The 72,089-nt window shown below is 42.7% G+C and overlaps 1 protein-coding gene across 2 annotated transcripts; it reads right to left on the reverse strand.

Annotated features, from left to right (window-relative positions):
- Nucleotides 1-7,426: 7,426 nt before the first annotated feature.
- Nucleotides 7,427-40,541, reverse strand: Rab11fip2 (RAB11 family interacting protein 2). Of its 2 annotated transcripts, XM_051146868.1 has the most exons (6): nucleotides 39,845-39,993; nucleotides 35,785-35,876; nucleotides 34,350-34,792; nucleotides 32,884-33,352; nucleotides 13,766-13,811; nucleotides 7,427-8,195 (listed from the first exon to the last, which is right to left on the reverse strand). In XM_051146868.1, the coding sequence occupies exons 3-6, from the start codon at nucleotides 34,717-34,719 to the stop codon at nucleotides 7,968-7,970; spliced, it is 1,113 nt and encodes a 370-aa protein (XP_051002825.1). In that variant the 5' UTR covers nucleotides 34,720-34,792; nucleotides 35,785-35,876; nucleotides 39,845-39,993; the 3' UTR covers nucleotides 7,427-7,967. The 2 variants fall into 2 exon arrangements, with proteins under 2 accessions (XP_051002825.1, XP_051002824.1); XM_051146867.1 differs by lacking the exon at nucleotides 35,785-35,876 and having other exon boundaries at nucleotides 39,845-40,541.
- Nucleotides 40,542-72,089: the final 31,548 nt, after the last annotated feature.

Raw genomic sequence — 72,089 nt, forward strand, 5'->3', positions numbered from 1 at the left:
CTCCACGGTCCTGTCTCAAAATATATAGCAGGAGGGAATTCGGAAAGACTCCTCATGTCAGCCTCTGGCCTCAACCCACTGACCTATGGACAGACACATGGACACAGAGAGAGGAAGGGGAGGAGGAGGAGGATAAGGGAGAACGGGAAAGAAGAGAAAGGAGAGGGGGATGGGAGAGAGAGGTGGGGGGAGGGAGAGAGAGAGCAGGAGAGAAAGAGGGGGAGGAGGGAGGACATCAGTTTTCACCAGGTCACTCTGTAGACACATCCCATGTTAACTGTTCCATCTTCTCTTAATCCTGAGGAAAGACACAGCTCGTGGTGTTTATCTGCAACAGGATTAACGTACACTCTGAGGCCCATAATCCCAGAGTGAGCCAGGTTACTCAGATCAGCATTTGCAGGACGGCAAAGGACACTTGGTGCTTTGTCCCCAAGGATGACCCCAGGACATTGAAGGTAACCCCTCCACCCAGCCTCCCTCTTGGCTTCACAGCACATTGACTTCTCATGGTCCCCACAGGACTGTGGGCTATTCTATTCTGGAATTTCTCACAGAAACACAACTCTTAGAAGCATAATTCTAGTTCATATTGTTGCCAACATTTTTATTTCAAATAAGCTAAAATACATGACATTTGCACACTCCAGTACACACCTCTCCCATGCGTGTGCAAGGGGCCAGAGGATGCTGGGTTCTACTGTCTCCAGCTCCCACGGCACAGGCCGTGCATGGCCACACTTACATCAGCACTCGGGATTTGAACTCGGGTCTTCATGCTTGTGCATCCAGAACATTTACCCACTCAGCGTTCTCCGTAGCTCCTACAGGTCACCTCGACACTTGCATGGAGTTAGAGAAGCTCCTCAGTCTGGAAAGCCTCACTGCTGCGTTTCAGACCACACTGTCTCCCTCAAACGCACGGCCTGAATATTTCATGTTTTGTGCCTCGTTTGCTGTATACATCTTCATGAGGTGCATCATGGTATTCAAACGTTCCTAGCAGATGGTTTCAAGGGCTACAAACTATATAGCAACAAGTGGATGGTTTTATAAACATATGCATCACAGATTAAAATATTTTACAGCTTAAATCATGAAAGATGTTCAATAGTAGTACATCAATAAAAATTTAAATGTAAGCATAAAGACACTAAATGCTACTATATGGTTAGCTAAGTGCTAATGAATTAGCTCTTTAAAAGTGTTGCTTTCCAGCAAAGTTCCCTAGAATTCACTTTTATTAACCCAGAGCTGACAAATTTTACCTTGAGTTGGGCCCACTGTTTCTCCATTCCAGTCCCAGGACATTATCTGCCTTCTCCAGAAGGCCTCCTTCCTCACTGGGAAGGCAATAAACTGGACACAGCCCATTGCGTTCCCTTAATATCATCTTGAGCAAAATTTCCTGAAAGGGTCTGAAGCTACAGGTCCAAATGGCACTTCCTGAATTACTCGCACTTTCTCCTCTAGCCTCCTAATACTAGGTTTCCATGAGAGATGAAGTGAAAGAGGACACACAGTTGTCACCTAAGGGTTGACTTGGGAGGTCTCGGAGTGTATTTCCCACCATCAGTGCCATCAGCATTGTGATGAATGAAAACCACAAAGACACTCAGAGGTGGCTTCACACGTCACACTACCCTGACTGAAGACAACACATAACAACCTTTTCTTCTGACAAGACTTAGAACGCCCATTCTGTATTTCTACTGAAAGAGATTTAAGCTGAGTTTTAACTTTTTATACTCACTCATCTGTATGGGTGTGGGCATGCACACAACACGTCTGTGAGGGCCGGAGGACAACCCTGCAGCAGCCAGCTCTCTCCTTCCACTTGTGTATTCTGGAGACTGAACCCATTTGTGGCAAGTGCTTTTACCTGCTAAGCCATCCCTCTGGCCCTCAACTCCGTTTTGGTTATGAAAAGGATAGAATTTTTTTTAATGAACGGCTTTTTTGACAAAATGATAGTGACCATCACAAAGTCAGGAAGTGGCCATTAAGCAAAACTCTCACCTGAACTTGTCAGCTGGCCTCGTCGCTCATCTAGTGCATCTTTGATTTAGGTACACACGCAACAGTTTCCCACCGCACAGCATGTGGGCTGCACCCTGCTCTCTCCCATGCTGTTGTCTCTGACTTCACTTGTGACCTTTTTAAGGCTAGGGAAGGGCCCAAGAACTCATGCTACCAGGTGCCTAAAATTCTACGAGTAGAATTTTAAACAACTGATGTGTAAAATCTAACATGCTTCAAAATAGCCGGGTGGCTCGGCTCTCAGTGAAGGTCCCGAGTTGCAGCACCTACGCAGGAGGTCTAGGTGCTAACTCCAGAGAGATCTAGCCCCTCTGGCCTCTGCAGGCAGGCGCCTGTGCTCTGGAGCTGACTGGTTTCAAGTCACTGTCCTTGGGATCTTTATATTCTTACACTTGTCATAACTGCATGGCCCTAAGGTGTGTGGGGCTAGTCACATGCTTCAGTGAGCGTACTGGGTGAGCATGAGTCAACCTCTTGTTCAACTACTGCAGCAAGAGTGAGGAAGACTATGAGAAATATTAGAGCAGCCAGAAGCTCTACTATGCTCATTTCTTAAAACACAGAACAAGAACTCACCAACTTCGGTATCAATAATACTAACCAGACATTACCCTGAGTTTGACCATCACACAGCAGAGTTGAAAACCCCTAAGAAATCTGCAATCTTATTTTCTCCCATGAATCCTAGCATGTGGTAGGACTACCAAGTGATAAAATAACCATTGGACATTTAGGCATGAAACTTTAGTGTGTGAAAAGCATGAAAAAAAAAAAAAAAAAAGCATTTTGGGGGTTCAAATAATTTTAAGTAACTGCATAGCTCCAAAAAGGTAGAAGTGTGAAAATTTGCCATGCAAGATTATTTAAGGAAAGTATAACATGTGACACATTTGTGGGACAGGAACTACCCTGAAAAGTGACAACTTCTTGATGCCACTGACTTTTGGCTCTCCAATTGCCCTTAAATGCCTTTATCTCTGCAGACTGAGAGTAAGTCTAGACTATGGCTAGCTAGCAGGGAAGAGAAGGGGCAGGTTAAAGACCCTGCAAAACCAACAACCATTACAGAGCAGGAAGATAAGCCACTGTGCAGAGCAAGCTCTTGCTCTAAAGGGGCCCGACTTACACCTAGGAACAGGAACCGCATCTCAGGATCGGGACTCCAGACTCCACGGCATCAGCAATGCTTGGCACACGGCCATCTTGCCAACCCCATCTTACTCTTCCTTGACTATAATTTCCTCCAGAACCTGTGTCCTCTTTGCCTGAGTCGTGAGAAATGAAGCGACACAGAAGAAAGCTCTTACCACAGGCCTCAGCCTGAATGACAGCATTCATGAGGCAGTTTCCATGCTAAACCTCATCCCCCGGGAGCAAGTCTCAGGGTAGAACGTATGCATCTCCACATGTGCTGTTACCTTTAAGTTCTTAGAAACTTCTCTGGGGCGGGGGAGATAGCTCAGGGATTAGCTAAGGAAGTCTGATGCCTGAGTTTGATCCCTAGCTTCCATTAAAAGCTAAATACAGTAGTGCAAGTGTCTGTAATCTGAACATGGCCTGTGAGAAGGGAAGGACCTGTGCACATGCGCATGTGCTCTTTCTCACCACACGTAAACATAGGTGTACACACACACACACAGAGAGAGAGAGAGAGAGAGAGAGAGAGAAAGAGCGAGAGCGAGAGAAAGAGAGAGAGAGAGAGAGAGAGAGAGAGAGGAGGAGAAGAGCGAGAGGGGAGAGGAGAGAGAGGAGAGAAGAGCGAGAGAGAGAGAAAGAGAGAGAGAGAGAGAGAGAGAGAGAGAGAGAGAGAGAGAGAGAGAGAGAGAGACTTTACAGAACCACACTCTCTACAAGGCAGGTCTGGAGGCCTTATGGCCTTACTGAACATGTGTCCCAACACAGCCTGTCTCTTGATCAAGAGACAATAAAGACTCCTATGGAAATGCATGGTGGGAACAGCTTTATCTATAATAAGAAATTCTGATGACTGGATTAAGTTTAAACACTTTAATCAACTATAACAAATCAATTACCATATATAAAAATTCTGACTCATGCATCAGATTACATAAATTATACAACTGTCACATTATACAATGTTTATATACTTTCGTACCTGCAAAAATGTATATGAGCTACTAAGCATTTATTTAAGAAGGTAGGGGTAATACTTTCCAATATAAATAATGCTTACATCATTCAAACACTTGCTAACAACATACATTTCTAGATCTGCAGCATTTCTTGTACCTCACAAAACAATCTAGAAGTTTCAGAAATTAAAAGGCCCAAATGTACCATTAGGTAACAGACTTCAATTTTTTTGACAGAGAGAAGTAAACGAAATAAAACGTCAACTTTAGTTTAATGCTTGAAGAGCTTCTACACATCTTATTAAATACATCAGGAAGCCCTTCATATGCAGATTAATTAGTGAAGGTGCTACCTATTGCATATTAAATACCTCCAAGGACAGCATCTGGATTATTAAAGTTAGCAATCTGTGAAAATGGGGGCTTTCGGTATGTGCTGACAGACCCTCTCCAATACCACCAAGAGCGTACAGTGCAGTCCTTCCCTCTGCTGAAAAGAGATCAAATGCCTGGGCATGCTCACACTTCACCCACCCAACCCAGCGAAACCTATCACACCTATAGGCCTGACAACAGATACACAGACAGCAAGGAGTTTTAGCCTGCTTTTCCAATCCAAGGTAAGCTGCTTTTATTTTTTCAGGGAAAACAAGGCTACCCAGGAAAACCAAAGCTTCAGTGTAACAGTCACTATAGATACTTAGAGACAGCAGGTCTTCCTTCTCATTTTTCATTTTTAAGGTTCTCCTTGTTACAGAACAGTCACTCGCATGGGGTGGGCAGCAGGGGCAGCAGGGGTGGGGAGGTGGGAGAGGGGGGCATGAGAGAGCAGGTCTGTCACTAACCTGACTCACTTGGGTTTCCACTCCTGAAACCCTTTTAAATACAAGGCAACATTTTCACAGTTTGAAAATTACAACTAGAACTTGACTTACTGCCAAAAGCAATACATGTAGTTATGTATAATCTATGAAGGGCACTACATTCATGGGAGGAGGGCAAAACCGGGGTTGGGTGCAGAGCACAGCAGTGGAAGGCGATGCCTCCAATACTTACTGTAAGTGAGTTACATGGTGTCTTATATACAACTCTAAGCCATGACCTTGGTGTTCAAGGAATGACACTTGAAGTTCCAGTGGCAGGGTGGTGTAGCAATACTGTCAGGCTGAGTTTAGAACTGGGAAGAGACTGGTTGTAAAACACTGTTGTTGTTTTAAGAAACAGTTTAATTATGTAACAGAAGTGTGTTAGCTTAAATCAGGCTTGAGATAAGTGTTGACTCTGTGATTTAAAAAAAAAAAAGTCTTAGTGGAAGTGTTTTTGAGCACATATTTTTAGGCTAAAAGCAGAAATAAAATATCCTTAAAAATCTATTGTGCATGCACTGTTTACTGCAACATACATTTTCCACTTCTAAGTTAATACAAAAATAAATGAGAATATTCCGTGTTACATTTGGAAAATAGATGAGTTGACCTCTTGGCCTTCTTTCTACAGTACCCGGCTCCCACTTGCACGCAGACACCGCTATGTGCTGTGCTCACTTGGGAGCACGTGTTACTTTTTAAGTTTGTCATGCTGACTGATGACACAAACATTAAGTTCACAAGTGAACTCTTACCACTAGATACAACACTTCCTGGAGTGTAAACGTAGATGTTTGATTTGTCTCAGACTTTTTTTTTAAATTTAGCAACAATGACTGTGCCTCAGAGAAACCTCAGTGCCTATAAGACTGCCAGTGGACAAAGCTTCATTGCAGATTCTGAAAAGGCAAGCAAGCACGCATTCAGCCAGTTACTCGGGCAGGCAGAGGAGCCCACGCACACAGACTCTCATGGAGGCAAAAGTTGCCTATGACTGACTTCTCATAAAAGAAACGACGGCATTTAGATGAGATTTATGGGAAGCTTATTCCTAGGACAAAATGGACAGCTCGGGTTCACTCTAGAAAGGACATATTTGGCCAGCGCATGTGTTGTACCTGCAGATATCTGTTGTAATACTGAATACATGGATTTAGGTGCTTTAAAAGTTGTAAGGTCTCAGCAATGGCATGATGAAAATACGTAAGGATTTGGTAACATCTAATAAATGTTAACTTTAAATTGCACCATTTAAAAAATTGCATTTACCAAGACCTCACATGGGAAAATCAAACCTTATACCTTGAAGTTTATTTGGAATCACTTTGATTATTAATTAAGTGGAAGGACAACTGATTGTAAAAAGCCATTTTTCCTTCTCTTTTAATTTTAGAAAAGTATTTAAGTTTGTACTTGGGAAAAAATTGACTTCAAAACCCATGTTTTCTAGAAAACCATAGAAACTCAGAAAATACAGATAACAAGGGATTTGTGACTAAGAAATATGAAAATCAGTAAAACAATAATCTCTGCATTCATTTAACTCTCAGTGAAGTCTTACTAGAGATAAATATCAGTAAAATGCATTCACTAAGGGCTACGAAGCACACTTGGCACCACTCTCTGCATGTGGCAGTCTTTCCACCCTCAATTCAGAGTGTTGAGACCTGAAAATACAAGCAGAAGATCTGCAATATTCTTATTTCATTGCTTTTCACTTTAAATTTTAGGATAATTTTATACAAACACACAAAGTTAATTCACAGAGGAACTACCACTCTAGGGAGGCAGGCTTGAACAAAGACCCCACAGTTTGTGACGTCGGTTCCTCCAGGGTGCATGTGGGTCGCTGCACACTGTGATGCTGGTGAAGACCGGCTCTCGGCACTCACTGCTGCAATGGGGCTTTGGCTCAGGCCTCAAAGGCAACCGAGTGTTCTATTACTGATGAGACTGAAACCATGCCCAGCCCTCATTGCTAGAACTTGCTGCTGCCCTGGGTTATCAGGCAACAGACGGTCACCCCACCCCCTGCTCATTTTCAGACATAGCTTTGCACAGCTGTCTTTGCTCACGACCCACCACAGTATCAGCAGCACCAGCCTATCTCCTCGCGCACGTCCCGTAAGCCCGGCGACCAGGAGAGCCCAGCTGGAGACACCGCGCTTCAGTGAGAAGAATGAGGAGCGCTATCGCTTGTCAGCCCTTGACAACCGACGTGAGCCCACCACGGGGCAAAGTTGGATGCTGGAGCTAGACGCAGTGAATACCGTCAACCTCAGGCTTCAGAGAGTCAGGACTGGATTGAACCAGCTTCTCCACACAAGTGGGGTGGTCCTGGTGACAAGCCGTCCTGGGTGTATACGGCAAACACGCATTTTAAACTAAGAGATTGGAATCCTTACCCTAGAGGCAACCACTTGTGTTTAAGTGTCATAAAAACGCACGTGTATATGAGGTATATGCATGTAGTTCATATACAAAGACACACAAACATACATGGTCATGTGTGAGGAACTCTTTCTTAGTAGTGTTATAATGAGCAGTGTTCCTGACTCTGAGTGTGTCTACAGACTGACTTCTGAGACTCCGACAATAGTATCGATTCTGCTTTATGGCATCTATTCCTGAGGAACAACTCGTGGGCTGTTGGATGTATTTCCAGGCCTATGGCAGACAGAGGTCCGGCACCAGCACCCAAGTGATGCCACAGAACTGCTCACTCATCAAGGCATGGCTCGTTTTCAGTTTAAGAGTTTAGAGTGTTTTTATCACCTTAAAGGTTACTCTTGACAACACCTGTGAATATGTACAAGGCTATTTTTCCCAATGGTGGAGGGTAGGAAGTGAAAACCAAGTGTGGTCTCTTCCAGTAACGCCCCTCCCGCCCTCCCTTCCTCCCCCCTTCCTTACTTCCTTCTTATTCCCCCTTCTCTTCCCAATTATAAATACAGCCCTGTTGGCTCCATTAGCTATTGGTGAACTTGCCAGCCTTCCTGGATGGCTCATAGGGCACCCGCAGGATGCTGGGCGTCTCTTCCATCACCCTGACAAGGAGGTTGTCAATGTAGTCCTCAAGTTCCCGGATGTGCGTGTCCTTCCTCCGAAGCAGCTCTTGGTGCTTCCCCAGCTCCTGCAGCACCTCTTCGTAGGTCAGACTCCGGTACCCAGCCGTGGCGTCGAAAGGGTTGCTGTCCTGGAAAGAAATACAGAACTGCTACAGCAGGAGGACACAGGGACACACACATTAAGAGCTAGTCAGAATTCCACCTTCTGCTTCTGCTGAAGTGGATACAGTTCCTCTCCAGCCACAGCTACAGTCAGCGTGCCAAGAGGGAGCGCAGACAGACTGAAAGCTTGATTTGACCTCAGCACTTGAAACTGGGAACAATGTCCTAATGCCAGAGACTGCCTGAGCTGAGGCCGTGGCTCAGTAGCCTTGCCTAGCATGCAAAAGCCCCTCGGCTCCATCCCCAGCACACTAAAGGGAATAGACAGGCTTTGTAATTCCACCTACTTAGCCAATGCAATGAAAACAGGTTAAAACCAAACATCTGTAAGAATCTAGTCAAAGCACTGCCAAAAAGCTATAGAAAACTACACACGTAGATACTGTCCTCACAGAATTGCTACCTCTAAACTCAGATTCACACTTCCACCTGGGCTTTTTAATTGATGATGACTGTGAGAAACAGAAATACCAGTCTGCCTCTCTGGTTACCTGGAGGTAACCCAGTGAGCACTGCCACGGCTGACCAGCAGGGTGAGCTTCTTCCTGATTAGTGGATGCTTCATTTCCCATAAGCAACACCCATTCCTTTGATGGTGTTTTCCCCTTTTGGCCCTGTTACCAGGAAGCTCAGAACTCAGCCATACCCACATCAGTACTCATGGGCAGGACCGCTGCATGTCCTCTCACCTTGCTGATTTACTTAGCTAAAGATATTCAAACCAAAGCATAAGCGCAACCTAAAGAGGGTCTTCTTTTAACTCGTTTTATTCTAAAGTATTGTGACACCAAAATCTAAAGAAAAAACTTGTGAGGATGTCTTTAATATATATCCTCTATTCAATGCCCTGGGGTTTAGATTTCTGCTGTGCAAATGTCTAGACACAGAGTAGCACATTTCATGCCTTTAAAGCATAGTTCTATTCCTAAACCCAACAATTTAGGATGATTTGCACCACTTCTGGCCAAACACTTGCATTGTGTTTTTGTTTTTGTTTTTTTAAAAAAAAAAAACATCATCTAACATATGAAGGAAGCCGGTTCTCTTGTTCCTAAGGCAGCAGAGGACTGGCGAGGCCTAGGGAACGCAGAAAGACTTGCTCCCACAGAAATCATGTCTCTCCCATCTTCAGCACCTACTTGGACTGTGTCATGCATCTGGAGCTTTCTGTTAAATCCCAGGCCAGCACTTTCACCATATGCTCCCACTCCAAGACCCCAGGGCAGAAGCTGTCACTCAAATGTGTCCCTCCTTCCTGTGTACAAACTGTAGGTTGAGAACCCTCTGTCATAGCCAGGCCTCAGAGTTTGGGTAGTGACAGCTTGCAACAGGCTCCACATGGGCAGCAGGACCAGCATGGACAATTAACAAACAGGGCTCAAGGTCCAGTGGCCTGTCCCAGGACAGGGAGGCATGTCCAGGAAGCATGCGCAAGAGAAGAGAGGCTCTGGAGATACCCATTGCACCATCGAGCATGGCAGTGGTGCTTTTGAGGATTTGTAGACTTCCTAGAAAAGAGGAAGCCATCGAAGGTCTCTAAGCAGAAGAGAATCACTTCTGAAGTGCTAGGATCAGCAGAGACACCTTTGAGGCGATGCTCAGGGGCTGACATGGCAGCTCTGGGTGGTCTCACTGGGAGAGCAAGTCACTTCCAGAGCTACTGAAGTACTGAAGGCATTTAGATGTTTCAAAAACCCTTCATAGGCTCTATAATGGCACAATAAAAAATACGTGAAGGATTTTTGAACATTTAATAAATGTTAATTTAAAATAGCACCATTTAAAAAATAATGCTTACCAAGACCACAAACAAGAAAATCAAATCCTTTACTAGATTTTGAAGTTAATTATAACCTTATTTTAATCATAAGTCAAACACAATATTTAAGGAAAGTGAGTTTGAATTCTGTAAGACATACTTTAAACAACTCATTTTATTTTCCATTAGTAAATAGGAAAATTTGAAGCTTTCTGAATTAAATTATTTGTGTCCCAACTTTTCAAACGTTGCTCTTAAGCACCATATGGATAATTCTGAAGGTAATGTTGGCGTCTACCTTCCCTCCTGGGTCAGTTAAGCCTATAGCATAATGCACTGGACACTCATTGTTTAGAATTATGGTATAAATTTATTAATTATATTCTCATAAAACATAAATTATATTATGCATTTTCTATAGTAAAGACAAGATAAATTATAGAGAGGTTTTAATTTGTCATGAAAAGCTAACCTCTGTACAAGTAATATTTATGGGGACGAGGCTGAAGCGGCTGTGGCTCACTTTCCTCGGCCGCTGAGACATCTCCTCCAACCCTTTCAGGTCCAGAATTCTGTTATCTAGTCAATGACTCTTTTTCTGAACTGCATTTTAAAAAAATAATAAAGCCCAGCTAATAAGATTTCATTTTCTAATAAAATATTAACTGGAAAATCTGAGAATCATGCGAGTCATTAAATTAAACTAAAGGGGCTATGTTACAGGTTACTTGTTTTGAGTTTTTTTTTTTTTCAATGAACTTAACATATTATCATCTGTTAAGATTCTAATTATAATCAAATTATATAATAATTACAATGATTTTTCAAAGTACAAGTGAGGGCATACATTTAAAAATCACTCACATGGTTACATTTAATCTTGTATCAATCATACTAGTTAATGTAGCTAATATTAACATTTATTTTAAAATAACGAAGATAAATGAAATGGCAAAATTTTCATTATGACATAATAAGTCTAAATGCCATGCTAGGAATCATCTTAGTCTCACAAGGTTACCTGATATTTCACAATACTATTCAATACTTCACAGCCAAAATGAACAGCATACAAACATATTCTTTCCCGCCCTCACCACAGCCTAATTCCTAGAAATATACTTTTGTTCTTAGTGAAGTTCTCCTGTGTTCTTTTCAGGTGGAAATTTCACCTAAAGTTCAACATCAGGTTTCTGAACAGGAAAACATCTTAGAGACACGTGCATCAAGGCTACACTCTGGGGAAAAAATAAAAATAACTAATACAGCTCAAGGCTTGGCTACAGATATCACTCAATGTTTATGAACCATGAAAATTTTCTAATTTTAGTTATATAACTCTTAAATTGACATATTACTATACACAGAGGTTTATAATATCAAAGGAAATAACAAAGATTAATATTAACTGATATTAACAATGTTAAAATGTTTTCTGGTCTTAACAAATTAGTTTGTTTGAAGATAGAAACTCTCAAGCAAATACAAAATTGTTTTTCAAAAGGTGTATTACTAATATCCAGGAAAAACTGAAAACTTCAACGAGCAAATGCAGCCTGCAATGGGAATGCTACGAATGCAGTATTTTGCCCCTATACTTCATGGATAGCAAAAAGTTGAAAGATGTTTTCCTGTTTTGAAATTTAATATAAATGCCCTTGCCTCTTTTCTTCCACAGCTAACCCTTCCCTTTTCTACCTCACGCCTGCTGAGGTGAGCTCCCTTACACACACTAAGATGGAGGCTGGGGAAGAGAAGAGCAGTCCTCTATGGAGTTTGCTACCAGAATTTTAGATAATAAGGCTCATGTGGAAGATTCTCAGAATTAGCTATTTTTACCTTACATATAATCTAGCCTTTTAAAGTAGGAAATACACACACAGACACAGACACACACACGCACACACACACACACACTACAATATTTAAATTCAGACAAAAGCAAATTATCAAGACTCAAAATAACTGAAGATTTAAAGAAAGGTTGCCCTGGTAACCAAATATTGGTGGGGTCCTCACTGACGTCCAAGGCAACTGGAAGGCAGAGGGAGGAGATGCAGCCCGGCGTTCTCAGATCATCTCATTACTGTATAATGAGCAGCTCTGCTCTGGGAACGTCATCTCAGATACGTTCACATCTTTTGTCCTCCTCTCTTCATCTCCCTTCAGTTCTTAATTAGGCCTTAAAGAGCTCACACTGCCCTTTCAACTGGCTACTGCTCCTGCCTAAACACCGCGCCTCCACAGACAGGTGTTGGCACCAGCATAGCCGACATACAAACCTAATTACACAATACTTCGTCTAGGAGGAGAGAAAATAACTTGGTGGATGGCTATTACTGGAGAACTTCATGTAAATTACTTCAAACATCTTATAATCTTCAACATAAAAATTGTTCAAATACTTCTCCTGGAAACTCGACTGTAAGGACGCTTTCCTTTCTTAATTGTATCTTGCAGTACATTAGCAACACCTAGTAACCCTTTAACTGTCATTTAGAATAGTTAGATTCTAGAGAAAAATAATCACACATCAAGGATTCTTTTATCACCTTTAAATCCTTGAACTAAAACAATTTTCACTTTTTATTTCTTTAAAGATTTCTGAGGATGTTTTAACAGCAATAAATTATAAGATTTGGAAAAGTACGTCTACAAGCACACAGAAATTGTAATTAAGGGTTACCTAATAAACAAAAGCTACATATTAAATCAATTTTTGATGTTGCATTTTGTTTGAGATGAAGTAACAGCCTGGTAGAATTCATTTCACTATCTGATCAAAGGCTGACTTCATATAGTCTGACATTGCTTCGAGACTGCCATATTATAAGGACAAGTATTTATGAAACATCAAAACTTAAATATCATTTACATAAAACAGCAAAAGCGTTATCTAAAATCTTGTGCATCCACAATGCCTTCTACCACTCTTCAGACAGACCACTGCACTTAAAAAGGTTTATAAAATAGACTATAACCCCAACTTGACTTCTTTTGGACAAACCATATACTAGAAATTGCGATGTGCAATTGCTAGAGAAAATTTAAATACATATGGATCACACAAATTAAGGGCAGATGGTTGAAGCAGCAGCCACTGGCCTCTTTCTGTTACTCAGGGAAAATGTAGTTTTCTCCCAAGACTCTCTGCCTGTATTTTTATAAAGTGATTTATTCTCCAGGCCAACATGTTTAGAAGCCTCAGAAGGAACTGAACTGTATACAATCCTGACCACCAGGCAACAATGAAACAAAGTTAGGCTATCTCAACAGCCCCTGCAAACTGTCCACATCCACTTAACTGACTGCTGCCAATCTTGGGACAGACCTGGGTTTGGTCTGACACAGAAGATAAATACCCTGAGGTATCTCGGGTCTCTCACCATGCTGCCTTCCTGCTGTACATCAGCAAGCAGCTCTGCTCTTCAGTCAGTCCCTGTCCCAATAACAAATGTCAGTCTACTTTCACAACTATGTTGACTCAGACACACAGCTTTCACATTAAGGTCACAAGCTACAAACAAACATGTATATTCTAGATAGACATCAATTATAACTCCATCGGCTTGAGCTATCTCTGAGCACGTACAAAAGCGACATTCACTTGTGTAGTAGAGGCAAAGTCTCTACTTTCTCTTCTCTCTCCCCCAAACACCACACTGACAATGGCATTTCTGCCACCGAGACATTCGGGGACACAGAGGTGTGCAGGGAATATATTAGAGAGAAGCCAGGCTTGCTCTCTGGTGATCTTGCTACCCCTTGGAAACTTACCGGGATTTTCCTGAGGTCTTCACTGCTTGTTGGATTCATATGAAAACTAAGTAATAAAGCATAAAATAATGATTAAATGTGGCACAGTCAATATGGTAAGAAACAGAAAAACAGAAACATTTTAAGCCACACTGCAACATACATGTCTGTTAAATTTCTAGCTTAAAGAAGTGAGACTCAACTCAAGACTTAGAAAGCAAAACAGTATTTACTCAACATCCTTACAGCAGTTGCGAGTTTAAAGCCTGAAAGAAAACCCTTCACTTATTGGAATCAAGGAATCATCACTCTTAAATGCATAGGTTCTAATATTTTTAAGCATACTGACTTTACCAACAAGATATTTCATAAAAGTAGTTCTTATAATATACCCCTCATCTTATAAATACATGATGCAACCCTTCTGATATATCACTATGGAAAGCTGAGACAACCTAGGTTTGGAAAAGCTTTAGAACAACAGAGATCAAGTACCTTTGTTTAAAATGTGGAGCATATTGGAAAAGTTAACTTTCCAACCTTACCCTGCTGATGAGAATGAGTCCACAGTAGCAGAAACAATTTCTGTCATCAATATGATTTCTAAGTTGCTAGCTTTCAAAATTTAGCCAGAGACAGACCAAAACAAAAAGAGATTTTGTCCATTTGGAGACATCACAGCAGAATGCCACAGCCACTTTCTCCTTTGAAATATGTCCATTAGGAAGGAGTCTGCACCCCAGAGAAGCTCAACTTCAAAGGCATCTGATGAGTAAATGTTTCATCAGTCCTCTTCCACTTTAAATTGTCCCCGGTATTTAAGGCACTTGTCCTCAGAACAGACACAAAGCATATTAATGTCCGGGGAGCCCTTTTATTCCGCATACACATTAAAAAGAAGACTTAACTATAAGACATATTTTCCATTATCTGCTTCCATAAAAAAAAAAAAACCAGACTCTTCTGAAGATTTAAGGATTTCCCTTTTAAAATCTTGACTGTGATAGAAAGTGTGGACACTAGAAATCTTGTCTAAAACACATTCCTAATTACGGGTATATCTCATATCCCACACTGCCCACTCTAAAAGGCATGAAACATATAGCACCACATCAAGAGTGTCCTCTGTAGCCAGGGTACATTTGTTATGACTCAGGTTTTCACAGCCAGATTACAAGAATTGGCTGCGGACCTTTCCCAGGAAGAGAGCCCATGGAAGCACTTTACCACTGCTGTAGGGCTGCGTGACTAGGCAGACAAGCATGAAACGCGTGCTGAGTACCTGCAGGACACCACCGACAGGCTTATGTGGCTGCCATATCTCCCCATCCCTGTACGTCACCATCTGCATGGTGTTCTGCAAGGTCCTGTGCTAGTGTCATAGAACCAGCCATGCCTGAAACCCCTGACAGGAAATGGAACCCTAAGAACAGAGTCCCAGAGGCTATCATTAGAGCGCCCCTGTACCTACAGTGCTGTTCAGAATTGGAGTGATTGCTCATGAGCTCTGTGTTCTCCAGTTCTCAATCCAAGCGAGTGGAAAGACTGGGCCAGTGAGACCAGTGTCCTCTTGCCCCATTAACTCACGGCATGTTTTCTGATAACCAACATGCTGCACTACACCCACCTCCACTGGTGCACAGTCCCATGAGTCCCATGTGCAGCATGATTTACACTCAGGGGTGTCACAACACCAAAGTGCTCAACAGCAGAGAAGGGGTTGAGGAAGTAACGGTATCTTGATTCCTTCACCTTAAAGCCATGATGGCAAAAGTGTCTCCCAAACAAGACTGGCATGGGTAGAGAACACGAATGGAGTATTGTGGACAGCAAAGAGCAGAAAGACCACATCCCATGCATGATCTCACTATCATCTGAGGTACTTCACCTAGAGCTTAAACTCTTTTCAAAATTCACTGTTATTTTTATGACAGTTAAGAGGGTCATGTCGTACCGCACTCTATTTTCCACATCACTGACCTGTTCCAAGTCCTCCCACCACTGGCTGGTGGAATGCGGCTCCGAGGTCTGTCCTACCCGGGACACCAGCCTTATGCCTATTTCCTGTCGACAGATCTTTGTGAGTGCAGACTGTAATGCTGAAAGCCCAACACAGGCATTTTGGATTAACTGACCAACTTCATTTCATCATGAAATAAAGCCTCATTCCCAGGATGGAGGCTTAGGGCATCCCAAGACTCTTACAGCAAGTGTGAGAAAGTCATGCTCTCTCACAGAATTCACTGAAGAAGGCCTGTTTCATGGGAAAAAGCAGGATTTGGAGAAGCGTGGCTGTGTAAAGGAGGCTCTGTGGACACGGGGAGAGCAGTGAGTACCAGGCAGTGGTGTCGCTACAGGACTTTGGAGCACAAACTAAGATGCCCCCAAAGGGCTCTAAGGCCAAACTAGAGCGCTTTAGACCATAGCCACGGGCAACAAGCATGTTCTCCAACAGTGTTGGTCTCCTCTCAGTAAGATATCCACACTCTACAACTGGGGGTCTGACCTACTCTGTTCATCCCTAAGAACAGAGCGTCATGACTGTGTCTGTTCAACTGTCTATCTCAGGTAAAAATCACTGAGCTGAGACACAACAGGAGCATGGGTATTATGTTATCAGGAAGATATCTAAGGAATACATTTATGTCAGAGATGTTTATCAAAATCACAAAGCCCTATGTAGTGTCGGGTAATTTTTGCTCAGAAAGCTAAAATGAGAATCTGAGAAGGGAGTGATGATTCTAGGCCTCCCTCCACTGTAGGGCTGGGGAGGGCAGGGCATTCAGGGTGAGCCCCACCCCCAGGGCCTCCCTCCACTGCAGGGCTGGGGAGGGCAGGGCATTCAGGGTGAGCCCCACCCCCAGGCCTCCCTCCACTGCAGGGCTGGGGAGGGCAGGGCATTTAGGGTGAGCCCCACCCCTAGGCCTCCCTCCACTGCAGGGCTGGGGAGGGCAAGGCATCGAGGGTGAGCCTCACCCCTAAGCCTCCCTCCACTGCAGGGCTGGGGAGGGCAAGGCATTGAGGGTGAGCCTCACCCCTAGGCCTCCCTCCACTGCAGGGCTGGGGAGGGCTAGGTATTCAGGGTGAGCCCCACCCCTAGGCCTCCCTCCACTGCAGGGCTGGGGAGGGCAGGGCATTCAGGGTGAGCCCCACCCCTTCTCTCTGAACCTGAGCATGCTTGAGCTTGCCTGTGAGCCTGTGACCCAAGTTCCCACCAGGTGCCACGTGCTAAGTGAGGCTTCCACACTGGTATTGTCTGAAATCCAGAGGCTGAAATCCATTGTGGTCGGCTTTGTACACATACTGACGTGTCAAACACATGACCAACTCAGCCACTCATGGCTACCTTTTAAAAAATCTGTCCTTACACGGGGGAAAAAGAGTTAACTGAACTGGATTGAATTAGTGTGGTGCAAAATACAATGTCTCTATTCATTGAAGTGTGGCACCAATTTGTGATATCTCTTTCTTTGGACTGGTGTCCTCATGTCAGACAAGATATTGAGTAATACAACTTGACTGCTCAACTCAGCTGCCGACAAGTTAGGGGATGGTGTTTTCAATCAGGTAGAAAATAACCCTGGATATGCTCACAGTGAAGAGGGCATCTGTGTAACTGAACTTCAGAATTTTAAGTTTAATCTTAGAAAAAGACCTGAGGAAGTTTGAAGAAGCCACAGGATACTAAAGTAATTTTTAAGCAAACAGTATTTTAACTCATATACTTAAAAACATTTTAAACGGATAAAATGTCTTAATCTTAACATAATCAAGTTTTCAGGTAAAAAGATAAGTATATTTTTATTTGCAAATTCACTGAAAAATTTTCAGTCCCACCCCATTTTGCTCAGCAGTCTTTCCAGCCTGACGGCCCACCACTCAGTGCCCAAGTACAAGCCCCCTAACTGTTCAAAAATTTCATATTTTTAACTTTTAAAGTATTAACATTAGAAGAACATTAAAAGAAATGAGGAAAATACTATTTTGTACAGCAAATGGTGACTCAACGGCCACTTTCTCTGCATCTCGCCTCCATCCAGAGCTTCCCATGCCTCTTTGCTGGAAGCCATTTAAAGAAATCCTATCTCATTAACCTTCCCAGCCTTAGCCCTGCCAAGCTCCACGCACAGCGGGAGCATAGAGTGTGGATGCTGAAGTGGTTAAGTGAACAGAGCCAAGGTCAGTCAATCCAAGGTCAGTCAATCCAAGGTCAGTCAATCCAAGGTCAGTCAATCCAAGGTCAGTCAATCCAAGGTCAGTCAATCCAAGGTCAGTCAATCCAAGGTCAGTCAATCCAAGGTCAGTCAATCCAAGCTCCACCACCAAGACAGCAAGCCCCGGGGAGCAGAGAAACCGTTTCCTAAATAACAAACATTACTTATACTCATACCTGAGAAAACACAATTAGATTAGTTTCAGTTCCTTTGAAGACAGAAAGAAATATTCCAGCATTTATAGCTATGTCCTGGATGGTTTTTGTCAGCTTGATACAAGCTAGAGTCTTGAGAACCTCAAATGAGAAAATGCCCCTGTCAGACTGGCCTATAGGCAAGCCTGGAAGGCATCTTCTTGATTAAGGATTGTCTTGGGAGGACCCACCCACTCTAAGTGGTGCTGACCACTGGACGTCCAGAGTGTACAAGAGAGCAGGCTGAGCAAGTCAGTCCGCAGCGTCTTTCCATGGCTTCTCTATCGGTTCTTGCCTCCGGGTTCCTGTTGTGAGTTCCTGCCCAGCCTTCCCTCCGTGAGGGACTGTAAGCTGTAAGACAAAATAAATGAACCCTTTCCTCCTCAAATTGTTTGGTTATGGTCTCCATCACAGCAACAGAAAAGCAAACTAAGACAAACTGACAGTAAGAATTGAAATAAGTTTCAAATTAATGGGCTCCAATAAAATTAACTCAACTGGTTGGCTTATAAGCATACAACCTGCCACCACTTTAGTTATTTGACCATAATACAAATTAATTGAAGAGCCCTCTGGCAAACCCTAAAAACAGTTACTCCCAAGCGTCTTATTTCATGTTCCAAAGACATTACACACTATGGAATTCTAAAAAGTTGTTAATCATCCTATTCCTAAACCTCAGAATTTTTAATTTAAGTAGCCAAAGAGATTTCTTCAGTAAACACAATTCATTTATAATTATGCTTGTCACACAGGCAAAATAAAGTCGAGAAGACAAGATGGAACTCAGTGTTTTTCTTTCTCTCTTTTTGTGGAAAAAGCATGTAACAGGACTTAGTCACATCAACGACGGGCAGCAGCAGGCAGCACACGCTCTCCCCTGGGACTGGGCACACTAACCCTGAGTGACAAAACAGAACTCATGTATAAGTGCCTGTGGGGAGTAACATCAACTTGCTTATTAATATTCTCATGGGTGTCTTTTAGGAGACCTCAGAGGCAAGACAATTAAAAACTGTGGTCAGCGACACCAACGGCCACAGATGGTAAATGTAGACTTGTAGGTTTTCAATCATGAATCCTAGAGCTGCTGGAGACAGACCTAGAGCACCAGGACTTCCCAAAGAAAGGCATGCTTAGAGAACTTAATAGTCAATCAAGTTTATTAACTACTTTCTCCTGAAGAAAAGTAATAGGAGCTTTTTTAGAGACAGTACAACAATTCACTGATTTCCACATATAAGCCCTGTGGATGCCGAATCCCATGTCTCTAAAGCTAAGCGTCTCAGACATGTCTCTCTTAAGTACCCTCAATACATGGGAAGAATAAACCCAGCAACATGCATACAACTTCCCTGACATGTCAAGATGAACTTGAAAACTCAGGCATTTCACTCCATAATTCTATCATGCCTCTCTTGACTTAAGAAGGCTTTCTGTCACCAGGGAAACTGCACTGCTTATCTCTGTACTCTGAGAAGACCTCACCTATCACTGTTAGTGCCACATGTGCACTGTGACCAGTGGCTGAGGGGCAGAAGGTAGTCACTGGACCAGTGCACTGTCTCTATCTGCCTCTGAGATCAAGTGTCTCACACTTCAGACCTGGGTGAGGGGATGCACTGGTGCTCCCGTGGGCTTCTAAGGCAGGGGCCCTTCTCAGTTAGCATCCTTTATCCTTTGTATGGCAGCTGGGAGGACACTCTGCTCACAGTGCCTCCGTCTATCTGGTTAGCACACTTGCTAGGGGTTCCGTAGACTCCATGTAGTGAGACCACAGCCAGAACAACCACTTCCAGGTCATGTGTCCATCACTGCACTTTGTGTACCATGTTATGCTGTCCCCACCAGGTCACCCTATTTGACAGTGAAAGGCTAATGCACAAGGTCCAACAGCTTTTCTCCAAAGATGTAAAACCAAACCTAGAGGGCTGGAGAGTTGGCTCACTGGTTAAGAGCACTGTCTGCTCTTCCAAAGGACCCGGGTTCAATTCCCAGCAACCACATGGCATTTCACAATTGTCTGTAACTCCAAGATCTGACACCCTCACATCAATGCACATAAATTAAAATTAAATAAAAATATTTTTAAAAAACCAAACTTAAACCATAATTCTGAACTTGTATCTGTCCTATATTCCCTTCAACATATTCTACTTTCATAGTACACTGTGAAATCCTTCACTGAAAAATCAAATATAACCCTGAATCAAAACAAATCATGTTCAGTTTGATTTTTATTTTTCATACCTTTAGACAATTCATTTCTTTGAAGATGAAAAATGACATGAAAAATCATGTTTGTATGTCTCGATAAACAAAATGTATGACTCGCTGGACACCTTTTTCCTACACCGAGCTCCCTAACAAAGTGTTCTCAAAGGCTAATGCTGAGCTGCTGCAGGGCACCTATTAACCGGGTCCCTGGAAGCCTACAGGAGCAGACATACACGCTCAGGAAACTACCAGGCAGAGAAGGACAGAGTGGAATACAGCTCCCTAACCCTAGCTAAAAAATAAATGGAACTGCTCAGTTTTTAATAAACTAATAATTTAACAGTATGAAATCACTATTTCCTTGAAACCTATCAAAGAGCTTCTCCCCATTTAGCTGATGTTGGCTGTCGGCTGGCTGCGAGGCACCTTGCCTGTGTTTAGGTGTGTGCCTTGTATCCCAGATCTCTCCAAGACTTTCATCATGAAGGGGTTGTTGGTATTTCTCAAAGGCCTTTTCTGCATCCAATGAGATGATCATATGAGTTTTCTTTGAGTTTGTTCATACGGTGGAGTACACTGATGGGTTCTTGTTTGTTGAACCATCTCTGCGTCCCTGGGATGCAGTCTACTTGATCATAGTAGATGATGTCGTTGATGTGTTCTCGGATTCGATTTGTGATTATTTTATGAAGTGTTTTTGCATCAGTGCTCATGAGTGAAACTGGTCTGAAGTGTTCTTTCTTTGTTGAGTGTTCAATGGTTTAGGCATCAGGGTGACTGTGGCTTCATAGAATGAGTTTGGCAGTGCTTCTTCTGTTTCTATTCTGTGGAGTAATTTATTAGCTCTTCTTCGAATGTCTGGTAGAATTCTGCACTAAAACCATCTGGCCCTGGGCTTTCTTAGGTTGAGAGACTTTTGATGACTGCTTCTATTTCCATAGGGGATAAACACTGTTTAAACTGTTTACCTGATCTTGATTCAATTTTGACAAGCTGGAGCCCCTGAGTCAGGCTCCTGGGAGAATATGAGGGGAACTCTGGCAAAGACTCCTAGTAGCAGAGGCCATAGTGTCTAAAGAGGACACCCTCTAACTAGACAAGATTCCTAGTAAAGGGAGGGAAACACCAACACACCCACAAAAACTTCAACCCAAAATTTACCCTGTCTACAAGACATGCAGAGATAAAGATAGAGCAGACAGAGCAGAGACTGGGCAAGTGTCCAACCAGTGCCTGGCCCAACCCATGACCCACCTCATAGGAGAGAGCCAGCCCTGACACTATTAACAATACTGTGCTCTGTTTGCAGACAGGAGCCAGCAGAGCTGTGTTCTGAGGGGCTCCACTCAGCAGCAGCTCGAAACAGACGCGGAGACTCACAGCTAAGCATTAGGTGATGCATAGGGAGCCTAGTGGAAAAGTGGCGCTAAAAGGACCTGGAAGTGGCAGGAGCTCCAGAAGAAGACCAGCAGAGCCGGCTAACCAGGGCCTAGCGGGGCCTGCTGAGACTTAAGCACCAGCCAAGGACCATGCACAGACTGGACCTAGGCCTCCTACACAGAAGTAGACAATGGGCAGCTCAGGCTTCATGTGGATCCTCTAGTAAGGGGAGCAGGCACTGTCTCCGACATGGACTCTGATGCCAGCTTTTTGATAGCTCCCCTGGCAGGACGGCCTCGCCAGGCCACAGGGGAGGAGGACACACTCAGTCCTGATGTGATCTGATGAGCTGGGGTGGATGGGAAGGGGGGGGCTCCCTTTTTCTGGGGAATGGAGGAGGGAAGAGAGGGAAGAGGGTGGGGCTGGGAGGAGAGGAAGGATGGGGCTGTGACCAGGATTTAAAGTGAATAAAAATAAAAATAAAATAAAGAGTATTTTGCCCCATGTGTTTTACTTGTTTCGTTAGTTTTGAGACAGGGTCTCACTCGGTAGCACAACCTGGCCTTGAACTCTTGAGTCTGGGAATAACAGGTGTGTACTACCACACATGGCTCTCGAGCCACTTTCTATATGATCTTTTTAATGTTTGCTAAAATGAAGATGTCTATGAACTCTTTTCCCAGCTTTCAAAGTCCATGTTCAGTGGTCAAGATCAAGGCCAGAGACACTTGCCTTGAGGAAATCGTTCCCCAGTTTTCAGTACACTGAATTGCTCCTTTCTCTACCTTTCCACGGCAAGTTTCCTAGAGGGCAACTCCATTCTGTGCCCTTGGTACTGTGTAAGTCATACCTCAAGCCTCCACTCCTGATCTTAGTGAAGCTTTACACATGCTTGAGATGCCATACCAAAAAATCCAGTGATACCAACTTGAAGAAGACCAAGCATGTTCAAGCAATAGCCATCTAAATGGTATTACTTCCTTCATCAGAACAATTTCCAAGTGTAAAACAAATACATAAAACACATTAAAATATCATTCAATATAGTAAACGCCTCACTATTTATTAATAATTATTAATAACATCATATAAAGATGCAGTAGGTTCAAGGATGCCTATGTCAAATGCTCAGATCCTAAAGTTTCGAGAAATGGATTAAATAAATACAGTAGCACATTTTAATTTCTTTTATAGGTCACCATTGGCTATTTATACAATCTAGCTACAGTAGTTACTACCACAAATACACAATATATAAATACATTGCCTGTGTATCAAAGGGTAAAGTTTTACCATCAGTAAAGAGAAAGTAGCTGAAAACGCCCTAGGTACAAAAACCAGAGGCCTGGAAAGGAGGTGCACACAAAAGGAAATAGGGCTATAGGAGTAGGGCGCACGGCTCTTCCCACAGCGACAGGCTCACAGGAGCTTAAGGGCAAGCTTTAGCTGGGTGCAGTGGCATCCACCTGTAATCCCAGCACTCGGGAGGCAGGAGCAGGTGGATCTCGGTGAGTTTGAGGTCAGCCTGGTCTACAAAGGGAGTCCAGGGCAGCCAGGGCGACAGAGAGAAACCCTATCTCAAAGAAAGAAGGGGTGGGGGGGGGGGTGGCAGTGCAAGATTTGTAAAAGCCGGAACTACATTTCTATGTGTACAGTTATTATAACAATAAGATGAAAACATTGTAAATGCACAAAAATTTAAAATTAGTGAAATTTGCATTCTTATCCTCAAAGAAGCCAAAGATTATTCAAGTGTTGGAAAATAAACTTGCAAGAACTGTTAATGTTTTCATACTAGCTTGCTAATTTTAATTCAAAACATATAGTCCCTATTTTTGAAATAAAAACCTTGAACAGACAAGGAACCATCACTTTATGGTAAACAAAAACTAAAACCTCAAACCTCTCCATCAAGACTTGCGCCTTACATCTGATTCAGAAGCCACAGACCTAACACTGTTCTACAAAACAAAACAGTTTTAAAAAGCTGCATCTTCTCAAAGCTAAGACACAGCCTGCCTGGGGGGACAGTTCAGGTGGTATAGCACTTGCCATGAAAGCATGAGGTCCTAAGTTCTGATCTCTAGCACACCCATGAAAAATCAACACAGTCCTAGTGATGTGTACCTGCAACCCCAGCACTAGGGAGGCAGAGATGGATCCCTGGAGCTTGATGGCCAGCCAGTGTAGCCAAATTCACCAACTGAACCAAGCCCTAGGTCCAGTGAGAGACCCTGTCTCAAAAAGTAAGGTGAAGAGGCATTGAGGAAAACACGCAGTGTTGGTCTTTGGCACGTGCGCACGCACACAAACACACACCCACACACACATGAGGCATGCGACACATCATTAGACTGGCTCCTTTTCTCCTTTTTCCAATCCTCTGCCACAGTCTCACTTAAAGGCTGAAGAACGCACCGCAGAAGTATTCCTTGAGAAGCACGCCCCTCTCTCCACCCTTACCACCCAAGCACCCCATGCTCTCCCCAGCCTCAGTCACCCACTTCTCCCCCATAGTACTTCATGTTAGCTCTGGGCTAAGACACAAGTTCCATTATATCATAGCATACCTTAAAATGCTCCAGAAGCCTAAGCACATTCACCTTATGCATGGAGACAGCACAAGCCCACAGCAGCAGAAGCAGGAGGCTATGAGCTCACATCTCAACCACTAGCACAAAGCAGAGAAAGTGGGGTGGGAATATAGGGAGAGGCATTAAGCTTTCCAAGCCTGCCCCCACGACTGCGTTATATACTTTCTCCAATAAGGCCTCACCATGGGATACATTCAGAAACACCTTGATGGCCTGTAGGAGCCATCCTGAGACAGGTCGTGCAGAGTTAGAAACTCATTAGATTTTAACCTTTGCAGGTACGTTTGAATTTTTGACATTGTCATCTACCAAAGTCATGCTTAAGAACCACATGGTCAGTTAAAAACAGCTCAAGAGCTTTTGCCTCTATGGTTTTGTGTCAGGCCATACTCACTACTGTCCTCAGCCTAATGTGGCCTATGGCCACTGGTTGGACACACCTACCAGAATACAACACATTTGTAAGAAAATACTTGCCTGGGAGTTTTCTGAATCAAAACTAGAGATGGTAATGTCAAAGTTACACAGGAAATAAGCAGACCAAGTTTTTACAACTGAGAACAGCAGTCAAATGTGAAGGCAGAGGACAGCTGAATGAGGGAGCCAGGCTAGAACGTCCCTAATGTTGCCTCCCTGTGACCAAAAGCCTGACCATTCTAAAATCAACAGAGGAGCAAGAGAATCTAGAATAGACCATTTTAGACAAGACGCCACAGAGAAAAACATACCCAACCAATGTGTTCAAAACAAGTGAGGAACACACAATTTCTGCCCTTCTAGAGGATTGTCCTCTCACTGTACAGTGTAGTACCCATCACTAGCAAAGATCATCTGCCTACGTCTAGCAGACTCCTCTGCTTCTTGGTTTTACGAAGAAATAATTCTCTCAAATATTATCTTAAACCAAAAAGCTCATGTATTGATTATAAGAATTAGTATGCGAGATCACTGGGATGCAACCTTAATTCTTCCCTGTTGAAAAGCTCCAAAGGACTCACAGGCTCTATCTTGCATTTGGTCATATCGTAACGACCTGCTCTAACTATTGGACTCACCACGTGTTAGCCTGTGTCCAGTGCCTAAGAGCTCGTTAATTACCTAAACTATATCTCCATAGGTCTTGTTAATTACCCGTCTCCTGTCTCAGAGGACCTTGTTAATAACTTGTACAGTCTCTCTAAAGAGGTCCTAACAACACATTAAAATTAAAGATGCTTTTCTTTTAGCACCTGTCAAGTGCTGTAAATTGAGAAATTTTCACATCAGTTTATTAGCCTACAGTAGTTTTGTGGCATGTTTTCTTCCTCTTCTCTCACACATAATCTCTCTGTATCTTAATCTCTCATTTAAAAAAAAAAAGTAAAAAGTTAGCAAAGTTTGTCTTTTTGTTACACAGCTTTTTTTTTTTTTGGTTCTGTTTTCAATTTTTAAAACCATAAATATCAATTTGCATTAGAGATTTAGCAAAAGGATGGCATGGTTGGCATCTGCAAATTAACCCAACGGGAGATGGGCCAGTTAGTGAGATCCATTATAATGAGTATTAGATGACAAAGGGCAGAAAAGTTTCCAGTCATCTCTGGGGAGTCACACACAAGTTCTAGTCAGTGCTGTGGGAACTAATCACGCCCATACCTCTCACTCCCAGTCACTGTTACACGGAAAACCCTGCAAACCCCGGGCCACTAACAGATTAGGAGCTCTAAAAAAAAAAAAAAAAAAAAAAAAAAAATCACCCAAAGTTTACATTTACATTCTCAGTCTTATCCAAGAGGCTGCAGGTTTTCAGCTACATAAACGATGTAAGGACTACAAGGACTAAGGTAAGCCATCATCAGCCATACAACGACAAACAGTAAATATTGCTACCAAAAATAAACCTTATGCATTGTAAGGTTTACAATGCAAAGGGCTGCTTTAAACACACACACACGCACACACACACGCGCACACACACGCGCGCGCACACACACGCACGCACACACACATATACACGCACACACGCACACACACACACGCGCGCGCACATACACACGCACACGCACACACACGCGCATGCACGCACACACACACGCACGCACACACACATACACACGCGCACACACACACACACGCACGCACGCACGCACACACACGCACACACACGTCCATAGAAGACACTATAAAGGAGGATGTCACAACTAGGACTAAGATCTTTTCTTTAGGATCATTTGTTTATTTTTTCAAATAAAAACTGTAACCTTGCACACTCTAGGTAACTAGTTTTTTGTAGTTCCTAAGAATAATGTGACCCAACGACAAACAGGAAGTGACACTGACCTCAAAAGGAAAAGGTGTACGGCCAGTGAAGCTGCAAAATATCAGTGATAAATACGCCTTTATCTTATTAGCTAGGAAGACACAGGATTGGAAAGGCTGGGAAAGCTCTTGATGACCAAAGTCAAGTGAAATATCTGCTCTCATAAAATAAATGATCCAGGAATCAAAGAAAAGCCCACTGCCCAGTTGCTGTGCAGCCCTGAACAGGGTTCCCTGATGGCGGAGCTGCGGCAAAGTAGCGAGGAAGGGAAGGAGGAAGCAGGTGTCTGTGCCAGTCACAAACAGACCCATCCATGTCTCCAGAATGACCACAAAATGCCTTGCCTTGTTTCTTTGCTCTCTGACTTTATCAGCTCTTCCTGTGAAGCAGGTTTTTATCACTAATGTTTGCCATCCTGGTGCTGTAAGTTCAAGGTCAGCCTGGCCTGCAGTGAGACCACCAGTGAGACCTGCCCTCAAAACAAAGAGTAAAAAGAGGGCTGTGAAACAGCTCAGTGGTAGGACGCCTACCTAGGAGGTGAGATACAAAAGGTTTTTTGTTTGCTTGTTTTTCCTCTTTTAGACAAGACAGGCAGTAACTTTCTCCATGCTAGGTGGAGGGGTGGCATGTTTCAGCCCTCCTCAGGAAAACACACTGTGTGGAGTATGCACATCATCTCTTCAACTGACTAAGCATGCTTTTCGAGTCATTCATCACAACTGAAGCCAGGTTTCATCTGTACCTTGACAAGCAACTCACCCCATTTATCACAAATACCAGTCACAGACAGGCTAGCCTTGTCCTCAACATCCACTGCAGCCCGGTGCTTCTTACTTCAAGCCAGGAATCTCCTCTAGTCTGTGGACTGCCTTAGCGGCCAACTTCCCTGCTGAGGTTATCTGCTTAACTCCTGAAAATGTATGACGGAAGGGATGCAATTTAGATCTGCAAGTTTTAAACCTAACTGGTCATCAGTGAGAAGTTTTGAAAACACTGATTTTCCTTCAAAGCATGCTAATGAAAAGGTCCATACTTCATCTGAAGGGAGGTCCAACGAACCATAGTTTAAAAACAAGACAGAACAGGAGCCAATGCTGGTTAGCACTGGCTCAGGTTAGAAAAGGCAAAGGTTTGGGGAGTTCAGCAAGATTGGTGTAGAACTCAAGAGATCATCCTAAGAGCCAGACACAAGCATCTGATGGCAACTCCAATTTCTCTATCAGAGTAAACCCAAAGAAGCCCTGTGCCACTGCTGCTGCCTGAGGCCAGGGAAGGAAGATGTCATATGGCTTGCAGCACCCTTGGGAAGCACCCAGAGAAGCCCTCTAAGGAAATAAATTTCCCACGATGAGTAGGAGGCTCAGCAAAGAGAAAAGCTGGGTAGTAAGAAGAGGCTAAAATATAATAAACCTTAACATGTACAAAGTATTTAGAGTTGCTGTTTGGACCCACACTTCTTTAGCATTTCTGACCTGAGCATTCTTAAACAAAATACAAGGCATTTTACCCCACAGCTCACTTAGTGAAATAAAAAGTGTGTGGGACCACCTTAGCCATGTAATTCTGGGAGCATCTGTTTTTCAAAGTCCAACTGGTTGCTTCGGGTCTCTTGGCCTTCTGGGATCCAGGCTGCTCTCCACTCAGCTGGCATGGAGGTGGGCAAAGGTCAGGAATAAAGTCTAGTGTGGCAGTGCGCCCCTGTAACCAACAGTGAGAGGCTGAGGCTGGGCCTGAGGCTGAGGCAAGAGGACCTTGAGTTGAGGCCATGGAGAGAGCATGGAGGGGAAAAAGGCCGAGAATAAAGAGTGGCTTTGTAGGTCCTAAGTTTCTGACACGTATTCAACGCATTCATGCCAAAGCCAAACAGCCACACAAAGATGAGAATGTTATAATCCAACAAAATGTCATTTGCAGAAACAGTCAACAAGCCGGGGTGGACCCTAGACTTCACTGGCAGATCCCTAGTCTCAGCATGGGGGAGGTGGCAATCGGGTCAGGCAGGGGGCTACAGAGAAGGAGGCCATGTGCCGTGCGGTTCTCAGACCACCTCTGTCCATGCTCTCTCCACCTCAGAAAACACAGCACCGGTGCTACGGCAGTGCTCAGGTGCAATCTCAATGCTTCACCACTGAAGAAAGAGGAGCTCAAGTCCAGCCTGCCTTGTTAACACACAGTGAGACTGTCTGTAAAACAACGCTGATTAGGTGTTTAGATCATTTATAGTCTATTTTTAAAAAGCAACTGTTCTAAATAACCCCTTTAGAACTCCTAACCCTGAGGGCACAGCTGTTGCTTTAGTAAATGATGTTTTGCTGGTACAGAAAAGCTTTACAATTAAGGAGAAGACGTAACAACACAAGTTAGTATTTGAGCTTATTGATAAGGAAGAAGCATCAATACTTCCCTGTGATTTTTATCAGTAAGAGGCAAGAGGAACAATTCAATCTGACATCTTCCTATAAATGACATGACTTCCAACTACACTTTCATGCTCATGAGCAATGGGAGACTGGCAGATCCACGTGCTGGATGCAGCTGGAATCTCAGAAGAAACTGAACTGGTATCTTTCACTTGCACAATGTTGTACACGGAACCGACTCATGTCCCTCTAGGCATACAGCTAAACCCAATTTTTTTAATGGTTTGCAGTTAAGACGGGACCTGATTGAACTCTGGCCAAAGGGACATATGCAGACTTACGGCTCCAGTCCTGGCACCACGTGACAACATACTGTGATGGACGGTCCCCACCTCTCTCCGTATGAAGGGAAATAACAATGGTGGCATTACAAGAATGAAGAGGCCCCAGGGAGCTGTGACACGCCCCACAGAGCACCTGCTTACTCCTCTCCCCTCTCTAGGAACGCCCTGTACAAAGCCATTGCGACCTGGAGTGACTGCAGTTGATAACCTAGCCTACCAACCATACAGACACTAGAAATACTTGCTTATGTCATAAATCCTAAATATTAGTGTAAAACTTAGCTCTTTAAATCAATACTGGGGACTTAACCCAGGACCTTGCACACAACAGACAAGTACTGCTACCAATGAACTACATCTTTGCTCACTTATTTAAATTTTCAATTATGAAACAGGATCTCATTAAGTTGCCCAGGCTGCCACAACCTCCTGAGTGCCAGGCTAACAGGTGTATGTTGACACACCTGCTTACTCTCTTAGATTTTAAACAGCATTTATGTAAAATTGTACATATCAACCTTCTTGGTTGCATTTTTAATCTATTAGGAAGGTCTCCACCGTTCAAACTGGGCTGGAAGTGGAAGACAGGCAGAATAAAAGGAATATTTCTAAAGCCTGTTTTGCTACCATGTGTATGTTCAAACTTTCTAATGTGGACTGCCAAGCACACTGGAGACTAAGACAGAAAAGACAATGAAATTCAGGTTCTGCCCTACAAGTACTCATGACAGTGGGAGGAAAGGTGAGTGAGCTATTCGGGCACAGTGTGTGCTCCTCCAGAAGATTAGACTGTACCAGACAGCACTGGGCTCGGGAAACCACCATTTCTCTTTAGCAGAGTGGAAAGGCGTCAGGGAAACAGCAAGTCACCAAGAAGACCCCTGGGAGTGGACATGAGGGAGGAGGCATGCACGCTGCCGCAGACTCACCACGTCCTCATCAGTTTCCCACAAGGCTATAGGAGCAACTCCAAGATGAAAGTGAACTGCATTTTGTGGTTTCCAATGAGGCTTTTCCTCAGGCAGATGTTACGTACACAAAAACTAAAAACTTTAACTTCTAAAGTCACGTTCTCGGTGACTGAAGGTGTCACCGTTTAGTCACTTAGAGCACACTGACGCAGTCTGCAAGCTTCTGCAATCTGAGGAACCCCAGTGTGCTCTGATTTAAATTGACTCAGTACCCCCCAACATACGTCACAGAGTTCAGGAATCTCTAAGTGGTTTTATTTAATATAGTGGAAAAATAACTCACAGTATATGATCTGTAGTTTCAAAGTCCCTGGTCTGGATGCTACCTGACCCAGCTGAGGGTGACCCAAGGAGAGAACACCCACGCTAAAGCTGCTGGCTGACACTAGGGAGCACAGCCTTTCTATTCAGCTCACTTACAGCCCACTGTTTTGTACGTTAACTGGAACCATCCATTAACTGCAAGTGTTCTAATTTACCAGGAAGATGACTTGTGACACAGACACTTCCCAGAATGCTCCCTCCATCTGTTTCCATACCTGGAGCCTCATAAACACACAAAAGTCTTAAATTTTAAAAAAATCTATTCATATATGCTTGTAATCACAGAATGTGTCCTACAGCCCTGATTTTGGCAAAGGCGGTGTTAATGTTACCGAGGAACAAAGCAAAGCTGAAGTCTACTGGAGGCCATCTTTCTGTAAAGCCTCCAGCAGCCCAAGACATTAAAGACCTGAGGGTACTTACTTTTTCATAATCTTAAAATAATATTTTTCAACCAGTTCCATTTTCTTGCTTTTCACTGACTCTAAAATCAGCTTGTTTGTTCAATTTCTAAGTTATCTTGTAAAGCTGTTTTCAATATTCTCCTGCAGATAATAAAAATGTTCAGAAAGGGATGGGCACACACCCATTTATGCCTGTATGTAAAATGTGATGAAACAGAGACTACATGAAGAAGGGTCAGCGTGTCAAAGCAGCGCATCAACACTGAGAACTCAATGAATTGCTGATGATAACACAAATAAAATGTTTCTCTGAAGTATGCTCTATAAATAAAATTGAATGAAAGTTTTCCCTGAAAATCACAGCAAATCCCCATCTAAATAATAAAAGAAAACAAAAATTGAGTGCTTCCTTCTGGAAATTTTAGGCATTTTTTTAACATAGTAAAATTACACACACACACACACACACACACACACACACATGCACACGCACGCGCACACACATGCACATGGGTAGGCCTTGTATATATGAGAGAGAAGCATAAGACCAAGGCCTACCCACGGGCTGTTGATGGTCCATCTTTTGTTTATAGTGGGACAGAACACAAAGCACTGATTTTAAGGAGAACAGTACACAGCAGCACACCCAGCAAGAGAGAGGTCACCCTTACCCAGATCTTCTGGGACCCAACGTGCTTCAGAATTTGGTTTGGGGGAATTTTAGAGTATCTGCATCAATTTTACAAGCAAAAACCCAAAATCTGATGTGCTCCCAAGCTGAAACTCAGAGTTCCATCCATGATGAAAGCATTAATACTGATACCGTATTTCTACATAAAAGTGGGTCAGGCTTCAAATCAAGGATCTCAGCCCAAGCAGGGCCATCTACTATTTCCCTGTTCAGTGCCTCCCTTTGTACTGTGTGCTTCGTGTGTTATTCACCCTAAGCCCTACAAGCTAACTTCTATCTTCTTTGCCACACAGATGCAGATGCTGAGGCCTACAGAGGTCACAGTACTGCACAGTTAGGATTCCCACCCAGGTCTACACATTACACAACTGGAGGAGAAGCCTCTGCCTCCGCTGCGTTCTTCTACAATTTCTTACGCTTCACAGCCATCTTTGCTCGAGGTTCCTTTCACAGGTCCTCCATCACTACATATGCGGATGCCCTGACTTACAGATGTCATGGAGTCAGCAGTGGTACATAGACAGGACCCAGGACGCCAAACGTGAGTTCTTCATCAGCTAATGATGCCTATGGCTACTTCTCAGCGCAGGGCTCTGGTTACTTTACTCATGATACCCCCAAAGGTCACTGGGCTCCGGAGAGCACTCATGAATAAAATCTATTTCTGATCAGCCTTTTAGCAAGGATAGTTAACATCTATCATGACAACCTTAATACTTCAGCCAGCATCTGCTCAAGAACAGCATGTTGCCTGCTATTGGTTCACTAATGCTCTCCAGGCAGCCCAGGTTTCAATCCCACAGAAGAACCTAGAAACAAATCTCCGTCTTAAATTCATCCCCATGGTTATTCACTCTCCCCAGGTCTCATCAGAAACCATGCTGTTTTCTCCAAGAGCCCGGGAGGCTTTCTGGCTCTTGTAGGTAGAGCAAACTAGCGTAGAGATGAAGAAGCCACTGTCTTTTCAAGGTAAAACATTCAATTCCAAGGACAAATATAAGCAGCAACATTTAAGTCTAGATGAATTGTTAAAGGAAAAATAAAGGTAAAAAATAAAAATAACATAAGATATTCATGTATCTAAAAGGAACATGTATTACTGTCTAGTACAAGGTTTCCCAATAGCACTCCTCCTTGGTGAGCTTACCTTGAAGATGACATTATAGTCGAAGCCCTGAATTTTGCTGTAAACGGATTGGTTGACTCATAATCAAAATAGTCCTGCCGATTTTCACTGAAAGCACTAGGTGACTTCAAGTCCCGCGGGCTGTCAGGGGCCCCGCTGTTGAGCCTGTCAGATCTTCTGCTGTCTTTCTTCCCCGTCACTCTTTCAAAGAGGCTCACTTTCTCTCTTTTCTCTCTCTTATTTTCTTTCCTTACTTCAATTGGTTTTGAAAATAGATTTGTGCTGCTGTCCCATGACTCACTGCTTTCTTCAAATGGGTTCTTCTTTCTTGGCAGTGTTGCGAATTTTTGGGGTAATGAAGCAGTCACATTTGTAAATGGGTCACTCTGCCTTCCGAAAGAGTGTTCACCTTCATCCACAGTGCCGCCAGGCTGGCTCAATTTAGAGGTATCAAAGCTTAGTGTTCTTCTGTGTGGAGACTTGAGACTTCCTACAAACATTTTTTTTTCCATTAGTAAGTGACGGGTGACATATGCTATTACACTATCTGACACATTTCGCTGCTTCAGAGTGAGAGCAATTAACTAAAGATATTAACCCTCAAAATAATCAAAAGAATCTTAAAATTAGGTAGGGGATATTGTGAAGTAGATGGGCTAATAATACTGTGCTGTTAGACAATCACTATCTTACTCAGCTCAGAAATCATCACATGAGAAAAGTATAAAGTTAATCCAAAGGACCTGATCTCATGATCATGCCAACAAGTCTTAAACTTTTCCATCATTAGAATCCAATTTAATTTTCTCTGATATAGACATTTTTCTAGGAATACTTGGATGGAACAGAAAAATGAGCTGCAGGTTTTTTTTGGGATTTTTTTGTTTTGTTTTCTTTTGTTTTGTTTGGGTGTGTGTGTGTGTGTGTGTGTGTGTGTGTGTGTGTGTGTGTGTGTGTGTGTGTGTGTGTGTGTATTTGTGGAGGCCATATTTGAGGAGGTCATTTCTCAGGAACTAACTGCCCATCTTGCTATTTGAGACAGGATCCCTGACTGGTGTGGAATTTGCCAAGTAGTCTTGGCTGGCTGACCAGGAAGTCCCAGGGATCCACCTGTCTCTACCTCCTCAGTATGGACTATAAACCTGCACCAACTCCTGTCCTGCTTTTTGAAGGTGGGTTTGGGGTATCAAACTCAGGTCCTCAAGCAAGGCAAGCACTTTGCCAACTGAACCCTGTTGCAACCTTTTGAAACTGAGAAATGACAGCAAAGAAGAGGCCAGGCCATGAAAGCAGACTAGGACTCATTGCATCATCACCTATAACAGAATATAATAAAGCAAGCCTGCTCAGTGGAGGGATCAGAGTTTGGTAGGTACTCAAGCTATATTTAGAAAATGACTGGTTTTAGAAAACATGACTTTTCACTTTCTAACTTTAGAAGTTACACTCCATGAAAGAAGAGGGAAGAGAAACGAGGCACCACTTACCAATTTCTGGAACAACTCCAAAGGAATCTATCTGGCGACTTAGAAGATGTGTTGGACCTATGGTGCTGGACTTCAGTTTTTCAGAAGATAAGTGGGATCCAGTTAAATCGGACATTGAGTGGGCAGAAGAGAGTCGCTGAGGACCCAAAAGAAAAGGCTTTTTTGGTTTGGATTTCATCTGCATTTCACCACTTGAAAACTCAGTGTTGGCATCAGGCACGTGAGTACTTGGAACGATTGCAGAAGATGTGTCAGAAAATGTCCCGTCATTTCTTCTCCCTTTCATCTTATCTTTTAATTTTGCAAAAGGCGATCTTGTTTTATCCTTCATTGACAAGTCAAACATACTTGCTGTCATATTGTTTCTCATAAATTGAATATTGACCTTTATCTCACCCCTGTTTTTTATTCTTTTTCCTTGCTTGGATTCTAATCTAAACCACCTTAAAGAGAAGAAAAACAGTTGGTTGTAACATATGATGATGGCAGCAAACTTTGTAAATTGCAGGCAGCAGCTTTCAGGTAAAGTGGCCACACATCTACACACTGAAGAGAACCAGCCAACCACAGGTTTCTAGTTTTACTCATTGTTTAGACAAATCAAGCAAACAAACTGGTCTCGTCTCTGTAGAGTCACACACACACAACAACGAATCTTTGGACAGTATGTAAAGGGTTTTTGATAAACTTTCCCCTCATAATTCAAAAATCATGATAAAAAATTCTTATCAACAATAGATAATTATGTTTCCATATGGGACAAGTGTTACTAATGGCCTAAGGATATGCTTAACATTCAAAGAGATTGAGCCAGAAACTTTGAAAATAATTCAATACTTCCAATTATATCTGAGTACCATAAAATGACAAATAATGATGACATTTAAATAAAATACTTAGCTCCTATCCCAAAATATGATTGACATTAGTAAAAGATTTTTATTAACAATGGTGATAGTACATAGCTTGCTAATCACTTAAACTCTCCAGTACCATTACTTATATTCACATAAAATGAATCTAAGTCTCTTCTTGAATAAAACATGCAAAATGTAAGAAGTGATAAACAATAAATCTTATGAGGTTTCCAGAGAACAAAACACTCAAATGATTCCTGCCAGAAAGCTTTTGACTCTGAAGTAAAAAGGACTTGACAAAGCAAGAGCCCAGCATCATGCTGCCAATTTTTAAGTGGTGTACATAAGCAGCAGGGCTTGTTTTGGTTTTATTTACCATATTTTTATCCACAAGAAAGTCTCCAGTTGTTGGTGTCACTAGTGTCACTACCCGATGCCTCCACATCACTTGGCGATAGTCTATGCCCCATTAGGAGCGCAGTGAGTTTCCTTCGCTACAGAGCAACTCTGACCTGACTTTACATCACTGCTTCTCTTGTTGTTTGCCAATAGGACAACTAAAAGATGGCTGGACTTACTATTCATCAGGCCAAAGACAGGTGCAGAGGAAGGACAGAGCGCACACACATGGGTATCACCCTCCACGATGGTACCATGTGTCCTCAATAAACTGAAATGATTCCGCCCATTAGGACAGATCACACCGATGCCAAAACAAGCAGTTTGTTTTTTTTTTTTTTTTACAATAGGATAATTTATCACAGAATGCATTGTTCTAAGACCCTAAACTAAGAAAAAGTTATACAATGATAACATCTAAACAGAATTAGGAATAAGTGATGGCAGCAATGAAGTGTGGGATGCAGAGCACCACACAACACCAACATGGCCCTCAGGACACCCCAAATGATGCAAAGCTACATACCCCAGAATTATCTGAGGCTTTGGGAAACAAAGCCATTTTTAATGGCTTGAGAAATACTTCTGATGGGTGATACCTGAGAAATAATCTAAAACCTCACACTATATTAGAAATGATGGAATGCTCTTTATAAGAATGTGCACCCCACAAGAAGCAACCACAGCAGCACCCACAACCGTGTACATGGAGGTTATAATCTTGATAAAAGCCAACTTGAGGAAAATATATCAATGGTCCCTATAATGGAAGGGGGTGAAGATGGTCAAAACTCAGTTTTTGAAATAACAGCAAATAAATTATCTACATTGACAACCTTACTTTGGTGATAAAGAAACTGAGGCAAGGAGAATGGCAAACCATCTCCCCAAGTCAGATGGAAGCTAATAAGGAAAATATCTAAAGCTGATAAAAAACATCTGCAGGAAAACACAAGTTCATCCTGACTTGATGAAGCACATGTGCTAATAAGGTTAGCCACATGGCTGCCACACATTACAGAACAGAACGCTGTATTTAACCAGAGAGCTGGAGGTGGGGTGGGGTGGGGTGGGGAGCACGCTGTGCTCCTCTCTGTGAGAAAGCAAGCTCCTTGAGGACAGTTTGCTTTACACTAAAAGTCCATTCTATTTTTTTTTTCTAAACCATCTTTGTAAAATCAACAAGACCTAATTCCAAACGTGAATGTCTTGTACCATTTTGGTTTTAGTAGGACACTCTAAACACCTATGCAAGCTTTAAAGAATAAAGCAACAATGCATTTGAATCCAAGTATAACAACTATGAATTTTCCTTTCTACCCCTACAAAAACAAAACAACAAACAAAGCAAAGCCCTGCAAAGAACTCTGAAAAACACACTGATGTATAGGGTAGGCCTGACAAGTAACTTTAGCTGTTCTGTTTTGAAACTGATTTTAATGAGCACTTCAAGAGTCCTGACATAGTGTTTGTTTTCCCAGGCTTCAAAGGGACAAATGAAGACACAGCATTTGGGAGCTGTTGGACTGATGCCGACTCTTTTCCACCTCTGGAGTGCTGGGCTGAAATGGTATATGGCTTCTGTTCAATTTTCAGTGGGCATGGGTCCATGTCCAAAAGTACCTCACATGTGGGAATGATTCCCAAGCAACCAGTGTTGTGTGGTCAGAAATGGGACAAGACTGGCTTTAAGGAGGCCAGAGGCCAGGAGGCCGGTGCAATGCAGACACACACACACACACACACACACACACACACACACACACACACACTTTAAAATATTTATATGTGCAAGTGTCACCTAACTCTAGGTACTCTATTATTAATTTTTGAGAGCATTGGGGGGAAAACAAAAGAACATCACCTACTTGGGTTGTTTTTTTTAAAAAAAAAAAATCAATGGATATTACATAACAGCAGAAATGATTTTCCCACTCTGTTATTAAACACTGTTATTTCCTTAAATCCCATGCCAGGGCCAACCCAGACATCTATTAAAGAAGGCAAATGTGAAAGTTTTCTTTCTGCTCAAAGGATTTGGCTCAGGCCTGAACCCTCCTCTTTTAAAAAATAATAAAATAAAATTATATATATATATATATATATTCAAAGTAGAAAAATATGTTAAAATCACAGTTTTAAGCATGATATTTCTTGCCTCTCATGACACAATTGGAAGACAAGATGTAAACACTTGTCATTTTCACTGTCACAAAGTACAAAGTGTCACACCCAGCAGTTCCTTGGGATGTCTCAATCAGCTGGTGGCCTTCATCACTCATTCCACTTTTCCAAAAAGCACTTGGGAATATGCTGACAAGGGTTAGCAATGTGCAGAATATTAAATACCTTTCTTTTAATACACTAGTGGCTCAAGTCCGTCTCTTACTGTGCCACATGTGCAGCTGGGCTGGAAAAGGAAGCTATTAAATATATTAAAAATCTAGAAATATTAGCAATAAAGATACCTCATCAAATACACAGTTCCCATTTAGTCACTCTCACAAAACAGTCAGGGTTTAATAACATATGAAAATCCCTTTGTACGCAGTAACATCACACACCCTGTGGATGGAGTCTCAAAGCATCTCCCTCCAAAAGCGGGACAGACTACAGTATTAGAGTATTCTTCATGGTCTAGTTTATTGTAACTGCCAAGCTGCCAAAGACGGAAATAAAACAAGACATTTTTAAAAGGCTATTTCATTCTCAGGATCTTTGGATCCACACTTGGGCCTACTTAAACTTGGGAATTTACATTTGAAAGGTCTGAAGTATATTATCATTAATATTAAAAGTACTATTTAAAGCACCTAAGAAAATTGAAACCGTAGATACTCAAAAGCTCACAGTCAAAACACTTTCAAGAGTATATACTAAATTACTCCAAACTGACAATTTGGGACAAATTATTTGGTTATTATTCATTTTCACTTTAAATCTGATGAAAAATACTTAAAAAGACAGTGAATGCTATTTAAGCCTCAAGAAGTTTAAAAATCATTAAATACACAACTTAAAACTTTTTCTCCTCTCCTCATTAAATTTTTACTTTTTCTTTTCTTCCTGCATTTCTAGTATTTTATGTTACATACACTAAATCTTAGGTAAAGACTTTATTCAAAACAACAACAAAAAACCCAATGCCTATTAAGTTTGCTGGCAAGTTTTACAAGAAAAAGTGAGAAAAGATTATTTTTAAAAAATTGATGTGAACTTATAATTATCATTATTTATTATAAAAGCAGTCTGAATGGCAGGTAGATAGACCTGTATCAGGAATGTTTGGAGGGGGGGGCTACTTGGGAAAAGTGAAATCCTCTGATAAGCTCAACTCACCACCCTCTCATGAAGCCCTGCTGTGTCAGAGCCCTGGCCCACTGTAAGCCACCTATGTAAGGTGAAGCATGTGAGCATGGCAGTAAAGGATGGGCAGGAGACCTACCTTTCCAAACACGCTATTGTCTCTACTTGAGTTCTTAAACTAAGTATATCTAACTCAGGCTTGAAAGTTCTGCTGCAAAAGCCATGTTTTCATTGATGAAGTCATTAAATCACAGCCTCACAGGACTTTAATCACTGTCTCCAACCTTGCAGCAGCTAATTCGGCCTAAACACAACAGCTCTGCTGAACTGATTCCCCAGTAAACAACAGCTCCACTATAGTGCAAATTCAAAGGCAAAAATGTCAGTGGGCTCAAGACTGAGGATGTTTGTGCAGACTTCCAAAACTTTTTTTTTCCTTTTAACAACTTTCTACTCTATCAAGAATTACTGACCCTGAAAACTGATGGTGCAAAAATAAAGGCCAACTGTTTACAATGTTGAAATACAGAGTTCTAAAATTAGTAATTTCTCTTTTGACAGCGCTCAACAGACGTAGACCATTACATGCATAGATTTAATTTTCTGGTTTCCCAGTTCATGCTCTAGGCGTCTTATTAAAATGTATTGATTTTATTAAAACCCAGGGCAAGATATTCCAATATTTAAGAGCTGTTTACCTCACACAAAATCAAGAAAAATAAATAAAAGGATCACTAACCACTCTGCTTTTTAAAAAAATTATTTCAGAGCAAAGGCTATTTTTACTTCAAAAGTATACAAATAGAAGTGCTGAAAATTGGGTCCTATTTCAATCCCAAAGACCAATGCCTCAAATATACTATGGTCAAGAACAGTAAATCCATATACGATATATTTAAGCGCCCAAAATTCAAAATAAATTATATAACTTACTCTGTTTTCCTTCTTTGTTTGTCCTCAAAGATGTCATTGAGATTAATTGCCACTTGCCCTAAAAACTTATCCAGTCCCACCAGGGACCTGTGCATCACTATAAGAAAAAGAATGTATTTCTCCGGGTTGCCCTGCATGAGCAACCCAGGCAGCTCAAAGGAGGCCTCCTCCTTCCAGACCGGCTCCAGGGTCTTCTCCGCTACAGACGTAGAGTACTTCTCTTTGCCCAACTGAATTATGGTGTATGTGTCATTGGTGCCACTTTTGCCTTTGGGCTTCAGGTCTTTGGCTTCAAGCACTGTGACCTGCACGTGGGTTGGAAACCACTTTTGGGCTTGCTCGGACAGCATCATTGTGGGCTTTCTGTTTTGTTTCTTTTGTTTTGTTTTGTCTTTTATGTGTTTGTTTTTGTTTTTCCCCTTCTCTCTGCGCAGCTCAGGCGCGCAGGCAGTGCCCCTCCCGCAGGGAGAGCCCCGGCACCCACCACCCCCCCAGGTATCACAGCATCCTTAAGGGCGACTCCAGCGAGCTGAGGAGTCAGGGCTGCTGCCCCCAGGTCCCTACGCGGGGCTGATGTCAAAATGACCGGCGGGGACGGGCGGGCGTCCCTTTCTTCCGCAGGGGCACCGGGGCCCACATCACCTGGCCGCGCCGTCCAGGCCTCCGCGCGCAGCCCGGAGCCTCCAGCCGCCGCCGCCGTCCCGGGCCCAGCGGCCTCCGCCCCGCGCGGCCCGGCTCCTCCTCCTCCGACCCGGCTGTAACGAACCGTCGGCGGCCGCGGGGCCCGCCCGGCTCTCCCTCCGCCCGCGCAGCCCGGCCTCCGCGGCTCCTCCTCCCCCGCCCCCCGAGAACGGCGGAAGCGGCCGTGCCCGGACCGGCGCCGGAGGGAGACGAGGCGGAGGAGACGGGGCCCGGGCGGCACGGAGGCGCAGGCGAGGCCTGGCCCGGGGACGCGCGGCTCCCTAGCGCCCGGCGCGCGGCGGCCGCGCCACTTCCGGGTTGGCCGCCGCCTCCATGTTGAGCGGCGCTGCGCGAGGGGCGGGGCCGGGCGGGGTCGGGGGTCAGCGCCACCCTCCCGGTTGCCGTGACGACGCGGCGGCGGGGCGGGCGGGACGCGGAACCCGGGATGCGTGCGCGCCCGCGGCGTGGAGGATGGGGCTGAGGGTCGGGCCTGGCAGCTGCTTGGAGGGAGGCGGCGCTGGGCCCTGTACTCTGCCTGCGCTTGGGAGAGAACCAGTTTCCATCTTGGAAGGCGGTAACCTGTCCCAGCCCAGGGTATGTTCAGCCCTGGCTGAGCGCTGGTGTCCTTAAATGGTGGTGGAGCACATTGGCTCTTCTTCGTTGGCAGCTGGCTAAAGGGACCTCCTCCTGAGCACAAAACAAACAACCTCCCCCAAACAAACAAACAAACGAACAAACAGAAAACCCAACGACAACAAAACGGGGAAGCAGATAGACCCCAAAGCTACCATTGCTTCCCAAAACAAATCGTAGACGACGCTTTGGGATGGCGTCAGGAGACCTGATTCTGCCCCCCCCCCCCCCCCCCCCGGCCTTCGATGGAACGATTTAGTCATTTTCCCTTCCTGAAAGTCCCAGTTTGTTTGCACCCATGAAATAGGTCTCCAACCTAAGTTGTGAGTATGGCGTCCAAGCCAAAAGCATTTCTTGAACACTCACAGTCAAGTGCTCCTGGAGACCAAGCCCCCAACTTCATCAATAGGACATGTGCTCCCTTTCCCACGCTTATTTTTTTTTCAGTTTCAGGAGACACTTACTACCTCCGATGACTTCATTTCCATCCTGTCTTCCTAGGAAAATTCTGAGTTCTTCGGACTACCTGGCAACATGTCCAACCTGCTGCCATCAACAGCTGTGATTATAAACATACCTGTTACGTGTTTAACTGCACTGTGCTGTTCTCCAGGGAGACTTCTGTAGACAGCCCACAGCTCTTGCGGCAATGTCAAAAGGTTGAGCGTCCCTAAAGGACTTCCGAGAACTAAGCAGTAGCCAACATACTAATCAATCTGTTGGCTGACTAAATGCCTTTTCTCCCTTTACGGGGCTAATTTTTAGAGTAAATATGATAGATAGGAATGTGCTTTTTCCAACTTAAAATGGCCATAAACTATAAGGTATTGTGTTTCTTATTTTCAGGCAAGTTTTAAAACTTGTATTATACAGGCAGAGTTTTCATCCCCGCGAGACAGTGTTTGCAAAGCCCATGTGTGCAAAGCAGAGCAAAACCATCACACTGCACATAGCATCTGGATCCCAGAGTAGGCAGTTGTCAACTTTAAAGGAAAATACTTTCAGGGATCTGTAAAGAGTACACTGCAGCAGTCAGTGGTGGAATCTCACCAGCATCTCTAGAGAGAAATAATTTGACACCTGAAACTTGCAGAAAAAACGAAATAAGCATTATGAAATCCGATTTAAGTATAGAAGTTTTATAAACTGCATTTTAAAGGCTTTGCATTTTTATTATAGGTTGTTCTTAAGTAAGCAATAGCCAATTAATTATAATAATGGATGTGTGTTTTTACAGCCCTTAAAAGTTGTTTGGTAAGCTTTATTTTAATGATTATAAACTGGCTTACATGTATCAAGTCACTCATCCTCGACATATGGCCGTTTCTAGGGTGGAAGTTGGCTGCAGCGGCTCACAGCAACGCAGTAACAGACTCCAGCCCAGCCCAGAGGGTGCACTAAAGGAAGAGCTAAACCACTGAGATTGTTGTCCTCTCTTCTAGCACTCCTAAATTTGAGTTTTCTCAAAACCTAGCTGCAGCCAAAATTATTTAGTATTACTATCTAGCGAGACCAGAAAGTATGACATAATAGTTTTAAGTCAGAATAAGAAAATAACATCTTTTTGCTCACAGGGAGATCAAATAAACACACAGACTGTAAGAGCCAAATAAAGTCTAGAATTACATTGTAAAAGATAAGTAATTACCTAGAGTGGTTCTTTTTTATTGCATCACTACATTCAGAATATAAAAATATGTCAGCTGAGCCAAGTATATGGTTGACTCATATGGGAAAAATATAGTATTTATATTAGACCTGAGATCAAAGTGCACTACTAAAGTGTTCTGGTTGTGTACATTTTTAAATATTTTTTTTTACTACTTTTAAGATGTATGCGTAGTTATGCTTAAAGGTAGATCATATGAGTAAGTAAGGGCAACCTCAAATCGAAGACAGCTACTTGTCGTCGTCGTCGTCGTCGTCGTCGTCGTCACTGGTAAGGATATGTCCAGAAATCCTTAGTACAACTCCTAAAACAAGGGCTTGGGGTAAAGGACGTATTTTATACAAGGAAGATGTTGAGAACTCTAATTTTATACTGTAAGTACCTGCAGCCGTGAGAAAATTATGAGCAGAAATTTAAATTGGTCACCATTATCCAATACACACACCACACACAGACACACACACACACACACACACACACACACACACACATCACCACCACTACCACCAGGGGAAGATTTCACAGATACAAACAGCAAGTCCTGCGCCTTCCAGGACAGTCCCACAGGGGAGTTCATTCCAAGCACTATGGATGGTTTTCCCACTGAGCATCACCATCTCTCACCGCCTACCTTGTGGACCTCCTGTAGGACAGGTGTGAGCCCTCAGTATTTAAACAGCTCACTGAGTCCAGCATGCTAACGCTCTGGCATGTGCTGCAATGGGTGTGTTAATTGTTTTCTAGACAGAGATGGAGAAACCAAAGAGAAGCAAAAAGCTCTTCCAGGGTATTATTAAAACCTTCAGACTTTACACACACACACACACACACACACACACACACACACACACACGCACGCACGCACGCGCGCACGCGAGCACACACACACACACAGGGAGAGAGAGAGACAGAGACAGAGAGACAGAGAGAGAGACAGAGAAAGAGAGACGAGACAGAGAGAGAAGCCTAGGTCTGAATCCCATGCTTGCATGTTGCTGGCTATGTAAGTTGTGGAAGAAAACCTCCTTCTTTGAGCCATCTGTAAAGTCAGAGTCTGTCCTCACAAACACCAGGGCATCCCCTTGCAGTCATAATTCCAACTAGGCCGACTGTGGCACAAAGAAGCTAATTGCATTTTAATTGCCTAATTGGGTACAGAAGATAAACTGAAGCAGGTTTTAGTTTTCTGTAATTTATTAATGATGGATCCCCTAATTTAGAAGGAATAGATATCTGTATATGTATGTATACATTCAAGATGTACTGTGCATTCTCTTCCCCCAAATGAAAGCAATTAATGATCAGAGAAAGGAAGCAAATGTAACACTAATTAATTGTCCCTGTATGAGAAAATTGACAGTAACAGCTCAAGATTTGGAAGAAATTACATATAGGGAAAGTAGTCTTAAAAAGCCTTGAACTTTTCTCTTGTAGTCATCAACATAACTTCTATTATTGGCAGCTACTTTGAACTGTGAAGACATTCTGGGTATGGGGGTTAAAATTTGTGCAGCAGAGTACACATTTACACAAAAGGATGTTTCATGTAAAAAATTTCCATTTCTTGTTTATAGTCTCATTATATTATGTTGGACAACCTTTGTTCCCTCAAGCAAATAGATGCATATGAATTCATAGAACAGGAATGTATTTATGACAACTGCTATACAGTATTGGATAAGATGAATAGGCCCCATTTGATCTTTTGTCCTCCCAAAGAACATTTAAATTGTTTCCAATTTTCAGTTATCATAAACAACGGTTTGTAGATGTACAAACTGTCTCCTTATGAACATGCGCAGAGTGTTTTTTAAAATAATACTTCTTATAAAAATATATTTATTTAGTTAGCTACTTATTGGGTGAGGAACATGCCACAGCACACGTGTGGAGGTCAGACGTCAGCTTGCAGGTGTTGATTTCCTTCTTCTACCATGAGGGTCCCAGGGAATGAGCCAGATCATCCGTCTTAGTGGCGCACACCTTTTCCACTGTGCCGTCACTTTCCCCTAATGCCTCTCTCGTAATAACAATTCTGTGAGTGACAAAGGGGAAAGAGCCCATAGGCCTACAACCCAGAAGAGTTGTTCTCTTGGCTCTATGAACCCACAAGCTGTGGACCTGCTAACCCTTCATTCACCTGAGCCTCATGAGCACCTTCTAATTGCAGGGTTCTCAAAGTACCACTTGCTGAAAACTAAGGCTTGTTCTTGAAGAACAGCAGACTCTCAGTGATTTCCCCTCCAGTTTCAGCTGTCCCATCATGAATCATCTTGAGAATACAGTCTTCGGAATGTTACCACTTACGTGATTTAGAGAGATGCTAGCTTGATAATTACTGAGCCTGATTGTCATCAGAGTAACTGTACCCATTGCCCTTGCTGGCAAGATGGCGCAGGGAGTGGAAGCAGTTTCTGTGCAAACCTGATGACCTCAGTTCACTCCCTGGGACCTACTAAAGGTTACAGGAGAGAGTAGACTCCATAAAGTTGTACTTTGGCCTCTGCATGTACCCCGAATTAGTGTGTATAGACACACACACACACTTTGAAAAAACTGGCTCACTGTCATTGTACTTTGTAAAACAAAGAGGAGGAGGAGGCAGCCAGGCATAGCGGTGCACACCTGCAATCCCAGCACTCTGGAGGCAGAAGCAAGCAGATCTCCTGAGTACGAGGCCAGCCTGGTCTACAAATCAAGTCCAGGATAGTCAAGCCTACACAGAGAAACCCTGTTTTGAAAAGACAAAACAACAAAAACAGGAGGAGGAGAAGAAGAAGAGGAAGAAGAATTTCTTAAGAGTTTTAAAGATCTGCATGGAATGTATAGATTCTAGAATGTGGATTAATTTGAAGAGTTCCTAACTGGCAGCCTGCTCTCAAACAGTATGATGACTTTCTTCTTTATCCTACAGGTCCTGTCTACCTTCCTACTAACTGAATCTTTAAAGGTATTTGTTAAATTTTGTCTTATTATATTTTATGACTTTATGTGAAGCCAGGGTAGGGAAGAGATGTTATTTTGAGTGATACAGGTCAAGCTTTTCTTGTCCCAAGGTCCGATTTCAAACTGTCTTGCCTGAAGTAATTTTCAACTGAACTGAACAATTACTTCGTCCATCTGAGTATTTGGGAACCATATTTTGGCTTAGGAGCTCGTGCGTCTCTCTTTACACATTGGGTCAGGTTGTCTCTGGAGCGCCTACTGGTTATCCTAAGAGAAGGACCATTGACAACTGCAGCTGCAATCCCTGTGCAGCTACCAGAAGGATCCTAGACTGTCCCAAAAGCCAAAACAAGATTAAGCACAAGATTGTCTTCAGCGTCGTTCTCTTCAAGATACCACGGGGCACTTAGAGCAAGCTCTCCGTGGCGTTTCAACAACCCTTCAGTCGCCTATAAACATCGCCTGAGCATCCTTAACGAGATGCCTAACTCTGCTTTAGTGTGAACACAGCGACGAAGCTAAGTGACCTATTTGCAGCCCACGGCATTCTCCAGAAAGCAGCAATCTGTACTGCACTGTTCAGGATCAGTAAATGGCAGAGGTACTGGACATTACCATTAGTGGACATTATGCACAGGGAAGGAGCCATGCTGGCCTCTATGAGCCATCTCTGTGTCTGTGACAAGAAGAGGAGATGCTAACCAACTGTCGTAGAAAAACGCTGTTTTCATCCAGGAGATCAAAGCAGATCCACCATCTCAATCAACATTAAACATTTGTTACAGGACAGAGAACAGTCCAGATGGGAGAGTCTTTTATAAACAAAAAAAAAAAAAACAAAAAAAAAAAAATGTATTAACTAAGAAAATTTACCATGGTTCAGGTTTGTATCTATTAACTACATATGCATTAGTATTGCCACATTTCCCCCAAGCATCAGTGTTTACTTAAAATGATACGAGTTGAACAGATTTAAAAGCAAGAAAATTCTTGTTTGCCATCATTCACACTATATCAGAGCCTACTCAATATTATAAGGAAGGGCACTTGCAGGAGAAAAAAAATAACTCGTTGGCGATATAGATGAACCCTTGGGATGAGCTAAAACTGATGGCTGTTGCAAAACCAAAGAAAACACTATAAAATGAGGCTAAATTTAAACTTATTCTGGGAGAGCAAACCCAGTGCTGCCTTAGAAACACATGCTTTAACAAGCTCATGTGGTTATAAGGTTGATAATGACTTGATAACAGCTTATGCCATTTATACCTTTCTCATTCCTAGTAATTGGCAGTCTCCTCATGACCTTCTAGTTTCAGACAAGTGCAAGGTGAGCTATGCTTAGCCTCAGAAAAGGAAAGGGCAAGGAAAGCCAATGTGGACAAAAAAGTCAGTTCCCACTCTCCTGTTTCAGAGTAGACAATAGGACAAGATGTAACAGCCAAAGCCTATGCAGTAACTAATGCGAAGACTAAGAGTGATGAGTTCAAGGCCAGCCTGGACTTCAGTGTAGGATCCTGGAGTGCGGCGTAGAATGCAATCCATAAAGGAGGCAGGTTGGACAAAGATTCCTCTTGTAGGCCAAAGATCAGGCTGGCAAAGCAGACCAACACAGCTAGATGAATGAAGTGAGCTTGCAGAATGGGCGCCCTGACAATGAGACTCCAGGTGAATGTACTTGTTAAAATGAAGGTGTACGTCGCATCTTGCTTTTCAGATGGGACCTTGAAAGTGAGTCTAATCTGGCAGCTCTTCAATCCCAAGCACCATATTTGCTTGAGGCAGCCACAGAAGTGATGGAGTACCAGGTTAAAGGCAAGGGGGTCCTGAGCAGAGGTCTGAGGCATCCTGTTGAACCTCCTACCCAAAAAGCACCAGAGATGCTCTGAATGGTTCGTCTCCCTCAAAAGCTGTGGATGTGATGGAGAGGGAGCTGATGGGAGTTGGGAGCACAAAGGTTCTTGTACCCAGAGATGATGAGGAAAACCAGGAGCGTTAAGCATGCAATACTGTCCTTCAAAGGGAAGGATGGATAACCTGTTTTTCCATCCAGAAGGCTGGGAATTGGAGGAGATTAGCAACCAGGTGATCTGTGTTATCTGTATGGCCAGGACATACCCAGCTCCCACAACCAGGACGGTAGTGACTAGTAGTGCTGTAAATGACCCTTACGTTATGTAGCCCGGGCCTCCCAAACCTCTCACAACCAGGACCAGAGGTGGCCAATAGCCTAAAAGACTCTTTGCTATCTGCATGACGAAGACCATGGCAGATCCCTTCCTTAGGTCCTTGGTGGCCTATCTCTAGAACCCATCTTCTTGGATGAAACGAAGTGTACTTTGACTTGAGTTTCAATGTCATCACGCCTCTTTATGCACCAGAGAGTGTATGGCACGGGGAAACGTTTTTGTGGGTTATACTGTGTTTAAACATGCTGGCAATAAACCTTCTGGCATCAGACTCCCAGAGTTTGATCTAGCACTGACTAAGTCAGGCTGAACTGAGTTTTTCTTCTTGCCTCTTTGTGGGTTGTTTCTCTGCTGGCCGTAACACTTGCAGGGACACCACGGGCGGGCATAAAAGATCCTCCAAGGTAGGATCAGAAAGATTTACAAGATGCAAATCAAGATCAGAGACTGACTGTGACAGATTCCTGTACCTACCACTTCCTTTTAGTGGGATAAACAGTGGGGACTGGCACCGACAGATACTGCTCGGGCTTTTCTCTGGGCCTCAGTTTCAGCCTTTGTTTTTTGTTCCAGAGAGGATAAAAAGGAGGAAACTGAAACTACATTTGTATTATTACTTATGCTTTAAATCCTGAAGGATTGGATGTATCCTAAAATAGCATTTTCTGGACTGATTTTGATAAGAGAAGAAACAAGGGAGCCAGGATAGAAATTATGTAGGAACATGTGTAGGGCAGCAGCTACGTATTTCCTAACTTAGCCCCTGAATTGGTCATATGCGCTCACGCCCCTGACATAAGATATAGCACATTTTAAGCAAAGGGGAGTGCTGGCCAGAGCTGAGGGACTTGAGGGGTTTTCTGTTTGTCATGAGGTGGTCTCCTGTTCTGTCTGTTCTTCAGTGGTGACTAGTGAACGTTGTCCTGGGAACTAACTGCACAGAGTTGAGTGGAATTCTAACAGTATAACAGAAAGATAACTAGGCTCTTGTTGGATTGCAACCATAATGAGAAGTCATGTTTTGATGAGGACCCTGACAAAATTAATAAAACTTCTGGGTTCCAATCACAGCAATATATTTCATGAAGCAACCCCAGCTTTCTCTTTGTCTTTCCTCTCGTGTTCTGATGGGCCACCTGTCTGTTCCCATCTGAGGGCAGTTTATGCCATAGTCTGCTGGCCTCCTCCCTCCCTCTCTTCAGCTGTTGGCAACTATAGTTGCCGTTTCTCTCTCCCGCATCTTCAGAGTTTAGTTCTCTGCTGTATCAACCTCATCAATACAAATAGAGTCTCCAATACTTAGAATTTTTTTATTTATTTAAGAAAGAGGCCACAGAGAGTGCTTTGTCAGTAAAATGCTTGCCTTGCAAACATGAAGATCTGACTTCAATCCAAGAGCCCACATTAAGCAAACAAAAGAAGCAAGGCGTGGTGGCAGTTACCTTCCTTCCGGTCCTACAGAGGCAGAGACAGGCCCAGGTGGGTCCCCAGGGTTTGCTGGCCATCTTGTCTTTCTTGGCAAGTTCCAGAGCAGTGTGAAAAGATAAGAGAGTGTGGAACATCACTTGGAAAACCACACTCAGCTTTGTTTTCTGACCTATTCATATGTGCACGTGCACACACACACACATGCGCACACATACAGACAGACACACATGCACACGTGCACATGCACACAAACAACCGACACACACACGCATGCACACACACACATACACACACACACACACACACACACACACACACACTTGCTCACACATGTCCCTTCTCCATTCTTGGTAGCTATTTCTCTTCAGAGCGAACATTTTTTTGCAGACTTGCCCACGCTTGCTGACTCTTCCGTTCTCTCTTGAACATGCCCCAGTCAGGTTTCTGTCCTCGTCCTACATCTATACGTCACCAACACCAGTATTCAGTCCTCATCTTATTTGAGCCAATCATCCCCACTTGATACTTTTCATCAAACGAAATTGATGTTTACGTGTGCAGCACAAAGACACCACAGAAGAAGCTGGATGTTCAGTGTCGGTCTTCTCTGGTGTGGTGTCAGGCGCGGTGCTCTATCGTGTTGTTGTGACAGATGGTGCAAACTAATGAAGACAGAAACCAAAGCTGCTTCGCTCCACTCATTTCTATACTTTTTCAATTATGCTTTAAATATGTTCCACATTCATCCGGCGCACCCGCCGCTGAGCTTATCGGGCATCTAGAATTTGTTACATCTCTAAGGAAGCACAAGGGCAAAAGAGAACCCTAAAGCGACAGCTTCAACAAAAGACGCTCATTGTGCCTTGCAGTCAGAAAAGTTTGAGTCCTGGGATCTCTCTCTGATCTACTGGCGTATACAAGAGCCTCTAATTTTATAAACATAGTGTATAATATAAAACATACATACTATATGTAATTTCATGTTTACTATATCATTATAATTCTGTAAATATTCCATAGTATGCTACTATGTTATAATTCATGAACGTATTATATATAATTACATAATCTATTGTTATGTTTTGTATAGGCTATGTATAATTAACACATATGTGTATAATTAGAAATTCTTTAGCTGCAGGAACCAGATAATTATAGCAACTAATTTGTTTAGAATGGTTTTATTATATTGATATAAGTGGAGCAAAATCAGACACAAGAAATTTCATGGTTGCTTAAGCCAAATTGGAGTTCTGGGCTGGAGCGTGGTGATCTCAGCAGCAAGATCCTGTGGCTGGTGTGGGTGACCCACCATCGATGTGGCTCCTCTCCCTCCTGTCGCCTGGAACCTCCACTTTGCCTCACAGCTCTCCAGCGTTCCCAACCTGTGCCTCCTCTTGATAGTCCTTAGCTCTGCCAGGAGCCCTGCAGCAGTGACTTTGGGCTTTCAGCTACTTCCCATGGCTGAGAGAGAGAGAGAGAGAGAGAGAGAGAGAGAGAGAGAGAGAGAGAGAGAGAGAGAAAGAAGAAGAAGAAGAAGAAGAAGAGGAGGAGGAGGAGGAGACGGGCAGGGGGAGGAGGGAGGGGAAGAGAGAGGGAGGGAGGGAGGGAGGGAAGGAGGGAGGGAGGGAGGGAAGGAGGGAGGGAGGGAGGGAGGGAGGGAGGGAAGGAGGGAGGGAGGGAGAGTCTAATGAACCTAGCTCTTTTTCTTGGGGTGGGCCATCCTGATAGCTCTGATTCTGTGACCCATGGCTGTGTCTGGGTGGAGGGGGAGAACTGGGGTTCTGAGTTAGCAAAGGCACTGGTTTCCCTAGCCTAGTTGGGGCAGAATGAGAGGCCAGTCCCTTTGCACTGCACTGTTGGCAGGCAGATGCTTTGATTGATAAATATATAAAACACATTAAAACACAGACATCTAAGGCTTCTGGTGTGGTTCAAATTTCAGGGTCAAGCTTCATTTAGGAACAAAAATGCATTCTCCTTAAGTGAAATAGAGTTCCGACTAACGGGCGCTTTCAACGTCGTTGAAGTTTACAACAGGAACACGCTTTACTCCGAGTATTTAGATTCCTTGTAGTAGATGTTCTTCTTTCAACTGCCAGACAAATGATAACTTCGCAAATTCTAAATGCTGATGTTCTCTAGTGAAGTGGGCTTTTTAGATCACCTTCCCGCCTTAGTATCCATTTAATTTTTTTTTAAGCCAAGTTGCATTTGGAATTTCTGGATTCTTCCATTTGTCATGCAAATATTCAGTTCTGTTCTTTTTATGATAATACAAAATAAAGTAGTTTCTCACAGTAACCTTGTAAATCATTTACTTTCTATTACATGCAGCTGGCTTTGTTACTGTAATGATTTTCTGTGAGTGCACACAGCTGAACATGTAAGAGGCAGCGTGATCATTCTCTACTTGGAATTTCTGTGCAATTACTGTTTGCCCAGAAATAATAAGATAATTCAGGAATATAGGAATTTATTGTAATACATTTCTTTTTAATATGTAGCTATATTGAAGGGGAATCTAAATTTCTAAAAAGGACATGCCATCTCTTTTTCTTATATAGCCTAGAGTTTTCATCTTCCTGGGAACTCAGAATCAAAATCAAAACCAGCTGAGGTAGTTACTCGGGTGCCTTCCTTCAGCTTATTCAAAAGAACATAGGATGAACGGTAAGAATTAAGTAAACCACAAATTATTTTGGAGTATCTGGTTTGTATTATAAATAAATTTTTTACTGCTGGTTGTTTTTTTTTTTCAAAAATATTGCCTATATTTTTGATATTCATTCTTATGATATAACGTAAACTGCGTCCTACCAGTTTAGTGTGCTGTTGGTTCATGATTACATTTTTTTCATATGCTATAAATATTTTTCACTCTGTTCTTTGGATCTCACCCAGTATGGCAATGGTCTTTAAGATATGTCATAGAACGTATTAGGAGACATAGCCGCTGTTTGTGCTGGCATATATGTGCTTCACACCTTTCCTTCCACTAACCAGGTGGCTACACATCACTTTTAAGGCACTGGACTAAAAATCATTTGGAGACAACAGCAAGATAAAGAAACACACAGTGATGTCTGGTTGCAATATTTTATTCCTTAATGGTCCTGACTGGAATGTGGTTATAAATTACGTTAATCTGTTGGTTAATGAGTTTACAATTGGTTAGTTCTCTGTTTTGACTTATAAATGTAGACTTGGTGTAACTTTGAGGTAAAGCATTTCCCTACCATGTATACGACCCTGGGCTCGATCCCTAGCACTGCAAAAATAAAGGTTTAAAGTGCATATCTTTGATGGGCTTACTTGCTTTTTTTCTTTTTCTTTCTTTCTTTTTTCTTTTCTTTTTTGTTTTTGTTTTTGTTTTTCGAGACAAGGGTTCTCTGTGTAGCCTTGGCTGTCCTGGAACTCACTCTGTAAACCAGGCTGGCCTCAAACTCACAGAGATCCGCCTGCCTCTGCCTCCCAAGTTCTGGGATTAAAGGCGTGAACCACTACCACCCGACTGGGCTTATCTTATATATTTAAAAATAGTACACTATAGAAAGTTCTTATTACAAAGGTGCTATTATCCACACAGTGTATTGCACTAAGGGGCAAGAATGAAAATGAGCAGTTCCTTCACACGTTTGTATATTGGCAGCTGTGACACCCCCCTCAGCGGTCCCTGAGGCTCCATGAGGAAGCGAGCATAGTTTACAAGAGGAAACAGAGAACATTGACGCTGTTACACCACGGAAGGGTTTAGAACGCAAATACTGATGGGGAAGCTGAGTCTCTAGGAGTCAGGCATCACTGTCTGCTGAAAATGATAGCCACCAGGGCAGGAGATAAGAACACAGCCAGCCAGAGCAACAGCAGCATGAAAGACCCCCTCACGCTGTTACCAAAGAGGAACCTTTTTTTTTCCCTACTGAACACTAGCAAGTCTTCCAAAGAGATAGAGTGTCTCAAACAACAGGTCTATTTAAGAAAACTCCCATACCCATGACGAGCTACGGTTGATGAGAGCTTTGAGGAGGTTATTAACAGACTTCAGTCACAAAGACATACATGCTGTAATTCCAGGGCCAGAGTACTACTACACATGCTGAAAACCAAGGCATGCATTGGGTGTTAATTCTCTTTACACTCTCAGAAATGGACTGGTCAACCCAAGAGGTTTCTTTTAGATCTACTACAGCCAGAGAGAGAGCCGCGTAGCAGAGTTTCAGCGGGGTCTCAAAATGGAAAGGGAGTAGGTGAGAGGCTGGTGACTTCAGAGTGGGTGTGGCAGGGTGGAGGTGGAGTCAGTGAGACTAGGCTGTAGTGTGATGTCGTGGGATAAGTACGAATCAAGGCCACGGTCTTCAAGCACATCCTCTGAGCAAGTTGCCAGTCAATCCATTAGTGGTTTGGTAGATCAGCTTACCTTCTAGAACAAAGCTTTTCTAGTTATTTCGAAAGCCAAGTCTTTTCTGAACTAAACTTCCCAGTTCCTTTGCTTGTTCTGGACTCACTGTATTTGACCATACAGGGAGAACAGTATTCCTAGTCCCTGACTTCTTCACACCCAGAAAGAAAACATCATGAAGGCTTCAGCGTTTTCCCCTCTAAACATTTCTAGCAGTAACGACCAGACAAAAGCAAAAGCCATTCCCTGTCGGTATTCCCAATTGACAGAAGCTCTGAGGGACGTGAGTTGCTCCTGTCCTGGTCTTCATGTGGAATGGGTTAATCCCAAGGTCACAAAATCAGTGAGTGGAGGAATTGGGGTTCAAACAGAGGTCCGAATAAAGATGAGGTATTCGCAGTCCTCTGACTGCTGGTTTGTTGGTGCTCAGCTATTACCCCCACTGCAGGGAAGAACACTGTAAACAAGCTAAAGGAAAGTTACTTTTCTAGCAAAGCCTAAAGCAAGAGCTTCTATTGGCATGACGTGTTGTTGCGTTTAATTACACACCGTGCAGATGATTGCATGTTTCCATTTCTTCTCTTGGAAGCACTGGGGTGGGGTGGGGGTGGGATGGTGGTGGAAGTGTTTCCTACACTTTCAGTACAGTTCCAAGCTCAAGCTGCGCTGCACTGAAACGCACTATTTACAATTTGCCTCTCCAATACCTCCATGCCGGTTTTAGCTACTATTTTAGACTTAGTGGCTGTGCCAAATATTTGTTGTGAGGAATAAGCAAATATTTCCCAAAATGTTCACGCAAGCACATTACCACTACAAACAGGCTTTCCACTGGCAAGCTTTTCTGTGTAAGTCTTCGCCAAGGGGCGGGGGGGGGGGGGGGGGGGGGATTATGGGTTTTCATCTGTATCAGAGCTAGAGAGGCCTCTGGAGCCGTTCTTAAAACAAGGACCAACTAGCATTTCAATCCCCAAACCTAGAACACGTTTTTTTGCTCACTGTTAATCAAAGACCCTTAACGGTTTGAGCTCCTTACCCCATGGTACTAAAGCAGTATCGTCGGATGGTGGGTGTGGCTCACCTATATGTTTAAAAGATACAGTCTCATATCACAGGCAGTAGAGTTGGGTGAGAGCTGCCTGAGAACAGTCTCGTTAAGCCCAATCTGTCACCATTTCCTTCCCTCCCCCCCTCACCTCCCTCCCCTCCCTCCCTCCTCTCCACAGACCACCTTTATTTATTTATTTTTTTTTTTTTTACTGGTTTTCTTCACACCTTAGGGCGTCTACAAAGAACCACAATCTTCGATGTTTCACCTGGATTAACATGTTGGTAATGGAGTCCTTATGCCATGTGGTCTGTGAGGGTCACACTCACTTTGAGATGCCACCGCCACCAGTTTGAGTAGCATGGCTTCCTTTCTATAAGCGGCCGAGTTGTTAGGAAATAGGAGAAATGAACCTAAGGTCACCAGGAGTTACTGAGTGAATCCCATGGCTTATTTTTGAAAATGGGAAAAATGAAGATAGACCCTGACTGCCACCAAGGCTTCTAGTGAGCTGTGTCCTCGAGACACAGAAGCCGGTGTGATTAGACCCTGGCCATTCATATTTTATCATCAGAACCAAAGAAATCCCTTGAGTTGTTCAGCAAACAGCTTTAATTATTTTATTTTATTTTTTTACTAAATGGATACCATAACTGGATAATTTAGAAAATATCCCACTTTATATCAGAATACTCTGCAAACCTCCGTGAGAGAGGCAGTGGTCTTCAGTTATGTGCCTGCTGAGTGAGGCACGTGCCCTGCCCCACCCTGTTTCTGAGAGGAAGGCTTCAGATTCCTCCCTCCCTCCAGCTCCCATTGCTCTTCCTTGTCATCCCTCCCTGTTTGGAGACAATGCCCCCTTCATTTGTGGAGTCCATATGCAGTTAAGGATGATTCTGGAGCCTTCCAAGTGCTGGGATTTACAGGTGAGCACCAAGATGTTACACTTCACTCTGGGAAGCAAACTGAGCACCCTGCCAACTGGGCACAGACCTGGCCCAAATCTTTTTCTTTCTTTCTTTCTTCATTTATTATTGCTGTATGCATGCATGCACATGATGTCTGAGGATGGGCACCTGAGCCATGGCACACAAGTGAACAGCTTTGTGGAGTCTGCTCCTTCCTCCCACCTTTACCTGGGCTCTAGGAATTGTCCGCAGGTCCTGAAACATGTGAAGCAAGCACCGTTATCCACCGAGTCGTAGTAAAGGCTGTTGCCTGACTTTTCTTCTCTCTACTTACCCTGTACCTCCCATGTGAGCTTCCTGTATTGCTGTCTCTAGTTCAGAATGACCTGAACTGTGCAGCCAGAATATATTATTGATCTAAAACAATATTTTTTTTTATCCAAGGTCACTTTCAAGTTGTTACATATAAGATTGTGATGATTCTTCATTATGTGTTTAACTCTTTGGGAGTTTGTTTCCAAGCTACGTTTTTTTTTTTTTTTTTTTTTTTTAAACCACTGAACTAAATTTATTAGTCCTAGGTGGGTCTTGAGAAGTAGAATCTTGTCAAACTTGTTACTGCGATGTGTCCTGGGGCTGTGTGAAGTGTCGCAACCCTCTCCAGGTAAGTCGGGCCCAACGCAAGAAGCTCAAGCTCTGCAGAGAAATGCTCTTTAGCCACATGATGGAGGAGCAACGCCCTTTACCCACCGCCCCACACACACACACAAGGAATGAGGCCGCCTATGCCCTCATCCCTCAGCATTTAGCCCTGTGATGGAAGAGCAACACCCCACACACACACACACAAGGAACAATGCCACCTATGCCCTCATCCCTCAGCGTCTATCTCTGTTTGGTGTTCAGGCAGGCTTGGACTCCAGCTGGATAAGAGTCTTTGCCCTTGCCTAGTGCCCAGCCTCCTGGTGTCACATCCCTGGGGCATGTCTTCTCAGTACTTTCTCTCTCTCTCTCTCTCTCTCTCTCTCTCTCTCTCTCTCTCCTCTCTACTCTCCTCCCTTCCTCTCTCTCCCTCCCTCTCTCTCTCTCTCTCTCTCTCTCTCTCTCTCTCTCTCTCTCTCTCCGTCTTCTTGCTGTGACCTTGAAGTATTAACTGGCTACACAGACCTTCAGGCAGGAGGCTGCCTCTCCTGATTCGGACTACTGCTGGCCTGGTCTAGCTAACCGGGAACAGACACCTTCTCCTGCTGGCATCCTCTCTCAGGGAGCCAATGTGGAGTTCAAGTAGGTTAAAGCATTACATTTGTAAATTTGTGAAGGATCAAGTTGTGAAAAGAAGGGCAACTCTTGTTCTCTGAGACTTTATTAGGCAGTAAATGCAATGTGATACATTTATAGCAGGGAAGACCCAGCTCTTCTTGGTTTCACTGAGCCTGGAAGATGGGTCTTATTTCATAGAGTCTATGGAATAAGTGACTGCTGCACGGATATGCGTTTACAAGACTCTGTGTCGATTTGAGGTAATCATAAACTAAAAAACGAGCGATCAGTACCTGCAAGTCAAAGGTATAATTTATATACACATTTTCCCAATCACATGTGAGGCCCGGACTGAGCCATATGCTTTTAATTTTTAGTTTAATTTTTAAGTTTTTTTCTGTTGCTTTTTTTTTTTAAATATAAAAGAACTACAATTACGTTTTTAGAAAATGTTGCTTGTTCCTGCCCACAAAGCTGGTATCATTGTAAGACACACCAGTTACACCAATCACTCCTGGCACACAAAGTGACATGGGGCAGCATTAACTAAGTTAGGACTGGAGGGTAGACTCCTTATAGCTTACCATTTCGTTAAGAACACAGAGCCACTGCAAGTTTTCCTGGAAGGAAACTGAACGTGAGCAGGACAAGCTAAGCTTCCCACGTTCTGCCGAGGCCCGAGCACGATCTCATGTGGTTCTCCCGTTTCTTGTTATACAGTAGACTTCGAAAAGAAACACCCTGAGAGGAAAAAGCTAGAGAGTTAGGTCCAGAACGAGAAACAGCACAAAAGACTGAGAACAGATAGAAAGTACAGCTAGCAGAAATGGAGGCGAAAGAAAGACCATAGACAGCGTTGACTCCTTTATTTACATTTTTCACCGGCCAGATAACTGACCCAGAAAGCAATTTGCAAGAAAAGACATTACATTTACAGTGTTTGGTTTTTAAATATTATCTTTAAAAAAAAAAAAAAAGTGTGCAGTCACAGACAGGAGCCTAACATTAACTGTCTTCTGAGAGGATTCATCTAGCAGCTGATGGGAACAGATGGACAGACCCCCAGCCAACCAAAAGGCTGAGCTTGGGAAGCATTGTGGAAGAGAGGGAGGAAGGACTGAGCGACCCGGAGGGCTCCAAGACACCACAAGAGGCCTACAGAGTGAACAAGCCTGGGCCCACGGGGGAGCACAGAGACTGAACCACCAACCTAGACCTGGGCCTGGACCCCCTACACATATGTCGCTGATGTGGTCGTGCTGTGGGTCCCCTCTAATATCGGGAGGACCCAGATATTAGAGGGCAGAGCTTCAAGTGGTGATGTTTCCTCTTCCCACTTCATTTAAGCCGGGGCTTTCTGGTGCTTATGCTGGGCTGACTGGCCGTCCAGCTTCCCAGCATGCTCCTGTGTCTACTGCCCGCCTCACCATAGGAATGCTGGGACTGCAGACATGCTAACACATCCAGCTTTGTGTGTATTCTGGGGATTTGAACTGAGTCCTTTATAAACTGAGCCATCTCTCTTTGCCCCTGGTTTTTACTGTTGTTGTTGTTGTTGTTTTGTTGTTGTTCAAATAACAAGAAAAAGCGCTGCTACTTCATTCATGCCTATGTGTCGTGTGCATCTTCCAGGTATGGGAGCCAATTGTCACGTGATACATAGCAGGACCAACTCTCACGTCTCCTCTTTCTCCTCTTCCTCTCCCTCTCCTCTGACAGAGCTGAGTAACGGACGGTCTTAGGCCTGTCTTTTCCATAGATCTGTGTCTGTCTCCACAGACCTAATTTACATAAAGATGACAATTCATCTGCTGCTCATCTTCTTCTACTCAGTTTGCCACCAAGGTTTTTAAGCAAGTACACACAAGACAACTTCGTATGTTTTACTGGCCCACAGAATTTCATGGCACTCATGTCATATTTAAATTCTCCATTCTAGTTCACTGGAGCATTTTTTTTTTCAGTGCTACACTGCTACAAAAATGCTACTCTCTGCTTGTATGCTACTTTGTGGGGAGCGGGGAGGGGAGCAGTTTCCTAGAAATGCAATTGCTGGGCCAAACAGTAAGTATTTAAAAGTCATTTTAGGTTTTGTGAAGTGGACTTCCATGAAGCTTTGTTTATCTTTTTTTTTCTAATATAAAAGTTTTTTTAACTAGGTAGAATTTATCTTTTTATTTAATTAACTTATTCAAATTACATCTCAATTGATATCCCATCCCTTGTATCCACCCACTCCTCCCTCCCTCTGCTTTCACCCCATTCTCCTCCCCTATGACTGTGACTGATGGGGACCTCCTCCCCCTCTATATGATCATAGGGTACCAAGTCTCATCTTGGTAGCCTGCTATCCTTCCTCTGAGTGCCATCGGGCCTCCTCATTAAGGGGACGTGGTCAAATATAAAAGTTTTTTTTTTAATATAAACCATGGAAATTTAGAAGTAGTTGTATTTTCTCAAAAAGAAAATATTCTTTCCCCCACACAGGACCATGGGTGCTTTTATCACACTTATGGTGATCACTTAGTTCCTGGGACATTTGTTCAACTGTGTTGAACTCAGAAGACATCACTGCAATTGTCCCACCTCAGCTCAAGCCAGAGTCAAGATTGTTTTTATTCCCTGTGAACAGTTTGACTTTATTGATTGGTTGTAGTTATGGCATCAGAGAAATTAAGAATAGTGACACTCCTCCACAGGGTCCTCTGAGCTCTGAGGGGAGGGATTTGATGGAGACATCGTATTTATTGCTGAGTGTTCCAGGTTTCTCACCTTCTGGATGCTTCTCTGACTGTGTGTCTCTATGTTCGTCCCCATCGGCCACAGGACGAAGCTCCTCTGATGATGGCTGAGCAAGGCAGTAATCTATGAGTACAGCAGAATGTCATTAGGAGTCATTTTATTGCTGTTTTTGTTGGGCTCTTTGTTGTTTGTTTGTTTAGGACAGTAGTATCTGGTTTTGCCCTAGGGCCCTTGGGCTATCTAGTCTCAGGTACCTGGTCATCCAAGCAGTGTTGGGTATGTGTTCCACCTCACAGAGTGAACCTTGAGTCAAATCAGACGTTGGTTGGTTACTCCCACAAGCTCTGTGCCACCACCGCCCTAGCACATCTCGCGGGCAGGACGCCATTGTAGATGAAAGGGTTTGTGTCTGGGTTGGTGTTTACATTCCTTCTTTGGTAACATGCAGAGTACGGAAGACTCTAGAACATAGATGTGAAGGCTCTGTGTAGGCACCGGCTTTATTTCTCGTGTTGTCTTCAGCAATGGGGACTCACTGTCATATGTATAGTCATGGCAACAGCCTGGGTTGTTTGGAGGTTCCCAAGGGGACCATTTAGTGAGCAATTTAATTGTGTGTAACCTAATCCCACAATGGATGCTTCATCTGGCGACAAGAGAGGTCCAGCTGGGGCTGTGTCTCACCCACTGTTTGGGGACTTTATTTAGATCACCTTCACATATGATATACTTTAGGAAGCTCCGAGTGCATGAGGCGTCCATACTAACCCGCAAATGGCCCTTAGTCATAGCTGTCTCTCCCTGTGTCCCTCCCTTGCCCCCTCTTCCTTTCCCCTCCCCACTTGATCCTGATCATCCTGTTCCAGTTCTCCCTGCATCGGTTCATAACAATTCATAATTATCTGTTCTATTTCCCTTATCTACAGAGATCTATCAGCCCCACCTTCTCTTACTATATACTTAACCCCTGTGCTTTAGTGGGTTTTAGCTTGCCTTTCATTGGCTTAACGGTTAATATCCACATATAAGTGAGTACAAGCCATACTTGACTTTCTGGGGTTGTGTTACCTTGCCCAGGAAGGTTTTCTTTCTATTTTCATTCACTTACCTGCAAATTCCATGACGTCACTTCTTTAAACAACCGAGTAGCACTCCATTATATAAATGTATCACATTTTAAAATCCGTTCATCTATTAAGGGGTATCTAGGTTGCTTCCAATGTCTGCATATTATGAATAGAGTGGTGAGATTCCCCCATGCATTCCCTGACTGCCAAGTTGGCTGCGACACACCCAGCTCCCCTGAGCTTCATGCTGCCCATCCTCCCCGCAACAACCCCCAGCTCCATTGTGTGGCCACCACCCCACCAGCCTTCACTAAGCCTCTGCACCAGCAACATTCACGTTAAATCCTTTCTCTACCCAGTCCTCTGCCACCCTGGTCCCCTGGGGCTCTAAGACTTGCCTTGCCCCCACCCAAAGTTCCCTGGTTCAGCTCAAGGCTGCCCATTGGAGGCCTTCTACACCAGGAACAACCTGGAATAACCAGATGGCTAAAGGCCAACATAAGAACACAATCAACAAGAGTCATGGCACTATGGCACCTTCAGAGGACAGCTACCCTATAACAGCAAGCCCTGGATATCCTAACACAACCGAAGCACAAGAAAATGACCTTTAATCCAATCTTATAAAGATGCTAGAGGTCTTTAAAGAGGAAATGAATAAATCCCTTAAGGAAATACACAATTAAACAAATGAAAAAAAATGAATAAAACTGTTCAAGACTGGAAAATGAAAGTAGAAGCAATAAAGAAAGCACAAACTGGGGGGAATACTGGAGATAGAAAACCTAGGAAAGAGAACAGAATCTACAGACACAAGCATTACCAACAGAATACAAGAGATGGAAGAAAGAATCTCAAGCATAGAAGATACAATAAAAGAAATTGACATATTAGTCAAAGGAAATGTTAAATTTAAAAATTCCTGACACAGAAAATCCAGGAAATCTGGGATATTATGAAAAGTCCTAAGAATGACAAGAATAGAAGAAAGTAAGATGTCCCACCATCAAGGACTAGAAAATAGTTTCAACAGAATCATAGAAGAAATTTCCCACACCCTAAAGGTAGAGATGCTTTTAAACATACAAGAGGCATACGGAACAGCAATTAGACTGGTCCATAAAATAAAAATCTTCCAGCAATATAATAATCAAAACACTAAATCTACAGAACAAAGAATGAATATTAAAAGTGTCAAGGGGAAAAGGCCAAGTAACTTGCGAAGGCAGACCCATTAGAATCACACCCAACTTCTCAACACACTCTATAAGCCAGAAGGGCCTGGACAGATGTCTTGCAATCTCTAAGATACCACAGATGCCAACCTAGGCTATAAACCAGCAAAATTCTCAGTCATCATAGATGGGGAAAACAAGATATTCCATGGCAAATCCAAATTTAATATGTATCCACAAATACAGCCCTACAGAAAATGCTAGAAGGAAAACTCCATCCCAACAAGGTTGACTACATCCAAGAAAGCACAGGAAATAATTCCAGGCCAGCAAAAGAAAAGGAAACACACACACACACACACACACACACACACACACACACACACACACACACACACACTAACACTGCCAACATCAAAATAGCATAAATTAGCAATCATTGGCCATTAATAGCTCTCAACATCAACAGACTCAATTCCTCAATAAAAAGAAACAGGCTAACAGAATGGATGTAAAAATAGGGCACATCATTCTGATGCATACAAGAAACATACCTCAGCAACAAAGATAGACAGTACTTCAGAATTTTTGAAGCAAACAGACTCAAGAATCAAGCTGGAATAACCATTCTATTATCTAATAAAATAGCCTTTCAACCAAAATTAACCAAAAGATATGGGGAAAGACACTTCATATTCATCAAGGGAAAATTCACCAAAATGACAGCTCACTTCTGAACATCTATGCCCCAAATGCAAGGGCACCCACATTCACATAAGAAACATTACTAAAGCTTAAATCTCACATCAAACCCCACACATTAATAGTAGGAGACTTCAACACCCCACTCCCACCGATGAACAGGTCATCAAGACAGAAACTAAACAGAGAGATAATGAAACTAACTGACATTATGGACCAAATGGACCTATCAGATATCTACAGAACATTTCAACCAAACACAAAAGAACACAACTTCACCGGGCGTGATGGTGCACGCCTTTAATCCTAGCACTCAGGAGGCAGAGGCAGGAAGATCTCTGTGAGTTCAAGGCCAGCCTGGCTTACAAACTCAATCCACGACAGCCAGGACTACAGGAGAAACCATGTCTCAAAAAGCAAAAGCAAAAACAAAACAAAACAAAAACAACAAAAAAGAAACTTCTTCAGCACCTTCTCTGCTTTTCTCTCTTAGGCTTTTTTAAAAATACATTTTATTAATTTATTCATATTACATCTCAATTCTCTCCTAGGTCTGCAGTGACTTGTGTGTTTATCTTTTCTTTTACATTCACCTTCTCATCCTTTTTAAAACTGTACGCATCATTTATATATCCTATATATGGATATATATCCATATATTAATGTATTTTTTTATTATTTACTTATGAGTATGTGTATAGGTGTGTGTGTGTATAAGTGTATGTATTTGTGCATGTGTGTGTACGTGTGTGTGTGTGTGTCTGTGTGTGTGTGTGTGTGAGTGAAGGTACCTGCGGAGGTCAGATCTGGAGCTACCAACCCAATGTGATGCTAGGATCTAAACTCAGGCCTTCTGGCAACAAACCCTGTTAACCGTGAAGCTATTTTACCAGCTCCTCACTTTAAGGATACAACTTATAATAATCTATTATCATCAAATTCTGTACTCAACTCAAAATATTTTGTTTTCAGATTCAGTTGGGAAAAAAACTCTTTCTTTGTTAAGCTGTTCAAGAATAGACAAATGCCAGTTTTGTGTATGCTAGCAAGAGCCCCTCAGATGAGTGCTCTGCTCCGTCGCGTGTCCCTGTACACTTGATTAAGACAAGGGCAGCTTATTTCGAACTTAGCCGACTTTGCCTTTCTCCAACTTTCCCTCTTGTCAGTCTTGACAAACAGCTCCTTTTTGATGGAAAAGCCCAGCGATGCCTTTCCAGCCACTTGTCATCTCAATTCTCACCTTTTCCAGCCTTGTCCGTGTTTATAGGTGTCAGAATAAATTCCCAGTTCATCTTCCCAGCTTCACAGAGCACTTTTCACCTTCCATGCTACACTATTATTTCTGTACCTAGGACTCAAAATACCAGAATGGTGCTTTGAAAACGGGGTTTTCAGGAGATGAGTAAGTTGGTGGACAGTTGTTAGAATGTGAACAGCTTGAGGACATGTGACCTGGCTCTTCTTGAATTGATGAAGTCAGGAGGAAAACTGAGAATAGTGTTCCAAATGGCTAGTTTTTCAACGGCCTAAGAAGCTTAGACAGTTATCTATCAATATTATGACATGGGTACACATATGTATATGTAAATATACATATACTAAAACACATAATAAAATAATGTTAAAACAGGTTTTATAAAGTTTAGCCTATGTAGACAGAATTCACAAGCTATCAGAAGGAAAGATCTGTCCTTTCTGCAAAGGGGATAGACAATATTAAAATGGCCCATGATCGTTGCTTGTCTCCCCAGCAGCCATCATCATACTGGGCCAGTGTTACGCGTATGTCTTAGAATCACAGAGCTACTCTGACCTTCCAGTTAATGACAGTGTCCCTTAAAAATGCCCTGGGCAAGGTCTGCTCACTTCACATCCAGCCTTGGGAAGCACCCTGACTTATGGAAGGGATCAGTAATAGATGAGGGGGCCGCTATGTGTATCAAAAACTATGAATATCATCAGTTAATATCAGAAAAACCAATGGCACAATATTCCCCACTGAGCTGTAATTCATTTACTTAATGATCTCACCAATGTATTTGACTTTCTTTTGTTCTGTGACTGTGAGAAAAATCTCCCAAAGCCACTTTCATGTTGAAATATATCACTTGGGCCAATTTGAATCTGTTTCCATATGACGGCCACTCACATATGGCTCAGGGTAAATTATCTCGTTTCCTCTGAGGTTAGAGCTGTGTTTTCCAATGATGTTACCCTCACTTACGTCATCATGGTTTCCCAGCTAGCTTTTACCTGTGCATAAAGACCTCTCCATCTGAGGTCCTGTGTATTCTTTTCTGTACTGTGATTAAGTGACAGCGTATGGGAGAAGACCGACTGTCTTTGAGACTGGCCTCTATCTTCTACATGGATATAGAGAGATATTCTTCCCTGCCTCAATGCATGGCAGTCCTTCCCTTCTTCAAAGTCCGTTTGCCCTTAAGGAATTATCCAATCTCCAAGGTGATGCACCTTTCTCTCAAGAAAAACCTCACTCATCCCTGGAGTGTGTACTTTCATTTTGGGTTAAACTTTCTTCATTTTTCTTACTTTATGCTTTCTCTGAGTTCTTTCTTGGATGGGAATTGCAACCTGGAAGCATTGATAAATTTGGCATCTTTGAGATCTCTCCAGTCCCTGTCACTGACAACACCTTGGTTCCTTAAGACTTCACTTTAGCCTTAGCTTGGTGTATGCAAGAAAGGTGTATCAACTCCTCTCCCAGTCAACCTCTTTCCCTTTGATATCCTTTCTCCAGATTTTTACCCAATAAACCATTAGCTGTCACAATTTTTCTACTATACGCTTATGTGGTGGGAATAAAAAGATAGGAAAATAGGTCCCTGCTTCCCAGCTTCCAACCATAGCAAAACTGACCTTTGTACAGTTAGCCACATTTAAGGGAAAGGATGCAATGGCACAGGAGCACCCAGAAAACAATTGAGAGGGTAGTTTGTGCACTTGAAAATGACTTGAGAGCGTATCTTAAAAGACAGGAGAAAGTGGGAAAGGATGTGAGCTAGCAGAAAGAGAGAGCCCCCAGCATGGCTGGTCCCCCCTGTGCAGGACCAACCGTGAACCCTTGGAGGAATTTATATGTTTCCAGAACAAAAGAACTGGACACTGAAGATGGATCAGACCTGACAGAATTCATTCCTCTCAGCATGCTAGATGCTGACATCCTCCGTCCTTCATGTTCCAGCCTCAAATGTTTCAGTTGCTGTTCCCCATCGGAACAGGACAGCTCCTAAGACAGCTTCAAAGAGAGCTTTTGATCCTAATTGGTCCAGCATTTCAGACTGTCACACACAGGACTTTTATTAAGCCTGGAATTTCTCAACATTTAGAAACTGGACCACAAATGCTGTTCCTGGCTTGATTAACCATGTTCCTCTATTTTATTTGGGCCCCTATGAAGATACTATTTGCCCCAAGTCAGCCAGAAGAAACCTTAAGAGACCGACGCCCCACTTCCCATAAAGGGGGGTTGGGTAGGGTTTTGATTTCTCTCTTGGGCTACAGATGCTTATTTTCATTGGGAGTTGGTTATAAATTATTATTGGTTTTATTCAGAGAGAAAATGAGGTTGGGCTCAGGGATGTCTCTCTTTTCCTTTATCTTTCTTTTGTAGATATGGAGATGGGGTTGAAAATAAAGAAGAGGGATATAGAAATATATAAGGATGATAGGATAAAAAGTAGAATATCGAATCTACACCTCAACCTAAGGCCTTAATTATTACTAACAAATAAGATTATTTTTAATTCATTGATATAGAATTGTATATATTGATACAAAATAAGTTTAATTTTGATACATTGGTATAGAATTCAAATTTAAAATTATTCTACACACACACGCATACACACACACACACACACACACATATATATATATATACTCTAATATGAGGTATTGAACCCATACAACTCAATTATAATACAAAGTTTACTTCCAATACCTTGGAAGTGCTATTGCAGGCTGTTTAGGATAATTAAGTAATACAAGCTAGTTGTTAGTTGATCAAATCATGGCCATGTCAATTACTAGTTTATTTTTATTATGAGAATATACATCCTATGTTTAACAGATAGATATGATCCTATAGATAGATAAGGTAAAATAGATAGAGTCTTCAAAAGCCTCAGAGACCCACAGAATATGGCATTTAAAGATGCTTTTAATGTTTTTAATATTCTTTGACAACAAGACAAGTTAGCTCCTAGAAATACCTAGTGTACTTCAAGAAGATGATGAGCATCAAAGAACCTCCTTATGGAGATGGCTTCAAATGTGGCAAACAAATCACTGGGCAAAATATTCTTATCTCTGCCACAGACAGAGTTCTGTTTCAAAATGAGCAAGCTTGGATGCAGGCAGAGTCAATAGCCAAACTCTGCCAAGACAGGGTAAGCAAGTCCTCAATAGTTCCTGCCTCACAAATATGTCTCTCAGATATATTGGGCTAGAAGGCTGAAGATGATGCTCCAACGTTATACAGAGTCTTGGGTGACTGTTCAGGCAGCAAACTGTCTCTGTCCTGGGTTGTTGTTGTTGTTGTTGTTGTTGTTGTTTTTGTTTTTTTGTTGTTGTTGTTGTTGTTTTTTGTTTTGTTTTGTTTTTTGTTTTTTATCATGTTGGAAGCTGCTAGCCCGCACTTCTGGTTCACTCAGGTAATTGAGTTTTATTCCTTCTCAAGTTTCTGATGGGATTGAAGACAAGATAGTTTAGTCTTACAATTAAACTTAGTTGTTTAGGGGTTAAGATGTTTTTAGGTCTAGATAGATGTTTTAAGTTGACAGAGATGAGCTATGATAGATATTGATTTCCATCAGAATTTTAGACTCACCAAGCTAGAAAAAAATGTTTACTTCAAGGTTGCCAAATATAAATAGCCAAAACACAATGAGTGTAACATTCATACAGTCCCTGATTGTCTTGTGGGTCTTCTTGCTGTAGGTAATTTTTATTTAGGTATAATGACATCAATATGTATGCAAAAATAAAGTTAAATCTTTAGAATGAAAAGAAAGCAGAGAAGGAGTAGGCTTACCATCAAAGAGGGTTGGAAGCATAACTACTTTCTCCCTAAAAATAAAACCATCCTGGTGTCACTGTGGAGAACAGATTTTAGAGGGGCAAGAGGCAGGAAACTGGAGGGTCACTTAGGAGGCAGACGCTTACAATAGCATCTTCCCTCCAGGAAATAAACCCATACACCTCCCAGTGAGGTTCACATTAGGAATAAAAGGGGGAATCCTTTTTTTCTGATGACAAACTAAAGATGAAAGTGGAGATGCCTCCCTACAACCAGGCCTTCGATGGAATTTCTTGCAGAAAACGGCATTCGAAAACCTTCACAGTGCCTAAATTTAGATGACTTTTTTTTTTTTTTTTTTTTGGACCTGTAATACACAGATGTCTTCATGGGCACTTTAGGAATGTATTCAACAAATGCTATGTGAGAATCAAATAAAATTAATCTTTGCTTTTTGCAACATAAATAGCACTTCACTGGTATGGTGAAAGAATGATTATTTTTAAGTAGAAGGGGAAAAGGTTATAGAATTTAAGTTTAAAGTCTTGAGTTTCTGCTAGCTGATGTACTGAGGGTTTTTCCAGTTTATTTGTTTCTGTCTTTCTGGCTGAGTCACAAAAAGAAGAAGAAGAAGGACAAAAGAAAGAAAAAACACTGCCTCAAATAGCTAGGACTAATGGCTTAATTTGACAATTTGTAGATGGTATTTTTATATTACCCTTTAGGACCTTAATAATTAGTTTTTCTTTAGTGTGGTATTAAAGCATTAAAGTTCATAAATTCCACAGTCACCTGTATCCATTTATTGCTAATTTATTATACTATGTTTCATAAAACTTTCCTTGACGTGGAGGCCTCTTCATAACTATAAATCTCTTTTCAACTGTTTGGATAGCTTACACTTGAGTTGAAGAAGAGACCTCTAGGATCAAGTATTTAAAACATCTATTTCTTACGCTTCAGGGTACAGGGCAGATAACCGCGCGGAGTCACCGTGAGGTGTTCATTAACATTCTGTGTGTTTATCACTCCAAGCCCTGATAAAGATAAATCTGTTTCCAAGAGGGAGAAATGTCAAACGTCAAGTGACTGTTTTACTAAGTACTTTAGACTGTCCAGCTGAATAAAACCATCTTCCTAGTTAGTATATTATGCCAAAAAAGAAAAAAGAAAAAAAGAAAGAAAGGAAAAGAGATTCTGCTGAAATGCAAAAATTAAATCTGTAACCTCTGTGAAACTTAAAAAACTCTTTAAACTTGGAAGTCTTCTCTTCAGATGTAAATGCGTCCTCCAATCAGATGGGATGGAGTGTGGTCCTCTGCTTCAGTGGGGAAGAGAATGTGACATAAAACACTCAAGGACTGAGAGCCTTTGTCACCCTTCTTAAACACCACCGCTAATGCACGCTTGCTGCCTACGTATTCACAAAAGGAGAGAAGTCAGCAAGCTAGAACACCATGTGCTCAATGAACAAATTGTTGAAATTCAAATGGTTCCCATTCACTTTGTCTCAGATTCTCAGTAACCACATTGCAGGAGACGGGGGACGGCTGCAATAGTGGCAGGAAGGTGTTTTCAACTCCTCCTTTTAACTTCCCTATTTCTGCAGCCCCAGTGAGCAGCCCGAAGGGCCAGCACGTGTCCTCGCAGCCTCTGTGTTGTGGTTTAAAGGTGAGAAGCCTTCAACAAATCCATGTACTTGGATACTTGGTCTCCAGATAAGGGAGGCTGCGAACTTCGTCTGGAGGAGGTGGGCCACTGGCAGCTGCAGATGGGCATTTAAGGGTTATAGCCCTGGCTCCTTCTAGCCTCGGATTCGTGGCTTGATGGGACATGAAGAACAATGTAGACTCCTGCCCACACTGTCTGCGTCTCTCCAGCCTTTCAACTGTGATGCTTTCCCCATCATGGCGGGTTGATGTCTCCTGAACTGTGGGCCTCAATCAACGCTCTTTTTAAAAGCCATTTTCATCACACAGTTCATAACAGCCATCTAAAAATAACGAACACACTCTGACTTTGAGGAGCGGTAACGTATTTGTATTTCAAATTACAAACATAATGTTCTCAAATGTTTTATGATTTATATACAAATGGATAAACTTTTCAACAGATTTTTCAGTCAGCCAGCCCAGGGCAACATGAATGAGCGTTCTACACTCCTTCCAAGCATTGAGAAACACTTCAGGTTTCAAATTTTAAATGCACAGAAACTTAACACAGAACTTAACACAGAAACTTAACTTATACAGAAACATGCACATCAGGGTCTGGAGAGAGAAAAAAAAGCACAGTGAATCAAAAAGGAATTAAAGTCAAACCTTGCAACTAGTGGAATAACTGAGCTGGGGTGGGGCATGCATTCTCTACAGCAGCTCTTTGCAACGGTAAAATAAAATGCAAAAAAGAGAGCACTGTGTCTGCAAAGGGCAAACCTTCAGAGATGAAATAAATTTGCCCCGAACAATCATACAAGAAAAATAGAACAATGACAAATCCCCAAAGACTGTAAAAAGAAGCAAAGAGCAACTCATGGAAAATAGTGAGGAAGGTTTCAGTGCCTGCCAAATGACGGATAAAAATGACAAGGTGAAGTTGTTTCTGACTTGAGATACCATTTAAAACATTCAAAAATGTTAGATTTTAAATTTTACAAAATGTATAAATCATTGCTATGAGCAAACCATTGCTCTGGGCTATTTTGATGATTTTCTTTTGTCATCTCAGAAAGAAATCCTGTACCTTACAGCTATAGATCTATCAGTCCTCTGTTTTCCCATGTCCCACTCCCCAACCCTGTAGTGGAAGTTTTGATTTCTCTGTAAGCTCAGTTATGTTATGTAAACATGTTTTTGTTGTAATCCCAAGTATAAGATTTTAGTTTAGGCTTTAGCTTGTCCACAGGGGGTGATTGTGTCATGAGGGTCTTTGCCAGCTGATAAAGGCCTGCCCTTTGCAGCATGGAAAGGGGCGTGGTCTAGGGTTCTGAGGAAGATAAATAGAATAGCTAAAACAATCCTGTACAAAAAAAGATCTTCTGGAGGAATATCCATCCCTGATCTCAAGCTGGACTATAGAGCAACAGTAATAAAAACTGGATGGTTCAGGCATAGAAACAGTCTGATGGATCAACAGAATCGAATCGAAGACCCAGAAATAAACCCACACACCTATGAACACTTGATTTTTAACAAAGAAGCCAAATCCACACAATGGGGAAAAAAAGAAAGCATCTCCAACAAATGATGGTGGTCTAACTGGATGTCTACATGTAGAAAAAAATCAAGTATTTCTATATTTATCACCCTACACAAAACTAAAGTCCAAGACCTAAAAATAAAACCAGACACACTAAATCTGTTAAAAGAGAAAGTGGGGGAAGAGCCTTAGCTCACTGGCACAAGAGACAACTTCCTGAACAGAGCACCAACAGCTCAGGCCCGAAGATCAAAACCAATAAATGGGACCTCATGAAACTGAAAAGCCTCTGTAAGGCAAAGGACACTGTCAACAGAACAAAGTGACAGCCTACAGACTGGGAGAAGATCTTCACCAACCCTACATCTGACAAAGGGCTAATAGAACTCAAGAAAGTAAACACCACCAAAGCAAATAACCCAATTAAGAAATGGGGTACAGAGCTAAACAGGATTCTCAACAGAGGGATATTGAATGGCTGAGAAACACTCAAAGAAATGCTCAACATGTCCCTAGTCATCAGGGAAATGCAAATCAAAATGACTCTGAAATTCCATCTTAAACCTATCAAAATGGCTAAGATCAAAAACTCAAGTGACAGCACGTGCTGGCGAGGATGTGGGGAAAGGGGGACACACCTTCATTGCTGGTGGGAGAGCATGGAGAGAGAAAGTGTGGCGTGTGGTGGTGACATGAGGCATGTAGCAGCTTGGAGAGATGAGAGACCAGTGTGGGGAGGCCGGGAAAGGTTTCAAAGCAGTGGTTCAGAGGAGACTGCTTGCTGCGTTTTCTGATGATGGAGATTGGTACTGCCCCAAAAGAACCCAGTTGACCCTAAGCAGCTGGCCCCTCTCCCCACTAACACTCTCTCTCATACCCAGGGCTAAGAGGTTGGTGAAAGGGAGGTAGAGGCATCAATACCCCCAAATAAAACAGAGTTTAAAAAACAAGCATCAATACAATCCCAGGCCTAAGTGAGCAGCTTTGTGATTCTCCCATTCTGGACTTTTGTATAGATAGAATTATAGTGTGATCTTTTCTCACTCATTTATCTCACTACATTTTAAAAGTTCATCCCACTTGATTTTTGACAAAGAAGCCAAATCCATTCAATGGAAAAAGGATAGCATCTTCAACAAATGGTGCTGGTCTAACTGGA

Source organism: Acomys russatus, chromosome 5 (assembly GCF_903995435.1).
Source record: "Acomys russatus chromosome 5, mAcoRus1.1, whole genome shotgun sequence".
Lineage (NCBI taxonomy): Eukaryota > Metazoa > Chordata > Mammalia > Rodentia > Muridae > Acomys > Acomys russatus.

What these genes read in the sequence shown, in the direction of transcription:
- Rab11fip2 (XM_051146867.1), bottom strand. Translation starts at nt 40,197, where the DNA reads ATGATGCTGTCCGAGCAAGCCCAAAAGTGGTTTCCAACCCACGTGCAG. An exon ending in TGGAGTTGTTCCAGAAATTG is followed by an intron (nt 33,353 to 34,349) that starts GTAAGTGGTGCC and finishes AAATGTTTGTAG; the next exon opens with GAAGTCTCAAGTCTCCACAC. An exon ending in AAGACCTCAGGAAAATCCCG is followed by an intron (nt 8,196 to 13,765) that starts GTAAGTTTCCAA and finishes ATTTCTTTCCAG; the next exon opens with GACAGCAACCCTTTCGACGC.